Source organism: Zingiber officinale, chromosome 1A, assembly GCF_018446385.1.
Source record: "Zingiber officinale cultivar Zhangliang chromosome 1A, Zo_v1.1, whole genome shotgun sequence".
Taxonomy (NCBI): Eukaryota; Viridiplantae; Streptophyta; class Magnoliopsida; order Zingiberales; family Zingiberaceae; genus Zingiber; species Zingiber officinale.
The window spans coordinates 171479873-171551961 of record NC_055987.1 but is presented as its reverse complement, the minus strand read 5'-3'; the positions used below and the strand labels follow the sequence as shown (position 1 = coordinate 171551961).

Here is a 72089-nt window from a genome sequence, read left to right as displayed (position 1 = left end):
GCCGCTCGGACCGTCGCAACATGCCTTTCTTGTCAGAAGTACCATAGTTGTTCTCATAGGCCGACGGAGGAAATGAAAGCGTCCATAGTGTCCTGCCTGTTCGACCAGTGGGGCATGGACATCGTAGGACCCTTCCCTATGGCGACCGGACAACGGAAGTTCCTATTGGTGGCAGTCGATTACTTCTCCAAGTGGGTGGAGGTCGAGCCATTGGCCAAGATAATCGAGCAGATGGTCAAGAAATTCATCTGGCAACACATCATCTGTCGGTTCGGCGTCCCACGTCGGCTCGTGTCGGACAATGGGCGACAGTTCGTCGGAAAGCAGCTCGAGAAATGGTGCAAGGGATATGGCATTGAGCAGCACTTCATGTCTGTGGTGTATCCCCAAAGCAATGGTCAAGCCGAAGTAGCCAACCGGGAGATCCTTCGAATTCTTCGAGCTCGACTCGACCACATGGGAGGAAGCTGGGTAGACGAGCTGTCGGGAGTCTTATGGGTCATCCGCACGACCCCTAAGGAGGGAACGAGAGTAACACCGTTTCACTTGGTGTATGGAGGAGAGGCGGTCGTCCCAGTCGAAGTCGGCATAGAGTCCGTCCGGATCTAGAACTACGACGAGGATAATTCCGAGTGGAGGCAACTAGAATTGGACTTGATCGACGAGGAGCGAGCCAAAGCGTCCGTTCGGCTGATGGCCTACAGGCAGAGAATGAAGCAGAACTACAACCGCCGCATAATTCCCCGAGCGTTCCAGGTGGGTGACTTGGTCTGGAAGAAAGTGAAGCCGGTCAGGGACGTAGGCAAGCTGGAGGCTCCCTGGGCAGGACCCTTCAAAGTCGTCGAGAAGCTCCGATCGGGAGCCTACTACTTGGAGGATGAGGACGGACGGCAGCTAGAAAGACCATGGAGCGCAAACCACCTCCAGCCCTATCGGGTCGGATGAAAGGTGCGCCGATGTAATATATTTCATGAATATTCCGTTCGGATGTATCCTTTGGCTGCAGGAATGAAAGTTAAAAGAACAAAGCAAAGGCATGAGCATTGTGCGCCCAGCGGATAGCTGTATGAAGGGATGGCGAAGACCCCGTGCCGTTCGGCCGGGCGTATATTATCCGAGCCACAGGCTCGATGGCGAAGACCCCGTGCTGTTCGACCGGGCGTATATTATCCGAGCTACAGGCTCGATGGCGAAGACCTCGTGTCGTTCAGCCTGGCGTATATTATTCGAGATGTAAGCTCATCGTTGAAGACCGTCGAGCAGCGACGTTAAATCTTAGAGTCGGACCGGCGACTATAAACCTCCCGGCCTAAAGACCGTCGAGCAGCGACGTTAAATCTTAGAGTCGAACCGGCGACTATAAACCCCCCGGCCTGAAGACCATCGAGCAGCGACGTTAAATCTTAGAGTCGAACCGGCGACTATAAACCCTCCGGTCGAAAGACCGTCGAGCAGCGACGTTAAATCTTAAAGTCGGACCGGCGACTATAAACCCCCCGGCCTGAAGACCGTCGAGCAGCAACGTTAAATCTTAGAGTCGGACCGACGACTATAAACGCCCCGGCCTGAAGACCGTCGAGCAGCGACGTTAAATCTTAGAGTCGGACCGGTGACTATAAACCCCCGGCCTGAAGACCGTCGAGCAGCGACGTTAAATCTTAGAGTCGAACCGGCGACTATAAACCCTCGGCACGAAGACCGTCGAGCGACGTTAAATCTTAGAGTCGAACCGGCGACTATAAACCCCGCACTGAAGACCGTCGAGCGGCGTTAAATCTAGAGTCGAGCAGGCGACTATAAACCCTCCGACTAAGACCGTCGAACGTTAAATCTTAAAGTCGAACGGCGACTATAAACCCTCGACCTGATCAAGCAGCGACGTTAAATCTTAGAGTCGAGCCGGCGACTATAAACCCTCCGGCCAGAAGACCGTCTAGCAGCGACGTTAAATCTTAGAGTCGAACTGGCTACTATAAACCCTCCGACCGGAAGACTGTCTTGCTTAGGCAGGACAAGTCATGCGGGCTTCAACTCGGTGATAAACACCAGCAATCGACAAGCCTTGTTCTTAGGGGCAAGAAGAAAATAATAACGTACTTCCGTCCGGGTTGATCGGCAAGAAGATACTAAAAAGGTCAGCTTGTGAGCCGAGCGGCCGATTGGCCAAGTTACAAAAGGTCAAGATTACAAAAGGAACTTCGTGAACATCTAATGAGAACTCCATTTAAAGAGGTGGGGGTGTTCAGACGGGCGGCCCAGTTATCAAAAATACTTCGTGAAAGATTCCTTTGGAGAGCAGGACAAGAGATGATTAACGAGAAGGAAATGTGGGGGGCGCGAACAGCGGTAGTTCGCGATCCGATCGGAAGACACAGGTATTGGCGATTTAACGAAAAAAGAAAAAGAGTAAGCTAACAAGAAGACGGCATATCTTCATTAAAATTCAGGCCATTAGAGCCGGTCGAAATGATTACAAAAAACACTACTCAAGGAAGTCATAAACAGTATTCAGGATGGAAGAAAGGAGCGTCGCGTAGTCCTCGGCCGGGATGGTAGCGGAGTCGGGAAGCTGACCCTTGGACTTCAGATAGTCCGTTGTGGCGGCAATGGCCAACTCAAAGGCAGTATACATCCGTTTGCAGACCTTCTCAGAAAATTCGTTCGAGCGGATGTGCTGCAGCCTCAGGGTTGCGACCCGGCCTGGCTCGGCCTCTTGATACTCTTTGAAGGTAGCTCGGGAAGCATCAAGAGCCTCCTGCAATGTCTTCAATTCGTCCTTGTGTTTGGTCGCCTCCTCCGAGCGGCCCTTCTTCTCGTCGTCCAGCTGCTCCATCAACTCCTTAACTCGTTGCTCCAGGCCTCGCGCCTCAACGTTTTTTTTATCCAGATCGGCGACAGCCTGCTTCTTCCGATCGGTGGCAAGGCTTATTTTCCGGTCAAGACTTTTGACCTGTCTTTCGAGTTCGGTCAGAGTATAGGCCTGGTCGGTCGTCTTCTTTTGCTCAGCCTCCAACAAATCTTTGGTCTTCTTGAGCTCTTTCTGCAGCTCGGCATATGAGGGGTCCTGGGAGGACGGGTCGCCCGAACTCTTCAGCCTCTTCAGCTCTTCGTCCACCATGGCCAGTCGATTGGCGACAACGATCTCCTCCACCCATCTCTGACATAAACAGGAGTATTAATAGTCGATTGGAGAGAGGGCGTAAAAGACTTCGGAAGAAAACACACTTACCCCAGTGGCCTGCTGCATTTGGCTGTTGGCCAGGTTACCGAGCGGAATCATCGCAACACGGGTCCGAGCATCGGCCCACATCTCGGCGAGGGGCCCCTTCATGGTGATCATATGCTCGGGCACGGTCGGCCGATCAGACTCGGGCAAAAGCTCCTCGGTGGGAAGGTGCAGGGTGGCCCTGATGGTGCGGCTCCAGCCGGGAGACGTGTGAGCAGATGCAGAGGGAGCAGAGGGCGGGGCGGAGAACTTGGACAAAATAGCCGAGCGCTGGACCCGGCGAGGGGCAGGTGGAAGAGTGCTGACCGGCGCAGCTTCAATAGGGTTGGAAGGCAGGTTTAGTTGAGACGGAGTTCGATCGGAGGATAATGCCTCCACCATTGGAGTTTTCCCACGAGAATCGGATCCCTCCCGCTCGGATACACGAACAGCAGAAGTAGTCGACCGCAACGGTGTCTCCGTCCGGCGCCTTTTTTGTCTGAGCGGCGCTCGCCTTCCCGATCGGAGCCTTCTTCTTGGACGGTCGGTTCCCTGTTTGACGTAGCGCCTCCCGTCACCTCCACAGGGGAGGCCTGAGCGGCCGACTCTTCCACGTTTGTCTCGCTCTCACCCTCGTGAGAGCCGACCGGGGTGATGCCCAGTTGCTCCATCTCCTTGGCGGCTGCCGCCTCAAGCGCCTCAGCTTTCCTCTTCAAAATCCCGAGCATCACGGACTCCATGACGATATTTGCTCCAAAGGAAAAAGAAGAAAATCAGTTAGCACTCAAAGTACATGCGCAAGTGAAATTCTTACCGAAGCTGTTCGGGAGTGGACTACGGCTCGGACTCAGACCGAATATATACAGCACGGCCTTCAAGCAGAAGCTTGTTGATATCAAACTTCAGACCAGCAAGCATGTTCGCGGTCTGGAGATAGTCCGGTCAGGTCTTAAATCTTTTTAGCTCGGGAGAAGTAGGCGGTCTGACCTGCCATTTGGTTCGAAAGGGAGCCCTCTCGGGGAGACGAAGATAAAAGTAATACTCCTTCCCGTGTTTATTGGAGGAGGGAAGTTTATCAAAGAAGACTAAACCGGGCCGAGCCTGGAATAGATAGGTACCCAGCTCGGACTGCTTGGGATAATAAAAATAATAAAAAAATTCCGGGCGGAGAGGAGTGTGGTGTATCTTGAACAGTACCACCACTCCACACAAAAGGCGAAAAGTGTTGGGAACTAATTGGGCGAGCGGAAGACCAAAGAAATTGCAAACGTCGGCGAAGAAAGGGTGGAGAGGAAACCGCAGACCGGCTGTGAATTGGTCGCGAAAAAAACAGATAGCTCCGCTCGGCGGTTTGTGAGGCCGAGCGGATGGTGAGGGTAGAACAAGTTCAAAGTCGGACGGAATATCATAACCATCAAGCAAGGCCTCGGCGTCACGCCGATCGAAGCGAGACTCCATGGTGGTATACCAGGGGCCTAAAGCGAGGTCTGCGGGTCGGGAAGAACTGGTCATTTTCCGACCGAGAAAGAAAGCAAAAGGCAAGAAAAAGACACACGACAGAAGGAAGAAGATGATGAAGGGGGCAGCGACCAGAAGACAAGAACATGACAAAAAAAAACACGAGGGAAACAGAGAGGAAAGGCGGAGGAACCTTACAAAGAAGCTGGAGATCAAAGGAAGGCGGCGGGGAATCGTCGGAAAACGGAGAATCGGAGTCGTCGGAACGCTGAATCACCGAAGAAGGCTGCGGGACACGCGAAGGCAAAGGTGCGGTGGAGGAAGAAGGTGACGGCTTTATAAGGTCGGGCCCGATCGGCCTCGACTGTCGGATGCAGGTCACAGGAAGCAAGGCCCACATCGGGCCGTTCATTTCAAACCGTCGATGTCCCATCGGACACATCGTCGAGCCGTACGATGACGCCAGCGGAGGCACCACGTGGCACCATGCCATAAGGGTGCATTTAATGAGTGTCATTACGGCGCGCAGCGCGCATGCTCGGTCTTAATGGAGAGGATTTGCACGAATCCCGAGGAGATCCGAAGGGCGTCAACATTGACCGTCGACACGGTAGCAAAGCCAACGGCAGTAAGAGGACGAGCGACCGTGACTAGGAACATTTCAGAAAGTGGTAGAGCGGTGTCACTCCGGCCAACCGGCAGTCCAGTCAGTCGGACTTAGCGCCTCCTTCGACTAGACTTGAGGGGGAGGCATGTATCCGGTGGTAAGTGTTGGTGCAACCTTAGGTCAAGGTTGACCTGGTTGACCCGACTCGAGTTGACCTGACTCGAGTTGTATTTTGATATTTGACGAGAATAGAAAAGTTGTATCTTGATGTTTGACAAGAATACAAACTTGGGAGATTGAGGGTGCAACCTTCGGTCAAGGTTGACCTGGTTGACCCGACTTGAGTTGACTTGATTCGGGAAAAGTCCAAGTATGGAGACTTGGCACGGAAAAGTCCAAGCAGGGAGCTTGGCACGGGAAAAGTCCAAGTATGGAGACTTGGCACGGAAAAGTCCAAGCAGGGAGCTTGGCACGGGAGAAGTCCAAGTATGGAAGCTTGGCATGGGAAGTCGGAGAGGGCTCGGCAGCTCGTTCTCCGAACAAGGTCAGAGAGAGCTCGGTAGCTCGTTCTCCGGACTAGGTCAGAGAGGGCTCGGTAGCTCGTTCTCTGGACCGGATGAAGTCGGAGAGGGCTCGGTAGCTAGTTCTCCGGACTAGGTCAGAGAGGGCTCGGTAGCTCGTTCTCTGGAGCAGATGAAGTCGGAGAGGGCTCGGTAGCTCGTTCTCCAGACTAGGTCAGAGAGGGCTCGGTAGCTCGTTCTCTGGACCGGATGAAATCGGAGAGGGCTCGGTAGCTCGTTCTCCGGACTAGGTCAGAGAGAGCTCGGTAGCTCATTCTCTGGACCGGACATGGAAGTCGGAGAGGGCTCGGTAGCTCGTTTCTCCAGACTAGGTCAGAGAGGGCTCGGTAGCTCGTTCTCTAGACCAGGAAGGCTTTAGGATTTAGGGCTGGGAAGATCTAAGGCATTGGATCGGTCTGGTGACCGATCCAGTGATACTCAAGTTTATCTGATCGGTCTGGTGACCGATCAGTAACCAAACAGTGGTTCGCTGTAGGTTATCTGATCGGTCCACAAACCGATCAGAAAACGATCAGGAAGCTACTGATCATTGCCTGATCGGTCCACAGACCGATCAGGCTTTAAAGCCAACCCTCACAGAGATGGCTGACCGGTCTGGGGACCGATCAGCCTAGGGCCTGATCGGTCCACAGACCGATCAGATGGCTCCCAGACCGATCAGGGTGGAGCCTGATCGGTCCAGGCCTAGCCGTTGCGACACAACGGCTAGATTTCTGTGTTGCTCTTTATCTTCTTCACAGGTGCAGCAGGTGCAGGATATATATCGAGGTCGAGGGCCTCTATAGTGACAGTTCTTGCTCTTCCTCCTTACTGCGATTTGAGCTTTGCTGAGCTCCTCTTTGCTGAAGCTTCGTGTGAGCTTCCCTCGACTGGTTGATCAACTGCTGTTGGCATCATCCGTGAAGTTGCTGCTTCATCAACGGACTCCAGTTGACGAGAAGAAGGCAAGCAAACTTGGTAGAGTGTATTTACATTCATATTATCCATTGTTTCTTGCTTTATTTCTTGTACTCCTTTATTGCTGTTGCAAAAGAGATTGTGGCGAGGTTTCTCCACCCAGAAGGAGTTCATATTAGCCGGTTATCCGGGGTCTCATCCACCGACGGATTGATAGGCTTCGTCCACCTTACGGACACGCCGAGGAGTAGGAGTATCATCTCCGAACCTCGTTACATCATCGTGTTTGAGGTTTCATCTTCTCCACTTTCGTTTCTACATTGTATTTCCGCTGCGCTAACCTAAATTGTAGGAAGAAACGAAAATTTGGGGTCGGCTATTCACACCCCCCCTCTCTAGCCGCATTCGAAGGTCCTAACAAGTGGTATCAGAGCCAGGTTGCTCTTCGTCGGATTAACACCCGGGAGAGCACAAGCTAGAGAATGGATCTACTTGGAGAAGATATCACGATTCCACCCTTCTACGATCGCGACGACTTCACGTATTGGAAGGTAAGAATGAAGTATTTTCTTATGACGAACCTAGTGAATTGGAATTGTGTACGAGTAGGTTTTACTCCTCCGGTGGATAAAAAGGGAGAACCTCTCGAGAAGAAGAAGTGGACGAAGGAACAAATCCACCAATCCACAATCAACGACGAGGTAACAAAAATCCTTGAATTTTCATTACCTAATGATATCTTGTGTAAGATAGGTGGATACAACGATGCCAAGGAGTTGTGGAACAACTTGGCTAAGTTTCATGAGGAGAGCTCCAATTCAAGTCATGAAGAGGAGTCAAGTGAGTCAAGTAGCTCACATCATGGAGGTATGGAATTAGAAGTTGAGGGCTACTCAACATCTAAGGAAGAAGAGGAGGAGAGTTCTTCATCAAGATTGGTGCAAGAAAAAGCCTCTACCTCCTGAAGGGATGAAGAAGAGAGCGTATATCCATCCTCAACCCTAGGTAACTCAAGCAACTTAATTTCAAATAAATTACATATAATGTGCTTTGAGTGTAGGGAATATGGGCATTACAAGAGTAAATGTCCAAAGAGGATTAGGAAGACTCCACCGGCGCCAAAGGTCAAGGAAGCCGGAGTCCCGATACGCAAGGGCAAGGAGCACGTGGTGTCTTCCAATGCAAGCAAAGGGGACATTATAGGAGCCAATGTCCGAGGGGGAGGCAACCTCACAAGAACAAGAGACCAAGCACATCTATAGGGGGAGCTAAGGCAAACCCTAAGGTACCCCTTAAGGCACATTATTACAATTCTAATAAGAAACATGCTAGTAGCTTTATTGCAATTGCCAATGATGATAAGCATGATAACCATAGAAACCGATACATGTGCTTAGGTGCCAAACATGTTAGTCTAGATAAGGATAATACTAGAAATGTCAACCCTAGAATTAACTCATCTAAGGTTAAGGAAAACCTAGATAGGAATCCCAAAACAACTAGACATATGCCTAGGAATACCTCAAAGAAAAATGACAAATTAAAACTTGAGGTATTAGAGAAGGAAAATCAAGTCTTGAGGTCAAGACTTGACACCTTAGAAAAGACTCTTAAGAATTTGGAGAAGTCAACTCTAGGGTCTAAGGGTCAAAAGCAAAAGCCCAAGGACATGAGAGGTTTGAGTCACAAACCTAAGTCTCAAGTGGTCAAGCCCACTTACCATAATGTTCCATTCGATTATGGAACAAGACCTAGGGCTAGGAAGACCATCACCAAGGTCACAAGGGTCACCCTAGAGTTGATCTTGATGAGTCCCAAATGACCAAGGCTTTAAAGCCTAGGAGGGTCATTAGGAGGGTTGCTAGGGAAGTCATCCCTAGTGAATATTTAGTGAACCCAATGAGCTCAAATAGGTTTTGGGTTCCTAGGAGCGTGAATCCATCACGCTAGATGGGTTAGGATGTGTCAACCTTAATTGGATAGGTAGTTAACCTAATCATGGCAAAAGGTGGCATTTTAGGAATTTTCAAGGTGTAATCAAGCCTTGAAAATGAAATTTAAAATTTTACTCATTCCTAAGGTGATTAGGATGTGTCAACCACACTTGAGGAATTTTCTAGGGTCAATCTAATTGGCACATAGTGATCTAAAAATCTTTAGTATATGATTTTAGATCTATTACACTTAGGAATATAGAATTTATGGCAAAATGATCAAAATTATCAAAAATGGAAACTAAAGCTAGAATTAGGTATTTTCTATACCTTTATATGTTACTTGTCATATATTGTTTGCCATATGCCATGTCATGACATCATATCTAATTTACTATCATTTGAAATGTCATGATAATGCTTAGGTTAGTTATATGTCATGCCTTATTTAAGTTTCATACTTTATGCCATGACATCATGACATTGGCACATGTTTCCACTTATGATATTATTTTATGTCATGTCATCATGTCTTGCATGTATGATCAATTAAATTGATTTAAGGATAAAAACACAATTTGATATGGAGATCAAATTGTTGTTTAGAAAATGCATGAGAACTTAGCTTAAGATGACCTAAACCCATATCTCGCATCAAAATTGACTTGGATGTGTTTGATACACCTTAGATGTGTGTGAGATATTAGGATTATGAGTTAGGATCAAGGTGCATAGTTCTTGTACCTAGATGAGCCTAATTCGAAATTGAGGATCATAGGGAAAGCTTGCGTACAAGTCATGTACACTTAGCCCTAAGATTGTGGTCCTAAATTAAATGGTTTAAAATCATTTCAAAATTGATTTGAAAAACCTTGATGAAACTTTTCTAATGATAGCATTTATCATTGAGCAAGTTGACACAAAGATGGATTAACCTTGAGCTATTTCAAAGTCTTTCGAACTTTGTATCAAGATTTAAAAATGGAAGTTATTTTCATAGAAAACTATTTTTCCATGATAATATATGTTATGAGGAATGTATCCTCAAAATTTTACAATTTTTAAAATTTTCTGTGATTTTTTAGGGGTTTCTGAATTTCGGGAGAAAAATCAGAAATCCCTATCAGAGATTTGTGGACCGATCAGAGGGGATCCTGATCGGTCCAGGGAAGTCTGGATCGGTCACTGGACCGATCCAGAGAAGTGCTGATCGGTCTGGTGACCGATCCAGTGAGGTTCTGATCGGTCTGGTAACCGATCAGAGCGTGCCAAAATGTTGATTTTCGATTGTTGTCTGAAATTTCATCTTTGGAAGTTGGTGTTTTTGATTTCTAAAGGGTTGAAACTCTCCAAGACATTGTTGGTGCAATGGTCAAGGGAGAGTTGACCTTTAGGGGGAGTTTTACCTATTGGTCAAAGGGGAGTTGACTTTTAGGGGGAGTTCTTACTCGATTTCTAAGGATGAGTGATATGGGATTATCACTAAGTTGATTATTGTCTTTAGTATCAAGGGGGAAATTAAGGGTTTCAATGAAAGGTATGGGACTTTCATTAGGAAGAAACTCTTAACCTTGATTCACTCTTTTTGATGTGTGTCAAAAAGGGAGAGAAATGTCTAGAGAATGTTCAAGGAAGAACATTGATTGGAGAACTATTGGAAAACCTAAGTTAGGTTATCAGGTTAACCTAACTTGATTATGGTTTTTGTCAAACATCAAAAAGGGGGAGATTGTTGGTGCAACCTTAGGTCAAGGTTGACCTGGTTGACCCGACTCGAGTTGACCTGACTCGAGTTGTATTTTGATGTTTGACGAGAATAGAAAAGTTGTATCTTGATGTTTGACAAAAATACAAACTTGGGAGATTGAGGGTGCAACCTTCGGTCAAGGTTGACCTGGTTGACCCGACTTGAGTTGACTTGATTCGGGAAAAGTCCAAGTATGGAGACTTGGCACGGAAAAGTCCAAGCAGGGAGCTTGGCATGGGAAAAGTCCAAGTATGGAGACTTGGCACGGAAAAGTACAAGCAGGGAGCTTGACACGGGAGAAGTCCAAGTATGGAAGCTTGGCATGGGAAGTCGGAGAGGGCTCGGCAGCTCGTTCTCCGAACAAGGTCAGAGAGGGCTCGGTAGCTCGTTCTCCGGACTAGGTCAGAGAGGGCTCGGTAGCTCGTTCTCCGGACTAGGTCAGAGAGGGCTCGGTAGCTCGTTCTCTGGACCGGATGAGGTCGGAGAGGGCTCGGTAGCTCGTTCTCCGGACTAGGTCGGAGAGGGCTCGGTAGCTCGTTCTCTGGTAACCGATCAGAGCGTGCCAAAATGCTGATTTTCGATTGTTGTCTGAAATTTCAGCTTTGGAAGTTGGTGTTTTTGATTTCTAAAGGGTTGAAACTCTCCAAGACATTGTTGGTGCAATGGTCAAGGGGGAGTTGACCTTTAAGGGGAGTTTTACCTATTGGTCAAAGGTGTTGGGGATCGGTCGACCGGCTTAAAGGGGGGTTGGATAGACGGCACCCCCAAATCTTTGCTTCCTACACTTGTTAGCTTGCGCAGCGGAAATACAAAACAAACAAGCTAAACTAAAGACAAGAATAAGAAAGGATGCAAACCGCTAACAAGCACGTTTACGTGATTCGGAGATAACTTGCTCCTATTCCACGGCTATCCGTAAGGTGGACGATCCCTCAATCCGTCGGTGGATTAATCCCCGGAAACTCCGGCTAGCACAATCCTCCTTGTCGATGGAGAAACCTCGCCACAACTCGATCAAGAGCACTTGGATTGCTAGGGCACTAGTTGACTACTAATTAGAGGTTACCCACCACTAATTTCGTCAACTCAAACCAAGCTCCCAAGCTTTGGTTTTATAGGCCACGGGTTGGAAAACCCCGCCTACCAGTCGACTGCTAAAACATGCAGTCGACTGCCCTATGTGGAAATTCGACCGTTACATCCCAACGGCTCGATTCGACACATTCGACTGCCCCAGTCGACTGCACCAGTCGACTGCTAAAACATGCAGTCGACTGCTACAGTACTGCTACAGTAAAACCCTAAAAACTAGGATTTTACTCCGAGTACAATCTCTCGTGCACTCGTACCCTCACCCTTATGACTCACTTGATGCTTCCTTTGCAGCTTTGACCTTTTACCTTCAAGCCTACTTCCTTTGGCTCTCGTCCCTCGGATGCATTCAAGCCCGCGGCTCGTCCCCAATGCCATCCTCGAAGTCGCTTCCCTCGGCCCTTGTCCTCGCTGCCTTGTCCATGGTCCCTCAGATGCTCCATCCTTCACCAGACCCGAAGCCATCAACCTGAGTCACATGTGTATCCTGCAAACCTGCACAACTCAAATACACATATCAAATACAAGGGTGAACCTAACTTAAACCCTTTGCCCAAACACCAAAACACATGGTCGCACGGACCATTGGGATTGCTCCAACAATCTCCCCCTTTTTGGTGTTTGGCAATACGTTTAAGTTAGGGAAAACAAATAGCAAATAAACATGCTAATACATACAATGGACTTACGATGCTAAGGCTACATACTTGGACTTACTCCGCCGAATGATCTTACGATGCCAAGGCTACACACTTGGACTTACAACGCCGAATGGTCTTACGATGCCAAGGCTACACACTTGGACTTACAACGCCGAATGGTCTTACGATGCCAAGGCTACACACTTGGACTTACAACGCCGAATGGTGCATCATGCATTGGAACCTATCCCAAGGCTCCCCATGAGCTAGGATTTTTACAACGGGCTTTTTAAGAACCTATCCCAAGGCTCCCCCTACGCAAAGGCACTTTCAGGTTTTCCCAACTAAACCTTACTTCTCCTCCTTTGCCTAACATCCAAAAGGTCCTCCAACAATATCCCAATTGTTGAAAACTTGTCATTCCAATTGACCCTAAACTCGTGTGTTTATCCCCCATGGATTTCATACACTTGTATGAGTTGACTTGGTCAAAATCCAGTGCTGAAAATAATTTCAGACTGGTATCAGTCGACTGCAAGAAGTGCCAGTCGACTGGTCGCTACTGGTTGAGCGAACAGAATGCTTCTATTTCCAGCCAGTCGACTGCAACTTTTAGCAGTCGACTGGTGCAGTCGACTGCTAAAACTAGCAGTCGACTGGCACAGTTTTTCAGCCTTTTTCAGCATTTCTGACCCAATTTCAGAAATGCACCAATAATTCCACAGACCTCCAAAAATCCCCAAATTTTGTGGAGAGGTCTGTTTTACCCATGTCTACTTGGGAAAAATACATTCAAAAATGTATCTATCACCAATCCCAAGATTGACACAAAACTCAAAACTAGCTAAAAAGTTCAATTGAACCTTGACCTAAAGTCCTAGTTTTGGCTTCCTCTTGATGTATTTGCCCATACTAACCCACAATGCATCCCTAGCATTGGTTTATATGGCATCTATACATCCAAAACCAATTATCATGCTATGTGACCCCAATGTCATATTTTCAAGCATGAAACACAACCCATGTGTGCCAATTCCCTAGGTTTGAGACTCAAGTCCGTCTCCAAACCACTTGGCACATTCCATGACCTAACCTAGACTCCCAAGTAAAACCCACTTGAGATCCATTTGCCATGGGTCCCAAATTGACTCTTTGAGCTCCCCCTAGAGCTCTTAGCCTTAGCCACCTCCCTAGGTGACTCATCCACAATGGCTAGGCCATTCCGGTGCACCTCCGGTGACACTTGGCCTACAAATCTAACTTTCTTAACCTTGGACACTTTGTCCTTGGTTAATTTCTCCTTACCATTAAATGGCTTTCCCTTGCCATTTATTGGCTTCTCCTTGCTATAGTCATATTCAACCCTAGTATAAGACTTTCCCTTAGCTTTGGAGGACTCTCTCTTGCCATGATCATTTGCCACCCTAGCACATGATCTCTCATTAGCCTTGGAGGAACTAGATCGGTATCCCAAGCCCGATCTATCATGGTTGGGTCTTTGGCTACCCAACACCATATTTAATTCCTTAGATCCAACATTGAATCTTTCTAGGGTTTTCTCCAATTTATCAAGCTTTTCCTTCAAAGCTTGATTTTCCCTCTCTAAGTTCCTAAACCTAGAGTCAACATGTCCACCATGGACATTCCTAGACCTACCCTTTCTAGGCATGTGTCTCCCCTTCTTGGGATTAATGCCTTGGGGCTCCTTAGGTCTACTATTTCTTTGTTTATCATGCATTGGCCTTCTAGGGTTTTGATCTACAATTACCCTACTCGTATCATGATATTTAAATCCAAAATTTTGCATGGGCATACAATGATAATCACAATCATTTCTCCTAGCATGCATGGGAACATGAAAATTTGAATTGCATTTCAAATTAGGGTATACCTCCCTTACCCTTGAAGCTCCCCCTTGATTTGAGCTCCTCTTCTTCTTCTCCCATTTCTTTAGATGCGCAAGCTTCTTGATTTCCCTCTTCTTGGGGCATTTTGTGTGATAGTGGCCCTTCTCCCCACACGTGAAGCATGTAATGCACATTCTCCTCCTTTGGGTTTCTTCATTCCTACAACCCATGTTAGTATTCAAAATAACTTGATTGGGTTCAGGAGTTACCTTCTTCTTACCCAATGGACACCTACTCTTGTAGTGTCCCTTCTCATTGCAACCGAAGCAAATGATATGCTCCTTTGACTTTGCTTCGGTGGAGGTGCTCACTAGGTTGACCTCCAAGATCTCTTCTTCCTCCGTCTTGGATTCTTCTTCAACCCTTGAGGATGTTGACGATGCTTCTTCATCCTCCTTCTCCTCCTTGGAAGTTGAGCATGATTCAACTTCCGTTTGTTCCTCTTCAACTTGAGCAACAAGACCCATCTCAATGGGTTCTTCGTCCTCTTGTGTAGGTTTAGGTTCTTCTTGTATAACCATCTTCACCTTGCTCCACAACTCGTGGGCGTTCTTATACTCACCTACACCATTTATCACATGATTAGGCAAAATATCAATCAATATAGATATTACCTTTGAATTTGCCTTCGATCGTGTGGTTTGCTCTTCCGTCCAATGTCGTGGTCGGAGCCTTTTTCCCTTCTTGTCTCTTGGGACTTCGAACGGGTACTTGATCACCATCATTGTATCCCAATCCGTGTCAAAGAAGACTTCCATCTTCATCATCCAAAATGTGATGTCCCCAAGGCTTCCTCCTTCAAACTTTGGCGGTTCTATCAAGCCGGTCATCTTGTGCTTCCTTGGCGGTTAGTCCAACGGAGAGCGTCCTTGCTCTGATACCACTTGTTGGGGATCGGTCGACCGGCTTGAAGGGGGGTTGGATAGACGGCACCCCCAAATCTTTGCTTCCTACACTTGTTAGCTTGCGCAGCGGAAATACAAAACAAACAAGCTAAACTAAAGACAAGAATAAGAAAGGATGCAAACCGCTAACAAGCACGTTTACGTGGTTCGGAGATAACTTGCTCCTACTCCACGGCTATCCGTAAGGTGGAAGATCCCTCAATCCGTCGGTGGATTAATCCCCGGAAACTCCGGCTAGCACAATCCTCCTTGTCGGTGGAGAAACCTCGCCACAACTCGATCAAGAGCACTTGGATTGCTAGGGCACTAGTTGACTACTAATTAGAGGTTACCCACCACTAATTTCGTCAACTCAAACCAAGCTCCCAAGCTTTGGTTTTATAGGCCACGGGTTGGAAAACCCCGCCTACCAGTCGACTGCTAAAACATGCAGTCGACTGCCCTATGTGGAAATTCGACCGTTACATCCCAACGGCTCGATTCCACATATTCTGTTCGCTGCCAGTCGACTGCCCCAGTCGACTGCTACAGTACTGCTACAGTAGCGCTACAGTACTGCTACAGTAAAACCCTAAAAACTAAGATTTTACTCCGAGTACAATCTCTCGTGCACTCGTACCCTCACCCTTATGACTCACTTGATGCTTCCTTTGCAGCTTTGACCTTTTACCTTCAAGCCTACTTCCTTTGGCTCTCGTCCCTCGGATGCATTCAAGCCCGCGGCTCGTCCCCAATGCCATCCTTCGCGTATGCCTCGAAGTCGCTTCCCTCGGCCCTTGTCCTCGCTGCCTTGTCCATGGTCCCTCAGATGCTCCATCCTTCACCAGACCCGAAGCCATCAACCTGAGTCACATGTGTATCCTGCAAACCTGTACAACTCAAATACACATATCAAATACAAGGGTGAACCTAACTTAAACCCTTTGCCCAAACACCAAAACACATGGTCGCACGGACCATTGGGATTGCTCCAACAAAAGGGGAGTTGACTTTTAGGGGGAGTTCTTACTCGATTTCTGAGGATGAGTGATATGGGATTATCACTAAGTTGATTATTGTCTTTAGTATCAAGGGGGAAATTAAGGGTTTCAATGAAAGGTATGGGACTTTCATTAGGAAGAAACTCTTAACCTTGATTCACTCTTTTTGATGTGTGTCAAAAAGGGAGAGAAATGTCTAGAGAATGTTCAAGGAAGAACATTGGAGTTTGGGGAGAATGTTCAAGGAAGAACATTGATTGGAGAACTATTGGAAAACCTAAGTTAGGTTATCAGGTTAACCTAACTTGATTATGGTTTTTGTCAAACATCAAAAAGGGAGAGATTGTTGGTGCAACCTTAGGTCAAGGTTGACCTGGTTGACCCGACTCGAGTTGACCTTACTCGAGTTGTATTTTGATGTTTGACGAGAATAGAAAAGTTGTATCTTGATGTTTGACAAGAATACAAACTTGGGAGATTGAGGGTGCAACCTTACGTCAATGTTGACCTGGTTGACCCGACTTGAGTTGACTTGATTCGGGAAAAGTCCAAGTATGGAGACTTGGCACGGAAAAGTCCAAGTATGGAGACTTGGCACGGAAAAGTCCAAGCAGGGAGCTTGGCACGGGAGAAGTCCAAGTATGGAAGCTTGGCATGGGAAGTCGGAGAGGGCTCGGCAGCTCGTTCTCCGAACAAGGTCAGAGAGGGCTCGGTAGCTCGTTCTCCGGACTAGGTCAGAGAGGGTTCGGTAGCTCGTTCTCCGGACTAGGTCAGAGAGGGCTCGGTAGCTCGTTCTCTGGACCGGATGAAGTCGGAGAGGGCTCGGTAGCTCGTTCTCCGGACTAGGTCAGAGAGGGCTCGGTAGCTCGTTCTCGGGTAACAGATCAGAGCGTGCCAAAATGCTGATTTTCGATTGTTGTCTGAAATTTCAGCTTTGGAAGTTGGTGTTTTTGATTTCTAAAGGGTTGAAACTCTCCAAGACATTGTTGGTGCAATGGTCAAGGGGGAGTTGACCTTTAGGGGAAGTTTTACCTATTGGTCAAAGGGGAGTTGACTTTTAGGGGGAGTTCTTACTCGATTTCTGAGGATGAGTGATATGGGATTATCACTAAGTTGATTATTGTCTTTAGTATCAAGGGGGAAATTAAGGATTTCAATGAAAGGTATGGGACTTTCATTAGGAAGAAACTCTTAACCTTGATTCACTCTTTTTAATGTGTGTCAAAAGGGGAGAGAAATGTCTAGAGAATGTTCAAGGAAGAACATTGGAGTTTGGGGAGAATGTTCAAGGAAGAACATTGATTGGAGAACTATTGGAAAACCTAAGTTAGGTTATCAGGTTAACCTAACTTGATTATGGTTTTTGTCAAACATCAAAAAGGGGGAGATTGTTGGTGTAACCTTAGGTCAAGGTTGACCTAGTTGACCCGACTCGAGTTGACCTGACTCGAGTTGTATTTTGATGTTTGACGAGAATAGAAAAGTTGTATCTTGATGTTTGACAAGAATACAAACTTGGGAGATTGAGGGTGCAACCTTCGGTCAATGTTGACCTGGTTGACCCGACTTGAGTTGACTTGATTCGGGAAAAGTCCAAGTATGGAGACTTGGCACGGAAAAGTCCAAGCAGGGAGCTTGGCACGGGAAAAGTCCAAGTATGGAGACTTGGCACGGAAAAGTCCAAGCAGGGAGCTTGGCACGGGAGAAGTCCAAGTATGGAAGCTTGGCATGGGAAGTCGGAGAGGGCTCGGCAGCTCGTTCTCCGAACAGGGTCACAAAGGGCTCGGCAGCTCGTTCTCCGGACTAGGTCAGAGAGGGCTCGGTAGCTCGTTCTCCGGACTGGGTCAGAGAGGGCTCGGTAGCTCGTTCTCTGGACCGGATGAAGTCGGAGAGGGCTCGGTAGCTCGTTCTCCGGACTAGGTCAGAGAGGGCTCGGTAGCTCGTTCTCTGGTAACCGATCAGAGCGTGCCAAAATGCTGATTTTCGATTGTTGTCTGAAATTTCAGCTTTGGAAGTTGGTGTTTTTGATTTCTATAGGGTTGAAACTCTCCAAGACATTGTTGGTGCAATGGTCAAGGGGAAGTTGACCTTTAGGGGAAGTTTTACCTATTGGTCAAAGGGGAGTTGACTTTTAGGGGGAGTTCTTACTCGATTTCTGAGGATGAGTGATATGGGATTATCACTAAGTTGATTATTGTCTTTAGTATCAAGGGGGAAATTAAGGGTTTCAATGAAAGGTATGGGACTTTCATTAGGAAGAAACCCTTAACCTTGATTCACTCTTTTTAATGTGTGTCAAAAAGGGAGAGAAATATCTAGAGAATGTTCAAGGAAGAACATTGGAGTTTGGGGAGAATGTTCAAGGAAGAACATTGATTGGAGAACTATTGGTAAACCTAAGTTAGGTTATCAGGTTAACCTAACTTGATTATGGTTTTTGTCAAACATCAAAAAGGGAGAGATTGTTGGTGTAACCTTAGGTCAAGGTTGACCTGGTTGACCCGACTCGAGTTGACCTGACTCGAGTTATATTTTGATGTTTGACGAGAATAGAAAAGTTGTATCTTGATGTTTGACAAGAATACAAACTTGGGAGATTGAGGGTGCAACCTTCGGTCAATGTTGACCTGGTTGACCCGACTTGAGTTGACTTGATTCGGGAAAAGTCCAAGTATGGAGACTTGGCACGGAAAAGTCCAAGCAGGGAGCTTGGCACGGGAAAAGTCCAAGTATGGAGACTTGGCACGGAAAAGTCCAAGCAGGGAGCTTGGCACGGAAGAAGTCCAAGTATGGAAGCTTGGCATGGGAAGTCGGAGAGGGCTCGGCAGCTCGTTCTCCGAACAAGGTCACAAAGGGCTCGGCAGCTCGTTCTCCGGACTAGGTCAGAGAGGGCTCGGTAGCTCGTTCTCCGGACTAGGTCGGAGAGGGCTCGGTAGCTCGTTCTCTGGACCGGATGAAGTCGGAGAGGGCTCGGTTGCTCGTTCTCCGGACTAGGTCAGAGAGGGCTCGGTAGCTCGTTCTCTGGTAACCGATCAGAGCGTGCCAAAATGCTGATTTTCGATTGTTGTCTGAAATTTCAGCTTTGGAAGTTGGTGTTTTTGATTTCTAAAGGGTTGAAACTCTCCAAGACATTGTTGGTGCAATGGTCAAGGGGGAGTTGACCTTTAGGGGGAGTTTTACCTATTGGTCAAAGGGGAGTTGACTTTTATGGGGAGTTCTTACTCGATTTCTGAGGATGAGTGATATGGGATTATCACTAAGTTGATTATTGTCTTTAGTATCAAGGGGGAAATTAAGGGTTTCAATGAAAGGTATGGGACTTTCATTAGGAAGAAACTCTTAACCTTGATTCACTCTTTTTTATGTGTGTCAAAAAGGGGGAGAAATGTCTAGAGAATGTTCAAGGAAGAACATTGGAGTTTGGGGAGAATGTTCAAGGAAGAACATTGATTGGAGAACTATTGGAAAACCTAAGTTAGGTTATCAGGTTAACCTAACTTGATTATGGTTTTTGTCAAACATCAAAAAGGGGGAGATTGTTGGTGCAACCTTAGGTCAAGGTTGACCTGGTTGACCTGGTTGACCCGACTCGAGTTGACCTGACTCGAGTTGTATTTTGATGTTTGACGAGAATAGAAAAGTTGTATCTTGATGTTTGACAAGAATACAAACTTGGGAGATTGAGGGTGCAACCTTCGGTCAAGGTTGACCTGGTTGACCCGACTTGAGTTGACTTGATTCGGGAAAAGTCCAAGTATGGAGACTTGGCACGGAAAAGTCCAAGCAGGGAGCTTGGCACGGGAAAAGTCCAAGTATGGAGACTTGGCACGGAAAAGTCCAAGCAGGGAGCTTGGCACGGGAGAAGTCCAAGTATGGAAGCTTGGCATGGGAAGTCGGAGAGGGCTCGGCAGCTCGTTCTCCGAACAAGGTCAGAGAGGGCTTGGTAGCTCGTTCTCCGGACTAGGTCAGAGAGGGCTCGGTAGCTCGTTCTCCGGACTAGGTCAGAGAGGGCTCGGTAGCTCGTTCTCTGGACCGGATGAAGTCGGAGAGGGCTCGGTAGCTCGTTCTCCGGACTAGGTCAGAGAGGGCTCGGTAGCTCGTTCTCTGGAGCAGATGAAGTCGGAGAGGGCTCGGTAGCTCGTTCTCTGGACCGGATGAAGTCGGAGAGGGCTCGGTAGCTCGTTCTCCGGACTAGGTCAGAGAGGGCTCGGTAGCTCGTTCTCTGGACCGGACATGGAAGTCGGAGAGGGCTCGGTAGCTCGTTTCTCCAGACTAGGTCAGAGAGGGCTCGGTAGCTCGTTCTCTAGACCGGGAAGGCTTTAGGATTTAGGGCTGGGAAGCTCTAAGGCATTGGATCGGTCTGGTGACCGATCCAGTGATACTCAGGTTTATCTAATCGGTCTAGTGACCGATCAGTAACCAAACAGTGGTTCGCTGTAGGTTATCTGATCGGTCCACAGACCGATCAGAAAACGATTAGGAAGCTATTGATCGTTGCCTGATCGGTCCACAGACCGATCAGGCTTCAAAGCCAACCCTCACAGAGATGGCTGACCGGTCTGGGGACCGATCAGCCTAGGGCCTGATCGGTCCACAGACCGATCAGATGGCTCCCAGACCGATCAGGGTGGAGCCTGATCGGTCCAGGCCTAGCCGTTGTGACACAACGGCTAGATTTCTGTGTTGCTCTTTGTCTTCTTCACAGGTGCAGCAGGTGCAGGATATATATCGAGGTCGAGGGCCTCTATAGTGACAGTTCTTGCTCTTCTTCCTTACTGTGATTTGAGCTTTGCTGAGCTCCTCTTTGCCGAAGCTTCGTGTGAGCTTCCCTCGACTGGTTGATCAACTGTTGTTGGCATCATCCGTGAAGTTGCTGCTTCATCAACGGACTCCAGTCGACGAGAAAAAGGCAAGCAAACTTGGTAGAGTGTATTTACATTCATATTATCCATTGTTTCTTGCTTTATTTCTTGTACTCCTTTATTGCTGTTGCAAAAGAGATTGTGGCGAGGTTTCTCCACCCAGAAGGAGTTCATATTAGCCGGTTATCCGGGGTCTCATCCACCGATGGATTGATAGGCTTCGTCCACCTTACGGACACGCCGAGGAGTAGGTGTATCATCTCCGAACCTCGTTACATCATCGTGTTTGAGGTTTGATCTTCTCCACTTTTGTTTCTACATTGTATTTCCGCTGCGCTAACCTAAATTGTAGTAAGAAACAAAAATTTGGGGTCGCCTATTCACACCCCCCCTCTCTAGCCGCATTCGAAGGTCCTAACAGTAAGGACGGGGGACCCTCATTGGCGGAAGGTACACGACACATGGGGGTCAAAGGTTAAGAAATTCAACCCCGAGACCCGACCGACCGGACTGAGAGGGCCGACCGGCTACCCAACCGACCGGACTGAGATGGCCGACCGGCCAGGAATCCCCCAAGCCGAATGAAAGGCAACCCGACTAGGGGTCGGGTTTCCGATGCTCAACGTAAAAAGGTTTCAGGGCCGAGCGGGTTGTCCGTTCGGCCGGTGCACAAGGCAACAAAGACAGGCAGGACCAGTCTCATCCGAGCATACGACCGAGGCAGAAGTGATATGCCCGTCGAGCAGTCGAATCGCTCAGCCCTGGAAAAGACAGGAAGCGCAAGAGGACAAAGGAGACAGGGAATAACATCATCCTCAAGACGTCTTCCGTTGACAGGCAACAGGGTTGGCAGCCAAGTCGTACACAGGATCATAAGGTGGAAGCTTCCACCGTCACATCCGGGATATACTCGGACGATTGCGGAATGGCGCCAGAGGTACTTTTCTGATAGGGGCTCGTTAAGGTATGTTTGGGGAAGCGTGCATGCATAGAGAAGCGTGCCTGCGCCTCCCCGGAGTCCTATATAAGGACCCCCAGACGTCGACGAAGGTATGCGCGATCTCACTGTAGCCACAGTTACGCTGCCTCTCTCATTTCTCGTTGCCTGACTTGAGCATCGGAGGGCCACCGCCGGGAAACCCCTCCCGGCTCGGCTTCTTTGCAGGTTCGCCGGAGATCTACACCGACAGTCAGAGACAGCGAAGCGTGCCACATCCCTAGCGTCCGTCGACTCAGCGCTCGGACAGGATCAATATATATATGTACTTTTACGATATCCTCATCATGGAAGGCTCTATTTTTTACATTTGGAATGATTACACGAATATCATAACTCGATATCATTCGTACATTCTGGATAACTCTTAGCAAAATTCATAAATTGATCAACTTCAACAATAAAATCATCTCTAATAAATTTATTTTCTAATCAATTATATATCCATGCTTTGTTTATTGACATTATCACCTAATGAGAATAGAATTTCATATAATTTGTTACAACGTATATGAATTTCACAAAATACAAAACTATACTATCTTTCATGTTCCAACCAAAGATAATGAGGTCTAAAATTATCTTAGATGTATATAAACCAATAGTAAAATAACAAAATCATTCTATCATGTTATACTTGAAAATGAGTAGTATAGCCGAGAAGAGCAGCAAATGAAATAACCTACAAAACAAAAAACAATTAGCTAAAATTAATCACAAAGAATGACAAGCTAGGACAAATTCACCGCAGGACCAAGCTGGCGCTCGGATAAGTTGTCGGCTGCATGCTAGTGGGCAACCAGGCTGGCAGCCAAGGTCAAGCTCGAGGCTAATAGCTAGCGTCAGCCAAACTACGGCCACCCATGCTTCGTCCATGAGTTGGCGGTCGGCCAAGCCGCCAAATGCGACCGACCAAGCTACCAAATGTGGTCAGCCACGTTGGTAGCAATGGCCTAACTACCAATGACAGCCAACATAGTTGCTAGCTGCATACTAGCGGCCGGCACAGTCGCCAGGCATGTATTGTGTCGGCTGTCAGTCACTGTCAGTGTTGGGAAGAGGGAAAGAGGGGGAGGAGAGAACTCATCGAAAATCGCTGATCGAACGTGTGCGTGAAGAAAATTGGGGTCGTGCCCTAGAATTTTATGTAGGCTTACCGATGGAATTATTTCCATCGAAAATCTATCGATAAATACTAATGGAACTTGATATCCATCGGTAATCCCAAATGTGTCTTTCGTTAGTGTTTATCGACTGAACACATATTCTTTCGGCAATCCTATCAATAAGGCTAGGGTTCTCAAGTTACGATTAGCTAGCCCTACCGACCGAAATTTATCCCGTCGGTAATTACAGATAAAAATTTATTTCGTCACTATTCTGAGATATTTTTGTAGCGAATGCTTATTTTGTTTTGAATCAGAATGAAAAATGAGAATGTGAATGGTCTTATTTATATCAAATGAAAAGATATAAGAACCTCTTGATTCAATTATATTAGATCTTATAAATTCAACTTGAATTGGATAGTCTATATTACATCCTTTCTTAAGAAATACAATTAGTTAAAAATCAATTTTCCAACCAGATGGAGAAACTTGTTATATAGAATCGTCAATGAAAGTACAACAAGTATATGCTAATGAATAAGATAGTAAAATGTGTGTTATTCTTGTTATCTATGATTTTTAGATCCCTTTGTAAAACTTCAGTCCTAATTTAAATCCTTTATCTACATATATATATTCTCGAATACAATATTTTTGAGTCTAATACAGGTATGCCCACAGGTCGGGTTAGAACCAATGGAAGGTCAACATGTCAGTTATCCATGGATTCGATTCAACGGGTCGAAATCGTAATTGGCTAGATGAACGGATTACAAGACATGCGCAAATTTAACCAACGAATTGGCGTTTTTTTTTTTAAGTTCCTATTTTTTTAATTGTTTATATATTTTTTAGAGCCTCTTATTTGATAATATTTAATGACATTTTAATATATTAATATGTATTCAATATAAACCAACTTATTTATTTTAAAAAAATCCACCTTTCTATTGAAATCGATTTTTTAACTTATTGGTCATGAATTTTTGGACTATTCCATCTTTAACTCATTACATTTATTAATTTCATTTAACTCTCTTAGTGTTCTATTCTTATTGTTTATTCATTTAACAACTAACTTATTTAGTTTATAGAAACTATTTAATTTTTATAATATATTCAAGGATAATTTTCCAAGGGATATAGTTTGTTCCATTATAAAATTATATATACAGTAAAGATTATCATCAAACATATAAAATTGATCAAAAGATATAATTTGTGTGATATAGATGTCCCATCATACTAAAATATATAATATTAAGATTAAAAAAAATTGGTATCAATTGCAAGATCAAGTGGTACGAAAATTACAAAAAAAATAAAATAAAAGGAATACGACTTTCGAAAGACGAAAGAGAAGATTTTGATATCAAATGAACAAACAAATTACATGAGCTTTAATCCCAACTTAAATAAGTTCACGCCTTTTATTTCTTTTCATATTAATAAATTTTTAAACTTTTTTTAAAAAATAAAATACAAATAATAATTTTGAACTATTATAAACCGTAAACTAAATCCATGAATGTAATTGCGAAAGTTAAGGATAGGGTAAAAAAAAAAAAATTTGAACCGCTGGACTGTCAAATCCAAGCCTAGTTAATGTTAGTGTATGCACTTATGTGCCAAGACACTACTTATGTATTTTGTGGATAAATAATAATTATTTAATAAAGGCAAGAATTTATCATTAATTATTTACTTTTCTGTACGTATATGATTAATGATAAAGTCCCACAGATTAATAGGTATATTAATCTGAAAGCAGTCCTTGATCGGATAGATATCTAGAGGGGACATGGATATCTAGATCAACGCTGAGTATGACTAGGTCGAGATAGACCGGAGGGATGGATATCCAAGTTGTACTTGGGGTGCCTTGAGTTTAGAGGTACACTGGACACGATCCGCTCAAGAGGAGACCACATATTAAGCATCATTGGTTATTCCTCTTATAAACGAGTGTAACTAATCTTTTGACTTGAGACCTTCATTTATTCTATGCGTGGAGTTATGTACTTTGACGCCGTTAAAAGCAGTCTTTAATCGGATTGTGATTAATACGGTAGTTGGGTGTATGACAAAGCGTAGAGAGAATAGTATTGAGTCAATAGAGGATTCATCGCTCTCTTGGATTAGGAGTTAACATCCTGGCCGCTTGACAGAGATATTAGTGACTCAAAATCCATGGCCATGGGAGGAATGATTTATCATTCAAGAGGAGTCTATTATATCTTGGAAATCAAGTAAAACAATTAATTTGATAATGATGCATAATGTATCGAATTAATTGGGATGTAGGCTTTAGATGAAGAGATTGAATTACACAGTAATCGGTTTATAGTGGTTTACAGTTTATGACTGATATTAATTTTATCGCGTTGGGTGGCTAAAAACTGTTGCTAGACGGTTACCTTAGTCTGTGTATGGATTTACACTGCCTTCGTGTATAAAACCTAGAGGGTCGCACGCATAGCACGTAGACATGAACAAGAGTATCGGAAGCGAGTCGAGATCAAGATCAAATATGGATTTATTTGATACAAAGAAGAGAGAATTCGAATAGCCATAATCATGATGATTAATGGAGAATTCGAAAAGTCATCATAATGATAATTAATGAAGAATTTGAAGAGTTATCATAATGAAGGTCATAAATGAAGAATTTATGGAGTCTATAACTCTTCATCTTCCTTATTAATGAAGATCATAAATGATGAATTAATTGAAGACTTAACTCTTCGTATTCCTTGGAAGCTATAAATAGTCATCCTCGGAAAGATTCAAGGTAAGGATTTCATTCTCTCTGTTTCTCCTTCGTCAACTTCGTCTTCCACCGGAAGAGATCGGTAGTGCTTCCAAGACTTTGTCGATCCAAGTGGCTAGCACCTAACGGATCGTGTCGAGTTCGTGATCTAGTGTGCGTGGATACTGCTAGAGGAGTCACACGTGGGGCTCTTATGATATCATTCACACCTATCGAGGACTCGAGGTATGTTTTATATTATTTTTGTGTAAAACTATATGTACCACGAAAAGATCCATGATTTATTATATGTCTTCCGCTGCGCTCTGAACCCAACAGTGGTATCAGAGCAATTCGTGGTTGGATCATATAGTACGAAGCTGATTCTTCAAAATTTATTTGAGGAATCAGTGTTTCAAGAGATTTCAAAGAAATCTTAATTTCTTTATTTCAAGTTATATGCCGTAGCATTTCATGATAGAAATTAATTTTATCTAAAAACATGTGAAGTAATTCATGTTGTAATTTAGATATAAATTCCTTATGGCATAAGTAGATTAACATGCTAAAAATCTCCGAGACCTATTGTCTTAAAAGACTATAAGGATTAATGGAGATAAATCCCGTAATGAGATTGTGCAAATGCACAAGTAGTTAATTATGGTGAGACATTTTAATAATTACAAAATCCCTTAAATATATATTAAAGTCAAGATTTGTTAAATGCCCTCCACTAATAACTATGATGATAGTTAGAGTTTTTACATAAGTCGGTACAGCTCAGCTGTGGGCTTGTGTCACAACATCTATAATTTATCATAATTATTAGTGGGTCGACTTAACTCAAATTCGTTGACTTGTTTAGCTCAGCTAAGGTTAACTGATTTGAGGGGCGAGAGTTGAGAATATAAGGCTCGACAAGAATATACCGAAAGTCACATAGATTTGTGATTGGCAAGTTAAGGCCTACTTGATGAATGTAGCATGTAGGTACAGCTCAGCTGTGTGCATTCTATATGATTCAGGGTTTCGGTCCTATTAGGAATTATTACCAACTAATTCCCGATTCTGACAGTGAGGGCTGTTGGACTTGAATAAAATAATAGGAGTTATAAAAGACCTTTATTAAATAATTCCACAAATACTAAAACTCTGCTTTAAATTTTAGATGGCAAACACAAGTACCTTATCGTTGCGAAGCATTCTCGAGAAAGAGAATATCCTCCTCGGTTCCAACTACCTAGATTGGTATAGGAAACTAAAAATCGTCTTAAGACATGAGAGAAAAATTTATGTGCTTGAAGACGAACCACTGAAAGAGCCTACACCCGATGCTTCAGAGGAAGATCAGTCATATTATTCTCAGTATATGGAAGATGCCTGGATGTGCAATGCATCATGCTGTCTTCTATGTCTCCCGAGTTACAGAGACAGCATGAGAACATGAGTGCTAGGGAGATTGATCAGCACTTGCGTGAGCTCTTCCAAGAGAGTGCGAGAGTAGAGAGGTATGAAACCTCTCGAGCACTATTTCGTACCATGCTGGAGGAAGGAAACCAAGTTGGGCCTCATGTACTCAAGATGATCGGGTACATAGAGAGGCTCGAGAGCTTAGGTTCCAAGTTAGACCAGGACTTGGTCGTTGACCTAGTCTTATCGTCACTACCTCCATCATTTTCTCGGTTTGTGTTGAACTTCAACAACATGGACAAGAGTTTGACTGATTTGATGATAATGTTGAAAACCGCTGAGAAGGATATGAAGGTAAATCCTTCACCGCATGCAATGATGGTCAGAAAGACCAACAAGCGCCCAAGCACCGGAAGTTCAATCACAAGGCTAATACAGTGAAGAATCCTAAATATCAAGCTCGGAAGAAGCTTAAGAAAGGGATGCAGGTACCCCAATCTGATGAGAAGGAGGCAATATGCTTCCATTGTGGCAAGAAAGGTCACTGGAAGAAAAATTGCTATATTTTCATGAAGAAGAATGCCAATGGAGCGGATGCTTCAGGTATCTTTATGATAGAGTGCAATCTTTCTGTTTCTTCATCATGGGTCATAGATTCTGGAAGTAGTTCTCACATTTGTGCGAACATGCAGGGTCTAAGTGACTGCAGACGGTTGTCCAAGGGCGAAATGGACCTACGAGTAGCTAATGGAGCGAGAGTTGCTGCGTTAGCTGTAGGAACATATTCAATAAATTTGCCTAGCGGACTTGTTTTGAACTTAGAAAATTGTTATTTTGTTCCTAGTTTCTCAAAGAATATCATTTCGGTGTCAAGTTTAGACACCAAGGGATTTGTATTTCAATTCAAGGACAAGTTATGTTCCTTTTATTTGAATAATATATTCTATGGGAATGGTTCATTGAATAATGGTCTTTATGTTCTTAACTTAGATGAACCGATCTATTGTATTGAAAGTAAGAAACAGAAATTACATGACTCAAACTTAACATACCTCTGGCACTGTAGACTTGGTCATATAACCCAGAAACGCATCGGTAGACTACTCAATAATGGGTATTTGGACTCTTTTGAATTAGAGCCCATAGATACATGCGAAGCGTGTTTACAAGGAAAAATGACCAAGAAGCCATTCACCAAGATAGGTGAACGGGCAAAAGAACTACTAGAACTCATACATAGTGATGTTTGTGGACCATTGCAAGTTCAAGCTAGAGGAGCGTATACCTACTTCGTGACTTTTACTGACGATTTAAGTAGATATGGATATGTCTACTTAATGAGACATAAGTCTGAAACTCTAGACAAGTTTAAGGAGTTCAAGAATGAGGTAGAAAAATAACTTGGTAAGAAGATTAAGGCCCTTCGGAGTGATAGAGGTGGCGAGTATCTAAGCCAAGAGTTCATTGATTACCTAAAGGAGTGTGGGATAATTTCTCAACTTACACCTCCTAGGACGCCAGAGTGGAATGGTGTTTCGGAAAGGAGGAATCGCACACTCATAGATATGGTTAGATCAATGATGAGTCATGCAAGTCTTCCAATGTCATTTTGGGGCTATGCCTTAGAAACAGCAGCATACACACTTAACCGAGTTCCAACTAAGACAGTAGATAAGACTCCTTATGAGTCATGGTTTGGAAATGGTTTGGAAAGAAACCAAATTTGTCTTATCTAAAGATATGGGGTTGTGATGCTTATGTGAAGAATGAAAATTCTAATAAGCTTGCAGCAAGATCCATAAAATGTATGTTTGTAGGTTATCCCAAAGCTACAATGGGATATTATTTTTATCTCCCAAGTGAACACAAAGTTATTGTTGCTCGGTATGCTACTTTCTTGGAAAAAGAATTTATTTCTAAAGAAAATAGTGGGAGTAAAGTAAGTCTTGAAGAAATTATAGACTCTACAAACAGGTTGGAAGATGAACAGTTGGACAATGAGACAGTGCCACAAGCACAAGTGTCTCCTTCATCCGGGACTGCTCAAGAAACGCGAGATCAACGTAAGTCTACAAGAATACATCGAGAGCCAAACAGATATGGTTGGCTGGTAACCCAAGATGAGGAAGTGCTACTCATCGAAGATGATGAACCGTCGACTTACGAGGAAGCAGTTGCTTCAAATGATTCTGAGAAATGGCTGGAAGCCATGAAATCTGAAATGGACTCCATGTACACCAACCAAGTTTGGGAGTTGGTTGATGTGCCAGTTGGGGTAAAACCCATAGGGTGTAAATGGATTTTCAAGAAAAAGATTGACATGGATGGGAACATAAGTACCTATAAAGCTAGGCTTGTGGCAACGGGTTTCAATCAACGTCATGGAATTGACTATGATGAAACATTTTCGCCTGTTGCAATGCTTAAGTCCATTAGAATTTTGCTAGCTATAGCAGCTTACAAGGACTACGAGATTTGGCAAATGGATGTTAAAACTGCTTTCCTAAATGGAAGGTTACAGGAGGAAGTATATATGGTACAACCTCCTGGTTTTATAAAATCCGAGAACGCCAATAAAGTATGTAAGCTCAAGAAGTTCATTTATGGACTAAAGCAAGCATCTCGGAGTTGGAATCTGCGATTTGACGAAGCCATTAAAGATTTTTCTTTCGTCAAGAATCCAGAAGAACCTTGCGTTTACAAGAAGGTTAGTGGGAGCAAGATTACGTTCCTAGTGTTGTATATTGATGATATACTTTTTATAGGCAATGACATCCCTAGTCTAGAATCTACCAAGACTTGATTGGAAGAGTGTTTCTCAATGAAAGATGTTGGAGATGCAACTTATGTCTTAGATATTAGAATATATTGAGATAGACAAAGCAGGTTACTAGGGTTGAGTCAAGGTGTATACATTGCTAAAATGCTGAATAGATTCAATATGCAGGACTCCAAGAGAGGATATTTACCAGTGTCACATGGTGTGCATCTTTCCAAGGCTATATGTCCAGGAACACAAGAGAAAAGAAGTAGAATGGACAAGATACCTTATGCTTCGGCTATAGGGTCCATAATGTATGCTATGATATGCACTCGACAGATGTCTCGTATGCATTAAGCATGATGAGTAGATATCATTCAGATCCTGGAGAGGGTCATTGGATTACGGTAAAGGCTATCCTCAAATATCTTAGAAAAATAAAGAATATGTTCTTAGTTTTTGGAGGAGACGAGGAATTAGTCGCTAGAGGATATACTGACGCAAGTTTTCAGACAGATCTGGATGATATGAAATCGTAGCAAGGATATGTGTTTTGTCTGAATGGTGCAGCTGTTTGCTGGAGGAGTTCCAAGCAGGACACAGTTGCAGATTCAACAGCTGAGTCTGAGTACATAGCAACTTCAGAGGCAGTAAAGAAAGTTGTGTGGATCAAGAACTTCATAGCGAAACTTGAAGTGGTTTCTAGCATTGTTGATCCAGTTGTACTATATTGTGACAATAATGCGGTCATAACACAGGCAAAGGAGCCAAGGTCTCACCAACGATCCAAGTATGTACTAAGGAAGTATCACCTCCTTAGAGAGATTGTTCAGAGGGGTGATGTGTTGGTTAGCAGAGTAGATACCAGCGAGAATATCGCAGACCCACTTACAAAGGCCTTACCTCTACAGAAACATGAGACCCATGTGAGGAGCCTAGGACTGAGAGTCCGTAGTGTTTGGCAATAGTGCAAGTGGGAGATTGTTAGTGTATGCACTTATGTGCCAAGACACTACTTATGTATTTTGTGGATAAATAATAATTATTTAATAAAGGCAAGAATTTATCATTAATTATTTACTTTTCTGTACGTATATGATTAATGATAAAGTCCCACAGATTAATGGGTATATTAATCTGAAAGCAGTCCTTGATCGGATAGATATCTAGAGGGGACATGGATATCTAGATCAACGCTGAGTATGACTAGGTCGAGATAGACCGGAGGGATGGATATCCAAGTTGTACTTGGGGTGCCTTGAGTTTAGAGGTACACTGGACACGATCCGCTCAAGAGGAGACCACATATTAAGCATCATTGGTTATTCCTCTTATAAACGAGTGTAACTAATCTTTTGACTTGAGACCTTCATTTATTCTATGCGTGGAGTTATGTACTTTGACGCCGTTAAAAGCAGTCTTTAATCGGATTATGATTAATACGGTAGTTGGGTGTATGACAAAGCGTAGAGAGAATAATGTTGAGTCAATAGAGGATTCATCGCTCTCTTGGATTAGGAGTTAACATCCTGGCCGCTTGATAGAGATATTAGTGACTCAAAATCCATGGCCATGGGAGGAATGATTTATCATTCAAGAGGAGTCTATTATATCTTGGAAATCAAGTAAAACAATTAATTTGATAATGATGCATAATGTATCGAATTAATTGGGATGTAGGCTTTAGATGAAGAGATTGAATTACACAGTAATCGGTTCATAGTGGTTTACAGTTTATGACTGATATTAATTTTATCGCGTTGGGTGGCTAAAAACTGTTGCTAGACGGTTACCTTAGTCTGTGTATGGATTTACACTGCCTTCGTGTATAAAACCTAGAGGGTCGCACGCATAGCACGTAGACATGAACAAGAGTATCGGAAGCGAGTCGAGATCAAGATCAAATATGGATTTATTTGATACAAAGAAGAGAGAATTCGAATAGCCATAATCATGATGATTAATGGAGAATTCGAAAAGTCATCATAATGATAATTAATGAAGAATTTGAAGAGTTATCATAATGAAGGTCATAAATGAAGAATTTATGGAGCCTATAACTCTTCATCTTCCTTATTAATGAAGATCATAAATGATGAATTAATTGAAGACTTAACTCTTCGTATTCCTTGGAAGCTATAAATAGTCATCCTCGGAAAGATTCAAGGTAAGGATTTCATTCTCTCTGTTTCTCCTTCGTCAACTTCGTCTTCCACCGGAAGAGATCGGTAGTGCTTCCAAGACTTTGTCGATCCAAGTGGCTAGCACCTAACGGATCGTGTCGAGTTCGTGATCTAGTGCGCGTGGATACCGCTAGAGGAGTCACACGTGGGGCTCTTATCTGTCTTATTTGTCTATCTGTCTGTGATATCATTCACACCTATCGAGGACTCGAGGTATGTTTTATATTATTTTTGTGTAAAACTATATGTACCACGAAAAGATCCATGATTTATTATATGTCTTCCGCTGCGCTCTGAACCCAACAGTTAAGTCTATGGTAATATGGTCTCAATAGTTCTTCCCACATCCGATATCCTACTTGATCGTACTATGAGATTCTTCCTTGTGTTGTCCTGGTTCTCACCATAAAATTAAAAAGCATTATTGTTTAATTCAACTATTCCTTTCATTGTCACACTGACCTATACAAGGTTGCCAAATGCCACTTAACTCTCATAATTAAGTTGCTAACAACACCATCCCAGTCACTAGCTCGTCGAACCATCACCAACTTCATTACCGCCTAGACACTTGATCCTGTCCGAATGCTGAATCGACGGACGCTGGGGACGTGACGCTCTCTGCTGGCTCCTCGCGCGTTCCGAAGCGCTAAACAGGTCTCCGGCGAACCTGCAAGGAAGCCGGGCCGGGGAGGGGTCCCCGGCGACGGCCCTCCGACGCTCAAGTCAGGCAAGAAGAAGATATGAAGTGGCTCCAAAGATGTTAAGTCGCGTACCGATAGCTCCCCCCTCCCCTTGCGTTTCTGAAGTTTGCGGACTCTTATAGAGTTCCAGGAAAGCTCATGCACACCTACCGAGGTGTACACGTGTCCTCTACCATGCCTGATCCCATATTGCTACAGTCCGAGCACGTCCTTGATGGGACAGAAAGATCTTCCGTATTCTGATTCTGCGTATGGCCTGCTGTCAGAAGGTATTCCCCACTGTCCCATTGTCCTGGTCTGCTTTTCCCCGAGCCGAGCGTCCATCCGCTCGACAGGCATCGATCCGACCGGGCATAGGAGCCCTTTTCCGACCGGGCATAGGTATCACTCCATCGCGTGCTCGGCTGAGACAGTTCATTCACCATTGCTGCTTTAGCCTCGACCGAGCGGGCCTCCCGCTCGGTCCGTTGACCTTGTTTACAATGAGCGTCGGAAACCCGACTCCCTCGTCGGGCTGTCTTTGATTCCGCTCGGATCCGTTCGGCCGATCGCCCCAATATTTATCCGCTCGGTCAATTCTCTGGTTGACCTTTTACTCTTCAACCTTCCCGTGGCGTTGACTCTATTAAATGTGGTCCCCCATTCTTACTGCCGGATCACTTGCCTCCCCTTCAAGTCTAGTCGAAGGAGGCGATTAGTCCGACTGACTGGATCGACGGTCACGCTGAGCGCTGTCTCTATGAATTTATCCTCCGCTCGCCCCCTGGGGGTAGCTATGACTTCAGTCAACGCCGACATCCTTCGGATCCGTCGTCCGCCCGGGGTGTTTATAGTCGCCGGTCTGACTCGATTTTTAACGTCGGAGCTCGACGGTCTTCCGCTCGGAGGGTTTATAGACGCCGGCTCGTCTCTCGATATTTAACGTCGGAGCTCGACGGTCTTCCGCTCGGACGTTTATAGACGCTGGCTCGTCTCTCGATATTTAACGTCGGAGCTCGACGGTCTTCCGCTCGGACGTTTATAGACGCCGGCTCGTCTCTCGATATTTAACGTCGGAGCTCGACGGTCTTCCGCTCGGACGTTTATAGACGCCGGCTCGTCTCCCGATATTTAACGTCGGAGCTCGACGGTCTTCCGCTCGGACGTTTATAGACGCCGGCTCGTCTCTCGATATTTAACGTCGGAGCTCGACGGTCTTCCGCTCGGACGTTTATAGACGCCGGCTCGTCTCTCGATATTTAACGTCGGAGCTCGACGGTCTTCCGCTCGGACGTTTATAGACGCCGGCTCGTCTCTCGATATTTAACGTCGGAGCTCGACGGTCTTTAAGGCTACTTTTAACACAGCCGGTCGGCGAAGATATTTGCTTCCTGCATTACAAGGACATAGGCGACCGAAATGTGTATAAATTTACATTTAGCGCACCTTTCCCCCAGCTCGGATATCGTACTCTCGGCCGAACGGCTCGGGGTCTTCTTCGTCAAGCGCTTGGCTCGGATAACATACTCCCGGCCGAACGGCTCGAGGTCTTCTTTGTCGAGCGCTTGGCTCGAATATTATACCTCCGGCCGAACGGCTCGAGGCCTTCGTTCTCGAGCCTGTGGCTCGGCTAATTAACCTCCGGCCGAACGGCTCGGGGCCTTCGTCATCGAGCGCTTGGCTCGGATAATTTACCTCCGGCAGAACGGCGCGGGGCCTTCGCTTGAGGAACTGAAATTCTATGACCGAAATAAAATACAGCTAGAAAACTAACCTGCCGACCAGCAGAGGATCTGATTCAGTTTCTCGACTCCCGAATACCCGTGGAGTGAGGATACGATGTACTCATCGAAACCCATCAAGGCCATGAGGATGGCAGAATTTTTCGGTCGCCCGTCTTTGCGTTCCAAATAATGGGAACCCGAGCGGAGCTTCTCGATGACTTTGGAGGGGCCCGCTTAAGGAGTCTTCAACTTGCCCATCTCTTCCAACCGGCTTTGCCTTTTTCCATACTAGGTTGCCGACCCGTAATGCCCTTGGGCAAGTGGTGCTTCCCCTTGACTGCCGACCGGACCTTTATCTCGGCCACATGTTGAGATATTTTCCGGTCGGAGATGTACTTCCGCTCGGCCTAATGATGCTGTCGTCGCCTGTTGCTCGAGGCGTTCGGCTTGCGCTTTTTGTTTCTGCTGCTCCACGGGCTTAGCTGCTCTTGCCTTGATTAGAGCATCCAATCCCTCTTGAGAGAGTGTCACGGTGTGTGGTCGTCCAGCTTCGTCCATCTCTTCCACTCAGATGCAGGCGCGTTCCCACAGACGGCGCCAATTTGATCCTGTCCGAATGTTGAATCGACGGACGCTGGGGATGTGACGCTCTCTGCTGGCTCCTCGCGTGCTCCGAAGCACTAAACAGGTCTCCGGCGAACCTGCAAGGAAGCCGAGCCGGGGAGGGGTCCCCGGCGACGGCCCTCCGACGCTCAAGTCAGGCAAGAAGAAGATATGAAGTGGCTCCAAAGATGTTAAGTCGCGTACCGATAGCTCCCCCCTCCCCTTGCGTTTCTGAAGTTTGCAGGCTCTTATAGAGCTCCAGGAAAGGTCATGCACACCTACCGAGGTGTACACATGTCCTCTACCATGCCTGACCCCATACTGCTACAGTCCGAGCACGTCCTTGATGGGACAGAAAGATCTTCCGTATTCTGATTCTGCGTATGGCCTGCTGTCAGAAGGTATTCCCCACTGTCCCATTGTCCTGGTCTGCTTTTCCCCGAGCCGAGCGTCCATCCGCTCGACAGGCATTGATCCGACCGGGCATAGGAGCCCTTTTCCGACCGGGCATAGGTATCACTCCATCGCGTGCTCGGCTGAGACAGTTCATTCACCATTGTTGCTTTAGCCTCGGCCGAGCGGGCCTCCTGCTTGGTCCGTTGACCTTGTTTACGATGAGCGTCGGAAACCCGACTCCCCCGTCGGGCTGTCTTTGATTCCGCTCGGATCCGTTCGGCCGGTCGCCCCAATATTTATCCGCTCGGCCAATCCTCTGGTTGACCTTTTACTCTTCAACCTTCCCGTGGCGTTGACTCTATTAAATGTGGTCCCCCATTCTTACTGCCGGATCAACACTAAATATTGACATAGTTGGAAATATGAATGAAATAAAGAAGAGAAGACAAAGAAATTTTATTATGTATGGGTTTTAGTATCATATTAAAAATTTTTTGATTTTATTATTGGTTTAAATTATGACACACACATTGATATTGTAAATATATGCATAGAGAAAGACTCTCTCACACGTGGGTGCGTAGGGGTAGGTGCAAATCCAAGGTTGACTCATGTACGAGCACGACCTGCGCATGTCAATGTTTTGCCATCTGAATATCCTTTTGCTATCTGCTTAAAAGTGTAACGGAAGCATTAATATGATATTAATGATCATTCTGCAATGTCTCGGTATTAATGACGACATTAAACTCATTAATGGTGATTTCGTAACGTCTCAACATTAATGAAGATATTAAACCCATTAATGACGATATTAAACCTAGTATTAAAAAATCATAATTTGGTTATTTATTGTAGGCAAGGTGAGAGCTCCTATATAAGGAGGTTGGATCTTAGCAAAGGGAGAAGCAGAAGCAGAAGCTAAAGCAAAAGAATTCCTCCACCTTCATTCTCCGATTCTTTTTCTCTCAATCGTGCATTTGCTCGGCTAAACTACTCGTGATAGCACTCAGGTACATTCTCAGTTCGCTGCGTACAACCAGTACTTAGTTGTGTGCGTGGTTCTATCATTGTATCCTAGGAAACAGACAACCCGAGAGAACCTCGAACCACAGTCGGAGGTGGAGAGAATCTGCTTCAAGGAAACTGCGTTGAGCGCAGGCCTCGATATCCTCCTCGACGAATTCTTTTTTCGATTCTGCTATGCACCGCACCAACTCGACGACTTGGGGAAGAACTAGCCCCGCTAGCAGCCTTAGATTATCAACTCAGGTCATCTTAATAGATAAGTTGAATTTAATTTGATGTATTTAAATTCGGCTAATTCCCCAATATCTCCGGCAACAGATTGTCCAAGAATCTTGAAACAAATTTCTGTTGGATCGAAAGTGTTAGAGGGGGGGTGAATAGCGCTCGTGGCTTTCACGTTCGTTTCGGAAAACTTTGAGTAATATGCGGTGGAATAATAAAACACAAGCACAGAAACACACCAAGGGTTTTACTTGGTTCGGAGCCTGTGGTGACTCCTACTCCAAGGCTCACGCTCATTGAGCATTTACTTTGGACAATCACTATAAGCTCGAAAATATACAATTTTAATTTACAATACAAAGCAAAATGGAAATTATACCAACAATGAAAAATAGAGAGTTTGAAGCTTCAAGTCGTCAGTGTCGAGTTACAGCTTTATAGAATCAATCTTTAAGCAGCACACGGAAGAAGGATTGTCAGTTTTCGTTGTCTTTGGCTCCTGCTCGAACTGGGCTTAAGTAGCCCGTGGAGGGCGCCTCCAATACCATGGAGGGTGCCCTCAATCCCACCGAAACCGCAGTGTGGATGAGCTCCAAACTAGTCGCTGCTTATCCGCCTGAGGTTGCCTCCAACCTGCATGGAGGGTGCCCTCGCGCCTTGCTGCGAGGTCATCTCTGCAAGTGACCCGAGGCGCCTCCAAGCTCCATGGAGGGTGCCTCAGGTACTGTTCATCCGAGGCAAATGTGTCCATTTCGCTTCCTGTAAAATACATTAGTCCGAGAAACTAACCATACTCTGTAAAAAAAAAATTTAGCACAATATAGACATGATAAATAAAGTATTTGAAAGTCTCCAAACTTTCCGATTCTAACTTCGGATTTCCATCCGGAAACCCTAGGTAAAATCAACGCCTACTGTTCCCTCACCGGAGAATACGTCCTCCACTCAGGAGAGTTTACCTGTTTTCAGTTGATCCTCCAGACCAATTGGACTTTTGCTCAGTGCCCGAAGCTCCAGGACTTTCTGCTAGACGTCCGCTCCATGACCCGTCCAGTCTTCCACCTGGTTCGCGACACCAGGACTTTCCACCTAGAGTCCCCAACTCTAGGACTTTTGCCCGAAGCCCTCGACCCGCCAAAACTTTCCGCTTAGGGTTACCACCCCCTAGAATTTTCAACCTGCCTAACCATAACTAGGACTTTTACCTAAGTACACTTAGGACTTTCCTGCAATCTCATCAAACTTATTAGATAACAAGACAACCTAACTTTGAACCCTTTGACATAATCAAAACACAGGTTTGACTGTCGGATGCTTCCCGCACCAATAATTTTATTTTGTTAAAATGGTCATAGAACAAAGTGTTGGGATGCAACAGACTCAACACATTAAGGCCTACTCCACCCAGATTGGAACTGTACTAATTATCCATGGGGAAAAGTCAGAGACTTTCTGCTAGACGTCCGCTCCACGACCCGTCCAGTCTTCCACCTGGTTCGCGACACCAGGACTTTCCACCTAGAGTCCCCAACTCAAGGACTTTTGTCCGAAGCCCTCGACCCGCCAAGACTTTCCGCTTAGGGTTACCACCCCCTAGAATTTTCAACCTGCCTAACCATAGCTAGGACTTTTACCTAAGTACACTTAGGACTTTCCTGCAATCTCATCAAACTTATTAGATAACAAGACAACCTAACTTTGAACCCTTTGATATAATCAAAACACAGGTTCGACTGTCGGATGCTTCTCGCGTCAATAATTTTATTTTGTTAAAATGGTCATAGAACAAAGTGTTGGGATGCAACAGACTCAACACATTAAGGCCTACTCCACCCAGATTGGAACTGTACTAATTATCCATGGGGAAAAGTCAGAGACTTTCTGCTAGACGTCCGCTCCACGACCCGTCCAGTCTTCCACCTGGTTCGCGACACCAGGACTTTCCACCTAGAGTCCCCAACTCTAGGACTTTTGCCCGAAGCCCTCAACCCGCCAAGACTTTCCGCTTAGGGTTACCACCCCCTAAAATTTTCAACCTGCCTAACCATAGCTAGGACTTTTACCTAAGTACACTTAAGACTTTCCTGCAATCTCATCAAACTTATTAGATAACAAGACAACCTAACTTTGAACCCTTTGACATAATCAAAACACAGGTTCGACTGTCGGATGCTTCCCGCACCAATAATTTTATTTTGTTAAAATGGTCATAGAACAAAGTGTTGGGATGCAACAGACTCAACACATTAAGGCCTACTCCACCCAGATTGGAACTGTACTAATTATCCATGGGGAAAAGTCAGAGACTTTCTGCTAGATGTCCGCTCCACGACCCGTCCAGTCTTCCACCTGGTTCGCGACACCAGTGTTAGAGTGTATACTAAAAGCCTAGCTTTTGGTATAAACATTTATCTAGAAATAAGAATCACATTGGTCAAATGACTACATTTATGATAAATGTAGTTGTTCAATTAATTTACATTGTAGATAACATGGTGTGTGGTGTCACACACAGAAGATCATGTTATCAGTACCTTATAAATTATAAACAGTAGCTCACGACCAAGATGGAAAGGAACAAACCATTGGAAGGTCGTAGTGTAATTAGGTATTAGTTTATCTTAACTATATAATTACACTAGTACACTTAAAGTGTATTGAGTAGGACCATTTGATGTCGTTCCTTTTATACTGACTTAATAAAGGAACAAAGACCTCAGTTATTATGGAAGCGTGTGCTCTTAATCCTAATATAATAACAAGCACATATATTTGATATTTATTTCTTTAATTTATCAATGGGTGAGATTTAGTTCGATAAATCAATAAGCCCGATAAGTTGGGAAATGATATCACTTATAGTGTGTGTTGTTGATTATAGAAGGAAACTGTGTCCTAGTGATCTAGATTGAGAATGTCCCCAAGAGGAGCTCATAAGGATTGTCATGTTAAACCCTGCAGGTGGACTTAGTCCGACATGACGATGAAGTTGAGTGGTACTACTCTTGGAGCTAGATATTAATTAAGCGAGTTGTCAGTAACTTACTTAATTAATGGACATTTGTTATCTTAAACACAGGGAGACTAACACACTCATGATAAGAAGGAGCCCAAAATGTAATTTGGGATTGGTGCGGTAGTTCAATAATAGTTCTCTAGTGGAATGAATTATTATTGATAAAATTAAGTTGTGTGTTCGGGGCGAGCACGGGATGCTTAATTTTATCGGGAGACCAAAACCAATTCCTCCTCTCGGTCCCTATCGTAGCCTCTTAATTATAGAGTACTATACCCACCTATACCCACCTTCTTACCCATCCTATAGGGGCCGGCCAAGCTAGCTTGGAGACCAAGCTAGGGCCGGCCATGGGTATGTTCATGGGTGAATTCATGTGGTCGGCCCTATTAAATAAAAAGGAATTTTAAATTTTAAAATTTTTCTAATGTGGATAATATAATTTAAAAGAGAGTTTAAAAATTTAAATCCTTCCTTTTATAAGATTCTACAAAAGATTAAGAGAAAAGTTAAAATCTCTTTCCTTATTTGTAGATTAAAATGTTGATTTTAATTTTGGTAAAAACTTTCCTTTTAATTATATTCATGATTTAAAAGAAAGTTTAAAAATTAAAAATTCTCTTTTATTAGTTTCTACAAAAGATTAAGAAAAGATTTAATATCTTTCCTTATTTGTAGATTGAAAGGAGATTTTAATTTTTTAGAGATAACTTTTCTTTTTGGAAATTATCCACATGTTTAAAAGAAAGATTTTAATTTATAAAATTTCTTTTTATTAACCAATCATGAAGGGATTAAAATTATTGAAGAAATTTTTATAAATTTCTAGAAACAAATTAGGAAGTTTTAATTTTTGTTTTAATTAAAACTCTCCTTGTTTTGGGGAGAAAAGTGGCCGACCATTATAATTTGAAAAGAGAAAATTATTTTAATTAAATAAATTTTCCTTTTCAATGGCAAAAGAATTAAGGAAGTTTTTATTAAATTTTCCTTATTTGCCAAGACCAAGGATTATAAAAGAGGGGGTAGAGGAGGCTTCAAGGTGAACGACTCTATTCTATTTTTCCTCTCTTTTCTCCTTGGGTGTGGCCGGCCCTTTCTTTCCTCTCCTCTCCTTTGTGTGGCCGAAACCTTCTCATGGTGGAGATAGCTTTGGAGGCCGGATCTAAGAAGGAGAAGGAGAGAAAAGAAGCATCTTTTCTAGCATCCCTTGGAGCATGGTGGTGGTGGCCGAACCTCTTCATCCTAGGAGAAGTTTTGATGGCCGAAACTTGTAAGGAAGAAGAAGGTGCTTGGTGGTTCTCATCTCGGAAGATCGTTGCCCACACAACGTCCGAGGTTAGAAGAGGAATACGGTAGAAGATCAAGAGGTCTTTCTAAAAGGTATAACTAGTAATTTTTATTTCCGCATCATACTAGTTATTTTTGGAAATAATACTAAATACAAGAGACATACGATTCTAGTGTTTCGATTTTGTTTTCGATATAGTGTTTCTTTGTTTTTTTCCTTGTGATTTGATTGTTCTTTTCGGTTGACCTAAAGTTATTTTAGGAAATTAAATATTAGCTTTCTATAAAAAGTTTTGTCTAGTCGGTGGTGGTTGCTCCCATATCTAAGAAGGTCGTGTGCCTCGCCACGTCAGTACTGGGAACCAATTATGGAAATTAATATTTAATGGAATTAATAACTTAAGGTGATTTGGGTCGAACGTGTTAAGTTCCGCAGGAGACCCAAGTCAAAACCTAAAAGAACAAATAGATTAAGTTTTGGATCAAACGTGTTAAGTTTCACAGGCGATCCAAAATTTAATTTAAAAGAACACATGGTAGCTAGGAAAAGGTTCAGACCTTTGTACAAAATTTTTGTACAGTGGAACCTCTAGGTTTTCCGAGTAGCAACCAACAACCAGGACTTTCCACCTAGAGCCCCCAACTCTAGGACTTTTGCCCGAAGCCCTCGACCCGCCAAGACTTTCCGCTTAGGGTTACCACCCCCTAGAATTTTCAACCTGCCTAACCATAGCTAGGACTTTTACCTAAGTACACTTAGGACTTTCCTGCAATCTCATCAAACTTATTAGATAACAAGACAACCTAACTTTGAACCCTTTGACATAATCAAAACACAGGTTCGACTGTCGGATGCTTCCCGCACCAATAATTTTATTTTGTTAAAATGGTCATAGAACAAAGTGTTGGGATGCAACAGACTCAACACATTAAGGCCTACTCCACCCAGATTGGAACTGTACTAATTATCCATGGGGAAAAGTCAGAGAAGTTCACTAGAGTGAACTTTAAGATGTGGCAGCAGAAGACGCTCTTCTACTTGACCATACGCAATCTGGCTAGGTTCTTGACCGAGGACCCACCCAAGCATGTTGAGGATGTTGATGCGCAGACTATCAATGCAATGGAAGCATGGGCTCATTCTAAGTTCTTTTACAGAAACTACATCTCCAACTGCCTTGCTGACTCGTTGTACGCTGTGTATAGCATGAAGAGAACAGCTAAGGAGTTGTGGAAGTCCCTGGATAAGAAGTACAAGACGTAGGATACAGGGGCCAAGAAGTTCATCGTGGGATGATTCCTGGACTACAAGATGGTTGACTCTAAGATGGTGGTCAACCAAGTTCAAGAGATTCAGGTGATCTTGTACGAGATCCACTCAGAAGGGATGGTTCTGAGTGAAACCTTCCGCTGCTATCATTGAGAAGCTACCTTCCAGCTGGAAGGGTTTCAAGAACTACCTGAAGCACAAGCAAAAAGAGATGAATGTGGAGGAACTCATTGTTAGATTTCGCATTGAAGAAGACAATAAGAGTTTAGAGAGAAAGTTGTTCTCTCAGGCTACTGTGAAAGCCAACGTGGTCGAGCACTGTCAAAACTCAAAATGAAAAAACCCAAAGACTTCCAAGATAAGACCCAGAGGAGACATTAAGAAATTCTCTGGGAAGTGCTTCAACTGTAGTCGAGCCGGTCACAAATTGTCGAAATGTAGAAAGTCGAAGAAGAAACAGGAGGCCAACCTGAAGGAGGATCCAGAAATGGACAACCTCTGTGCTATTGTCTCTGAACTGAACCTAGTCAGTTTAGACTCGTGGCAATAGTGGATTGATACTAGAGCCACCAGACATATTTACTGCAATAAGAAATTGCTCCACAACTTTGAAGAAGTCAATGGAGACAAGTTGTTCATGGGGAACTCAGCAACCTCAGACATCATGAGCCAAGGAAAAGTGGTGCTGAAGTTGACCTCGAGCAAGGATCTTATTCTGAACAATGTGTTGTACGTTCTAGAAATTTGGAAGAATCTAGTATCTGAATCACTATTAAGCAAGCATGACTTTCATATTTTTTTTGAGTCAGACAGAGTTATACTGTCTAAGAATAGAATATTTATAGGAAGAGACTAAGTATCTGATGTGATATTTAAGCTCAATGTAATGGTCATTAGACCTAAGATAAATAATGATGAAAGCTTTTCTATTTATATACTTGAGTCTTTATGTTTGTGGCATGGTAGATTATGACATGTTAACTACGATGTGTTGCATAGATTAATAAACATGCAAAGTATACCTACATTTCACCTTGACCTAAAACACAAGTGTAAGATTTGTGTTGAAGCGAAAATGACAAGGTCATCTTTTCAACATGTTGAGAGAAGCAACGAACTATTCAGGCTAATTCACACCGACGTGTCCAACCTTAAAGCTACACCAACACATGGTGGAAATAAATATTTCATCACTTTTGTAGATGATAATACAAAATATTGTTATATGTATCTTCTCAAAAGTAAGGATCAAGTTATAGAGAAATTTGCTCTCTATAAGAATAAGGTTGAAGACTAACTTAATAGAAAGATTACGGTGGTTCGAAGTGGTTGGGGTGGTGAATATGTATCACCGTTCGCTAAGTTGTGTGTTGAACATGGGATCAAACATGAAACAACAGCTCCTTATACACCTCAACAAAATGGTGCTGCTCAGCGGAAGAACCACACTCTAAAGGAGATGATGAATGCTCTTCTGTTGAGCTCTAGACAGCCAGAGTTCATGTGAGGGGAAGATGTGTTAACGGCTAATTACCTTTTAAATAAGATGCCCCGGAAGAAAATAGATAAGAGCCCTTATGAGTTGTAGAATGGAAGGAAATCATCCTACAAATATTTATGAATGTGGGGGTGACTTACCAAAGTTTTTATGCCTAATTCGAAAAGGATTAAGATATGATCAAAGACTATTAATTGCATATTTATTGGATATGCACATAATAGCAGTGTTTATCGATTTTTTGTGTATGAGTCACAAATATCGGATATACACAAGAACTTGATAATAGAATCAAGAAATGCCTCATTCTTCAAGCATGTGTTTACATATAAGACCCAAGAGAATGCTAGCTCCTCAAAATGGGCATGTGAAACACAAGGCGAAGAAGATAATGATGAGCAAGCCGAGGTTGAGCTCAGACAGAGCAAAAGAACTCGGATAGAAAAATCCTACGGATCAGATTTTATCACTTTCATGTTGGGAACTAAGCCCTGAAGTTACTCAGAAGCAATAAGTGATTCTAATAAACCTCACTGAAGAGAGGCAATTGCATCTGAGATAGAATCTATTTTGCAAAATCACACTTGGGAACTTATAGATCTTCCTCCGGGAAGTAAACCACTAGGTTACAAGTGGATCTTCATAAAGAAAATGAAGTTAGATGACATAATTGATAAGTATAAGGCTAGATTGGTAATCAAAGGATACTAACAATGAGAAGACCTTGATTACTTTGATACATATTCTTTGGTGTTGAGAATAACTTTCATAAGAGTATTGTTGGCTATAGTCGCTCTATGGAATCTCAAAATATATTAGAGAGATTTAGAAGAGAAAATCTACATAGAGCAACTTGAAGGGTTTTCTATGTCACGCCCTGAGGGAGTCTCTGTCCTAAGAAATTTCGGCAGCACCTCCCCTGTACGGGTGACAATCTGAAGCACTTCTACAGGCATAATATACCTCAGCCACATGCGGCTAGAATCATAACAATAAAAGAAAACAAACACCACGCAGTTAATATCGAATTCAGCCTCTGGCTGACACAACCACGCAGTTAAAAGTAAGCAGCCCACTCGGCTGTACCAAAACCAAAACACAACAAAAACTGACAGAAACCAAATACAACCAAACACAAAACTGCTAGCCGGCTAGGCTTACACAACCAACAACATAACACCCGGAAACAAAATCAGAACACAAATCGAAATACAGAAATTTCATACACCAAGATAAAACAACAGAAAGGCAGCGATATGTCTTCGTGGGGACCAGCAGACAGGATGCTCCAAGCGACACCATAAATAACCTGGTACCTGAAAAGATAGTGTCCACGGGGGTGAGTTCAACAACTCAGCGAATACCAATAGACATGCCTAGTAAGATATATCTAACAGCAATAAACATGGAATACAGCTTCCGAATAATATATAGGAAATATACAAAACTGAAAAGTAACCAAGGAAGCTGTACTCACCAGGAACTCCTATCCTGAACTAAAGGGTCATCAAACCGATACGCAGTATGTCTCCTGTATGCATGTCAAACAAATGCATCCACCAAAATGCAGCATATAAGTGCAGCAAACACAAATAAATAAAAGCAATCAATGCATGTGATGACCGTGCACTCTAACATCACTGCTCCTGAACAGTGACCGAGTGGACGGAATGCTGTCGGAGTACTCCTGTCCTGTGACCCCAAATCATAAATGGGGGAGCTCAATGCTCTCATCTCCCGGTACACGATGACGGGGAGGAAATCTCTACCGGCTACCACGCTGAGTCACCTGACCAACGGAGCCAAACAGAGTCCACCATCTGCCGGCTACCACGCTGCTACACTAAATGCCGGAGCCAAACAGAACGGAACTGTCTGCCGGCTACCACGCTGAGTCATATGACCAACGGAGCCAAACAGCAGAACCGCCACACACCTGCCTGATATACCACTAAACCATGAGTGGGGGTGTGTGCAGTACATGTAACTGGCGATGGGCTCAACCATAGTGGAGCCGACAATCGCACAGCATGCAATCATGATGCATGTCACTATACATAGCAAAAACTGATCAACATAACCATATCCATATATACAAAATGGGTACTGTAAAAGCGATGGTCACATACCAAAATCTAGAGTACACAGGTCAGATAGAATATCAAAACATATGTCCCGAACATAACAAGTATGGTATATCCTGATCAGCATAGAAAAATCCATATATATATAATATGGGTACCACAGTATCAATAGGTCAAATCCACGGATCCAGGATATACAAGTCCTCTAAGGTATAACAACCTAGATCCTAAACATATCCCCCTTCCATAACATATGTACCAACTATATACACAGATCAAAGAATCAAGGTCTAGGTACACGAATCATATATATGATATACAAATAGAGGTACTCAAATCTGGTATGGCACAAAAACCTAAGTATCAGATAATTTAGATACACATGCCAGAAACAAAAAAATCCAGAACCTAATCTTAACCTCAGTAAAGCATGGTATGTCACTCTAGAAACTAAGATACTCATGGCAATAAGATACTCATGGCAACAAATCACGAGATATAAGCATGGACACATCACAGGCGACAAACCTAACATGCTATAGATATCAAACAGTGACATACCAAAGGCAAACATGTTCATTGCTTGTAGTTATAAAATACTATGCATATCCAAATGACAATTTCATAAAAGATAAGTCAAGAGGTACCCGCCTCCAATGTAGATCGTGTTGTATGCCCTCAAATCAGAGCTCTTGTCTCAACTCAAAAACCCAAAACAAACATCCAACTTCCTTCCTCACAACCTTGATAGTTGATCCACATCACACAACTCTGCAGAAAAGAACCTTACTGTTGGAATCAACGAATCAAGAACAAGATCAAGCAATGGAATTTATGGATCAAACATCAACCCAACTCACCTTTTGATTTAGCCGGAGAAGTGTTGCCTCAGCCTATAGCTCCCTGTTGGAGCAAATCTACTGTTGGAGTAAGGTAACTAGCCCTACAAGAAGTTACGGCCAGAACTATGTTGCCGACACTGCAAACAAAACTACCATCAGGGACATCCATCTCAGTCAATACCACATCCATAAGTTCGGAGCTCGTACGAATCAAGAACGCAACCAACTGACTTACCCAATTTCACATGCTTGAATTGTGCCGATGCTAGGACACCGGAGATGCCAACACACAGTGATCTAGAGCTAGATCAGAAAGAGGCGACCCGACGGCAACTCTATGGCACTATCAGAAGCATGGCTGCCGAGAGCCCCATGGGTACCTGCGGCCAAAAGTGGAAATCCAACAATGGCAACAAGCAGATCAAAGCGAGGATGCGCAAGAAAGAGGAAATCTAGGGCACGGGAGGAAATCGACAACCCTACCTCGACCGACGGTGTCTCGACCGGAGCAGGCGGCGGTGGAGACAACTAGGGCCCCGGTGCTAGGCAGAGGGGAGGTGGCGCCCGACGACAAGGTGGCGCTCGGCGCCGTCGCTCAGCGAAAAGGAAGAGAAGATGAAGAGGAGGGCTCGGCCGCAGAGGGAAAAGGCGTCGCTAGGGCACGCGAGGAAGGGAAAGAAGGAACTGCCTCGGAGCGATTTTGGGTGCGGCGTCGGGGAGGCATCGGGTAAGAGCACAGCGCAAGGAAGAGAATCCGTGCGGCGCCGGCGGTTAGGGCAGGAGAGTCGGGCGATGGAGAGCTCGGGTGCGCAAGTTCGGCGAGAGAGATGAGGGAATCGGCGAGGATGAGAGGAAATAAAGGAAAAAAGAAAAAGGAATATAAAATAAACATTTCCTCGCTTAAATGGGTCGCCTAAACAGGCTTTTCCCGGACCCCATTTTCATCCCCGTTAACTCGTTCGTACGAGTTCCGAAAAATTCCCAAAAAATTTCCAAAAATTCCGGAAAATTCCCTTATTAATATTTCTATATTTTCCAGTATTTTACATTCTATGCTAGGACAGGAAAATAAGGTTTGTAGATTGGTAAAGTCGTTATATAGCTTAAAACAAGTACCAAAGCAGTGGCATGAGAAATTTGATAATACCATGAAGGAATGTGGATTTAAGATTAATGAATATGATAAATGTGTCTACATGAAAGTCATAGAGAATGACTACGTCATCTTGTGCCTATATGTAAATGACATACTTATCATTGGGAGTAATAATAAGATAATCAAATCCACTAAAGATATGTTAAACTCAAAAGTTGACATGAAAAACATAAGCCTAACTGATGTGATTCTAGGAATCAAAATTCTTAGAACAATAGAAAGACTTGTTCTTAGTTAGTCTCATTACGTGAACAAGATTCTTGAAAATTTTACCAAGGGTGATACTGCATTGGCACGAACGCAAATAGATATGAGTCAACATCTTTTGAAAAATCGAGGTGAAAGTATCTCTCAGATAAAGTACTCTCGAGTGATTGGAAGTCTGATATACCTGATGAGTTATATACGACCAGACTTGGCCTACGCAGTAAGTAAACTGAGTAGATATATGAGTAATCTTAGTGTTGAGCACTGGAAAGGAATAACAAGAGTACTGAGGTACTTGAGGTATACTCATGAATATGGACTGCATTATACGAGATATCCTGCTATGATCGAAAGATACAATGATGCGAGTTAGATATCTGACATAAAAGATTCTAAGTCTATGAGTAGATACGTATTCACTTTGGCAAGTGTAGTCATTTCCTGAAAATCTTTTAAGCAAACGTTAATAACCAGATCCACTATGGAATATGAGTTTATAGTTTTTGACAAATGTGGTGAAGAAGATGAATGACTACGATAATTCTTAGAAGATATTTTGAGATGGCCGAAACCTGTGTCAGTAATTTGCATACATTGTAATAGTCAATCAGCAATTGATCTAGCACAAAGTCATCTGTATAATGGTAAGTCTAGACATATACGTTGTAGACATAATACCATTAGACAACTACTCTCAATGGGAGTTATCACTGTTGACTATGTGAAGTCAAAGGATAACCTATCAGATCCATTATCAAGGGGGTAAATAGAAAGTTAGTTGCAAGCTCATTGCGAGGGATGAATTTGATGTCGTTGTCAGTGATCAGTGCAGAGGGCACCCAACCTATGCTGATTGGAGATCCCAAGAACTAGGTTCAAAGGGATAACTAATTTACACTTACTAGACACACTGTGGGGAATAATCTAATAAAATAGTGACCAAATTAGGGTAAGTCGATGGGCTTTTAATGATCAAGAAGAGTATATGGCTACTCTCGAGGGATCACCTATGTGAGGAAGAAGTGGGGTCGCTTCGAAGAGAATTGGAGGCATAATTCTTAGAGCTTCTCACAGAACTAGGCGTGCTTATAGCCAAGAATGAACACTCATGAGAACTGAGTTGTATCAGGGAGAGTCTTGGGTGAGATTTGTTAATGCTTACACAGACGACGGTACATTTCAAAGACATCATGTTTACTGTCATCCAGTAAGCAAACAGATCTTCAGATGAGAAAGTTCAAAGGATAAACCTACCTATCCTATACTTGACTTAACTGTTGAATACTATCACATACCCTATATTCCATTTATGTGAGGGATTGTTGGAAATGTGAATAGAATAAAGAGGTGGAGACAAAGAGACTCTATTGTGCATGGATTTTAGTCCCACATTAGAAGTCTCTTAGCTTTATTGTTAGTTTAAATTATGGCACATGCATTGATGTTGTAAGCATATGCATAGGGAGAGACTCTCTCATACTTGGGTGTGCAGGGGTGGGTGTAAATTTAGGGCTCGAATTATACTAAACTAAGGTTGACTCGTGTGCAAGCATAGCCTGCGCATGTCGAATACCAGACCGGTGAGGCAAGATTTGCCTAACAGAATGAACCAATATTTTGTCACCTGAATATCTTTTTGCTACCGGCTTAAAAGTGTAACGAAACATTAATATAAAATTAATGATGATTACGTAACGTCTCGACATTAATGGCGACATTAAACTCATTAATGGTGACATTAAACTCATTAATGGTAACATTAAATTCATTAATGGTGATTTCATAACATCTTAATATTAATAGCGATATTAAACTCATTAATAATGATTTTGTAATGTCTCGATATTAATGAAGACATTAAACCCATTAATGACAACATTAAACATAGCATTAAAAGACCATAATTTGGTCATATATTGCAGGCAAGGTGAGAGCTCCTGTATAAGGAGGCTGGATCTTGAGTAAAGAGAGAAGCGGAAGCAAAAGCTAAAGCAGGAAATTATGTTGAGTGCAGGCCTCGGTATCTTCCTCGACAAATTCTTTTTCTGATTTTGCTACGCACCGCATCAACTCTGTGGACCACCGGAAGCTTAGCAGAACCAGCCCTTCTGGTAGCTTGAGATTATCAACTCAGATCATCTCGATAGATAAATTAAATTTAATTAGTGTATTTAAATTTGGCTAATTCCCCAATACCTCCGGCAATAGATTGTCTAACAGATATCCGCACTACTTTATGGCATGCGAGTTGCTTGATGTGCTTTTTTGCTTTGAATGAAAATTATGCCCTCATCAGTCATCACTCTGCTCCATAGCAAATGATAGTTGATATATGTCTTACTAGTAAATAATGTGTTTGTGTAATCGACCTCTGATCTATCTTGACCAAGTTCAAATTGACTCTAGTTGAGTTTTAATGTTTAATCATATATTTGGGGTTAAGAGAAACACCAATTATAGGTCAAGCTTGATCAAATATTTGATAATTAATCAATATGCTTGACGGTTGAGCAAGATGTTATGTAAAAGGAAAAATTAATGGAGAAAGAGATTATTGGTGCAATCAACCTTGGATCAATGTTGACCAAGATTGTTTTAGGTGTCGTATTTTGATAGTTGACCAAAAAGTCATGTAGGTTAAAGTTGACTAGATACTTGATAGTGGAGAAGTCCAAGTGAGTCACAATTGATCGGACACTAAGCAATTTGAGGTTCAATAAGGAGTTGGCAGGAACGAAGTCTAAGTAGGTCACGGTTGATCGGACACTTAACAGTTTAAAGTCTAATAGGGAGTTGGCAAGGACAAAGTTCAAGTCAACTACAATTAACTGGATATTTTGTGGTTGAAAATCCAACAAAGAGTTGGCAAAAATAAAGTCCAAGTAGGTCATGAAGGACTGGACATTTGACATTAGACTTGAAATCCAAGTAGGTTAAGGTTGATCGAATACTTGGTAATGGTGCAAGTCCTAATAGGTCATGGAGCATTGAAAGTTAGGTATAAAATGGTTAAGTCCTGACAAATCAAGGTTGATCAAATGTTAAAAAAAATAGAAAGTGAAGTTTCTGTAGGTCAAGGTTGATCGAATGTTAGACAATAGTGAAGTCTTGATAGGTCAAGGTTAATTGGATGTTAAGCAATGGTGAAGTCCTAATTGGCCAAAATTGACTTGATGCTAGGCAATGGTGAAGTACTGACAGGTCAAGATTAATCGGATGTTAGACAATGGTCAAGTTTTGATAAGTCAAGGTTGATGAGAGGCTAGTAAAGGAAATCTTGACACGTCAAGGTTAATCGAATATTAGAAACAACAAGTCTTGATAGGTTGTGGTCAATCAAATACATAGTAAAATGATAATTTATCTTTGATAAGGCTGAAATAGAGGTATCATTCAACTGATATACTTTATTAGTCAAATGATGAGCCTAAAACCATAATCTAAGGGATTAACGGGGTTTTATGTGCTATTGTGGTATGAATAATCATCAAATAGATTTTATTAGTTGACTATTTCATTAGTCGAGTGAAGGACTCAATGGCCAACAAATGAAAAGTTCAAGTAGGTTGCTTCACAGTCCTTAACCCTAAGGAAGTGAACCTTAGGTGGTGAGATCCTACGAGAGTGAATCTTAGGTGGTGAAAGTTTTAGAGAAGTGAACTCACTCCAAGCAAGAACCCTAGTAGGTAAGGTAGACTTACAAGATTGGGTTTGATCATAAGGAAGTGAACCTTAGGTGGCAAAATCTTAGAGGAGTGCATTCCAAGGAAGAGATAAGCCTAATAGGTTAGATAGACTACAGATTATGCTCGGTTGTTTGTGGTGTATGTATGTATGTCTTGTAGGATCCAAAAACTAAAAGCACGACGGAAAGTAGATGAAGGAAATTTGATGCAATCGGACCAAGTCCAGGGTGAACTAGACTTGACTTGGGTTAAGCCGGATCCAAGCCTATTCAATTGATTAATCACAAGGATAGGTAGACTGATCGGGTTTGATTGATCGAGTTCAAGTCTAGACTCAGATCAATGATGTGGCTTGGATTAGTAGACCAAAAAAGTTTTTTCGTCAATTGTAAATCTAATAATGACTACATCGTATGGATCGCGATAAAATTGGTCATGGGGATCAGATTTGACCAAGTTCGATAAACCGATAAAGCTTATTGATAGACTGAAAAAATGCTGTAAAATAACATCAAGATCAAAGTTCAAGCATCAATTCTCTCATTTTGTTCTCCCTCTCTGTGCTCTGCTCGTGCGATCGGGGAAACGCTAGGAGGAGTATGAGACACTCAGGACTTCCAAACTAGATTAGCATCATTATTTGTATTACTTTATATGTGCTTTATTTTATAATATTCATGTTTGTAATATAATCTTTGTAAGCATTTTTCCGCCTCCAAAAGACATCCAGAAAGGAGAAAAAATAGTGGATGCCCGACTTCTATACATAGGTCTTGAACGTACTAACCATAGGGATTAAGAACCAAGTAAACCACTTCTGTTGCTCTTTCTTTTTGTTTATTATTATTTTGTTGTGTAATAACTATTTATTGAAAGAACACGATGAAAAATAAAGAAAAGATGATCGATATTCACCCCACCTCCCTATCTATCCTACCAGCCCAATAATTAGTATCAGCAAAAAAAATCACTTTATTTTTATCGTTCTTTTTTCGTTTATTCTTTTTCTCATGCACTAATAATTCAAGACCGAGTCTTGATATATTTTTTTTCTAATTTTTTTAGTTCAAGTTTTTCTAAATGGTCCATCTAGAATGATACAACACAGTCTGAACACCCTTGTTTTCTACAGATGATTTCGGCTATTGGAAGGGTCAAATGAAGTTATATATGAAGACTCATGTGGAGATGTAGATCGTAATCCAAATCGGATTCATGATCCTCACCAACGAAGGAGTATCACTCGGATGCGAAAACTAGGACACTTCCACCAAGAAGAAAATTGAAGACAACATAAAAGAAACTCAAATCCTTCAGTGCAGTTTTACCGAGGAAGAAACTCAACCGAGTCAGATCCTTCATCAGCGCAAAGGACTCGTGGAGCAAACTAGTCGAACTACATGAACGAATCTCCGAGACCAAGTTTTGCAAGCGTAATTTGTACCTTAATAAATTGATAATATAAAAATGCATGAAGGAGAATTGATGAGTTAACTACACATCTGAATCCATGACCTTCTCAATGGACTACACTCAATCAGACAACAAGTCGAGAACCAAGATGTGATAAGGTATTCATTGAAAGCATTTTCGAGAAACACATTGTGGGCATATATGGTAGATGCTTACAAAATTTCTCGGAATCTTTTAAAAGTTAAGTTAGACAAACTTTTTCCTAAATTTGAATTACACAAGCAGTCTAATACAAATCCGACCAAGAAAGGTTTGTATTTTCTTGGTTTGTGTTAATTGTAGGAAAATTCAAGAACAAGGAGTAGAAGCCCAAGTCTCGAACCAAACCTAAATCCGAAGATGAATCAGATTCAGAATTCGATGAGGAGACCACCTCTAAACTAGTTAACCTAGTTCAAAAAAAATTCAAAAAGAAGAAAGGGTTCACCAAGTGTGAGATCAAGAAGGTGATCCAATTAAAGGCCAAGCAGCCAAGTCCGAACCGAACCATGAAGACCAAGTTAGAGAAGAGATGATCTACTATGGGTGAAATCAAAAAGGACATTTCAAGGTTGAATGTCCAAACATGAAGGAGACCAAAAATCAATGAAGTAAGAAGGCCCTGAATGCAACTTGGGATGAGACGAAGAAGAACAAGCTCAAGCGAGCTTCCTGGCACTATCGGCAAGAGAACAAGCGACTGAGTTTGAATTTGAGCCTGAGTCCGAGTTTGAGTCCGAACTCGAGTCTGAGTTAAGTCACAAATCCATATCTATTTCAGATGAACCAAACATTGAGGTAAATTCTTCATTAATAAAAAAATTTATATGATATGATTGCTTGCTTGACTCAAAAATTAGCTGAGTCTAATGTCTAGGTCAAGCCACTCCAAAATAAGGTAAAAGACCTTGAGGAGTTCACTAACCCAAGTTCTTCAACTAAACAAGTTCAGAATGAAACCTCAACTCGAGTCTAAAATTTTGAGGAAGAGAATTCCACTTTAAATGCTCAAGTTGAAGAACTTAAGGGATTGTTGGAATAATTCACTTTGGGCTCCAAGTACCTTAACATACTTGGAACTTAAAAAGCCATATATAACAGATTCATACTCAGATATAAATCTAAGACTCGATTCAAATCATATTTATCTTTAGTTAATCAAACAGGTTGGAAACGAGTCTAAGCATGGGTCCCTGAAACAAGTCTGATTAATCAAGTTAGACCAAACCAATATTGGATCCCTAAGGATCAAATTCATTACTTAAATAGACCTTATCAAAGTTATGATTCAGAGGAGTCAATAGAAAGACTATTTATCTTGTTAAATGAAATTACATGATTGCTTGATTTACTACTTTCACTATGCATGTTTAGTTTAATATATGCTTAACTAAGATTGGTTAGATAGGAAAAAGGTTTGACTAACCATGACAACATAACATCAGAAAGGGTTGAGATGATAGTAGCTAAGAAAGCTAGGTCAAAGCATGTCTAGGTTGAATCTTGAGCATTCTACCTGACACAATCAGCTTAGTGGATCTAGCTGTAGCTATCCCGTTCTAATATGAGCTAGTTAGACTAAAACTTAGTATTAAGTTTCTTGGATTGATTGTTTTGGTGAAGCTTTGCCTTAGACGCATGATTACTTTAATGATGTTCATTATGACCCACCGTGTCCTGGAAGTTTACTCTAAAACTTCAATTTGACAAACCTAAAGTTAAGTTTGAATCAAACACAAGGTTAACATTCTTCAAAATTCAAATTAATTTTAATTATAAGAAAAATTGAAAACATCTCACACAACCTATAGGACCAATATGCTTGATAATATAGAATTGGTGAACTTTTAAACTAAAAATAACTAACTATATTTTAGACTTGCATGTGACCCCTCAATCCATAGGAATTAGGATTTGGCTAGATAGCTAGAATAGGAATATCTAATAATATTATTTTTTTTAATTTTCTTTTGGAACTAGCCTAGGTCTTACCTTAGAAAACATGAAGCTAAAGATGTACGTAGCCAACATCTCACAAACACATTAGAATTACCTTGTTTATATACTAAGGCACTTAGATTCGTGTGACGTGATTAGCTACATGCTTAGATTTCAAATACTTATATCAGTGAATCAATATAAATTAGAGCTAAGTTAAGTAATCCTTCATAGTAATTGTCTAGTTGGAAACTTTTACTTAACTCGACTAATCTAAGTGAATGTTTCTATCTTATGATAGTTAAGTTGAATTAAACAAATTCTAAGTTAGGACAAAACTTGCAAAATTAGATTGTCGGTCCACTGAAAGTCCTAATCAGTAGACCGAACTTGTTTTAACAATCAAGACTAACCTAGATCAATAGACCGATCCCTGTCAAAAAGATGGCAGTTAAACTTGATCGTCAGTTTGATCATCAGTTGACGTTGACCACTCATGATCAATAGATCGATCCGTATGGATTGGTAAATTGAACATCCTCGGGAAACCAAAAAGCGACGTTGGAAATGAAACAGTTGATCGGACTTAAATAGATCGGTAGACCAATCTCATCCTATAAAAAGGGAGACCGCAAGATAGGTAGACCTCATCTCAGAAACATCTTCTTCCTCAGTTGGCCAAATCTGAAATCCCCAAATCCTCGATCTAAAGCTTCTGACCCCTTCGACATGCCTCAATAACAAACCCTAAAATCTCTCTGTTCTATTCTGTAGAAGTAATATTTATCTTTGTTAAATTACTTTATTATAGACAAAAATGTCGTGCTAAACAAGGTTCCTCTCATCCTATCCATGTCCCTAGGTTTTCGTCCAAAAAACTTACGTTGTCTTTTGAAACCAAACCCCACGAAGCTATAGGAACCCGAAACTTAGATAGAAACTTTTTTCCACACCTATTGCCCAGACACAGTTAAAATAATCAACTATTATGTCCTAGCGAACTTAGTCTACTGTAACCATCATGTCAACATTGACTTTTGTGCTGAGTTCTACCACAACCTCACTCCTATAGATGACCTGCATTATAGGACTAGGCTTGCAATACCATGGGCATGAACATTTTAAAGCTTAGAGCATCCAATAATACGTTTCACTGATTTCCTAAATATCCTAAACACTTGCCGATCGTTTTGTAAATCATACCCTAGATAACATGGGTCAAAATTCTCTCATACCCCTCACCAAAAAAATATTCGTGCAGTCAACCTAAGTATTCAGGACAACATACTTTGCAAGTTTATTGTAAACTGTGTCCTACCACTAGCCACCAAAGACCTGTCAGTTATTAGACCCTACCATTTATTCCTTATGTATGCATTTAAACATGGATTAGATGGAACATAGTGCTGATCTTTAGGGTCATTATTTACTATTTAGGTTATAGTACCTCTAGTAGGATACATATGACCTATTGCCACATTATCACCAAACTCTTAGTAGCCTTAGGGGTAAACACTACATTGGGTAGGGTTAGGTTTCTATACTTTGACAACATAGGATATAGGCACTTGTCCTTAGCTGACATAAGGCAAAGACCAGATGGCACCTTGTAGACCTGCACAAGCAGAGGAACTTGAAGAGGAAGAACCTGAGGAAGCTAAGCCAGATGTTCCTCTACATGGGCTACGCGCACCTGACTATGTCCAACCCGGACCCTCATTAACTCAGACTAGCCCCCGCCAAGCGGATGATTCAAATGCTCGATTTCGGGAGTTCATCTATGGACGCTTGGACTTGATCGATGGATAGATCAACTCTCTCCGATAGCAGACAGACATACAATCTGCATCACTCACTCTTATCTTATAGTAGAGTTAGCAGCAACACAAGTAGATGATGGATATGCTGTGACACTGGCAGTTTGGCTAACACCCCCTCCCACTTTTATTTAGAGTTAGCTTAGTTGACTAGGTTCATTTTGCTATCTTGACTTAGTCAAAGCTAAACTCATTTAGTAGGTCTATTTTGTTTCAGTTATTGATGTAGAACTCTTGTTTGAATTAGCAGTAGTTTGATGATCCTGCCTGCGTAGTATACTTGCTCAATTGCCTATTATATATGCTTGGAATCTATGCTCTGTTTTTGCTTGCTTAATTAGGATTGCTTAAATTAAATTCATGCAAGCATTAACATTTTTAAGTCTTCTTTCCCTTAATGACACATGCTTAAATTAAATTGCTTATTTTGTGTTCAAATGCCCGGAAATTCTTTTCAAAATCTGTTCTTTAAATTTAATAAAAAGTTTTCAAAAATTCTCGTTTGATTTATTCTGCTCACTTAAAAATCCTTTGTCTTGAAAGTTCGAGCTGAGTTGGTTTAAAAACAAAAAAATTATTTTTTGAGTATTTTAAAAAATGATCTTTTGAGTTCAAAATATGTTTTCAAAAATTCTATTTTTACTAAAAAAAACTTTCAAAAATTCTATTTTGACTTAAATTATTTTTCTGAAAAATATTTTTCAAAATATATTTTCTATTTTAAAAAAAATGTTTTGAAAATATTTTTTAATACAATTTTTTTAAACCTTATTTTCAAAAAATCTTTATCAGAATATATTTTCTATCATAAAAAAATTGTCAAATCTTTTCGGAATATTTTTTCTAAAAATCAATTTTTTATGAAAATTTTTAGAAAATCTATTTTCAAAAAAATATTGTTGAACATTTTTTTTCATCTATTTTCGAAAACTATTTTTTATCTTAAAAAGTTTTTTCCATTTTGAAAACTAATTCTATATTTTTTGACAAACTATTTTTCTATCTTAAATCATTTTTTTAAAAAATCTATATTTCTTTCTTTCTCCCTCTTCGAACTGTTTGAAACCTCAAATAATTAATTTTCGAAATTATGTATTTTCGAAAACTCTATGTGTCGGATTGTGGGGTCTCCTGTTGATTTTTTTATTTATTTTGTTTGAGAAAATTTAAATATTTTTAAAAATCATAAAACATTAATTTTAGGGGAGAGATTAATTTGAGGGGAAGCTTTTGAAAATAAAACTTGGTATTTCTTTGAATGTAGCCATAATAAAAATTGGAAAGGCGGTTGGTGTAAGGAGTATAATAATTCAACCTATATTTTAAGGTTGACAAATATTTAAAGTTAAGGTTAAGTATGATTTAATAGAGTTACTCAAGTGTACAAATAATTCTAGTTGGAAAGTCTTAGTAAATTAAGTTGACTAGATACTAAGCAAATTAAGGAAATATTAGTAGATCAACATATTGTTGTTCCTAATCCTGTGTTTTAGTGTTTTAATCTTTAAAGAATGATAAACATATTGTTGTTCTTAATCCTGTGTGAAGACGAGTTTCTTTCTCTTTTGAGAAAAAGATAGTTCGTGGAGTGTCCATTTAAAATGATCAAAAATTACGAGTCTTGTACTAGCTGTCGTAGACGGTGAATCAAGTAAAAATAAAAGGTGTTCTTGTGGTGTGTTTTGTTTTTAATCTGATTCCTTACTTTGAAAAGAGTTAAAAGAACTTTTATTGAGAATTAGTGACATACTTTATTCACCCTCTCCCTTCTTGTAATGTTTTCTCTAATTCTATAATTGATATCAGAGCTAGTCAACTTTCGATTGGACTAACCTTCTAGGGAGCAAGAAGACCAAAGATTGAACAAGAGAAATGGTATGACTATCAAATCCATTTTTAAATTATATATTATATGTTAAATATGTGAATGAGGAATAGGTGGAAGAAAAGAGAAATTCCATTGTAAATGAGACTTTAGTCCCATATTGAGAGCTTCAAAGTTTGTTGGTTGGTTTATATTGATTCACATATATTGAGGATGTGAACAAATGCATGGGGAGATGCTCTTTCTCACACGTGAGTACGTAGGGGGTGCAAATCTAGGGCTCGGATTGTACTGAACAATGTTGACTCGTGTGTGGGCACGACCTGCGCGCGTTGAGTGCCGGACCAGTCGGGGTAAGCAGAAGCTCTCCACCTCATTCCCCTCCTCTGTCGTGCAACTCCTGTTCGGTAGAGTGCCCGTGATAACGATCGGGTGTCACTCAGTTCATCGTGACCACCAGTGCTTGGTGAGGTTCATGGTCAAATCGTTGTATCGCGACCCGAGTAAGCCTCGAAGCACAGCTGGAGGTGGGGGTGAATCTGTTTCAAGGAAACTGTGACTCTCGCAGGCCTCGGTGCAGAAGCTCTCCACCTCATTCCCCTCCTCTGTCGTGGAACTCCTGTTCGGTAGAGTGCCCGTGATAGCGATCGGGTGCCACTAAGTTCATCGTGACCACCAGTGCTTGGTGAGGTTCATGGTCAAATCATTGTATCGCGACCCGAGTAAGCCACGAAGCACAGCTGGAGGTGGGGGTGAATCTGTTGTTGGTGCAACCTTAGGTCAAGGTTGACCTGGGTGACCCGACCGAGTTGACCTGACTCGAGGTATATTTTGATGTTTGACAAGAATGGAGAAGTTATATTTTGATGTTTGACAAGAATAGGAGCTTGGGGGATTGTGGGTGCAACCTTTGGTCAAGGTTGACCTGGTTGACCCGACTTGAGTTGACCTGATTCGGGAAAAGTCCAAGTATGGAGACTTGGCACGGAAAAGTCCAAGCAGGGAGCTTGGCACGGGAAAAGTCCAAGCAGGGAGCTGGGCACAGGGAAAAGTCCAAGTATAGAAGCTTGGCATGGGAGGACGGAGAGGGCTCGGTAGCTCGTTCTCTGGACTGGATGGAGTCGGAGAGGGCTCGGTAGCTCGTTCTCCGGACTAGGTCGGAGAGGGCTCGGTAGCTCGTTCTCTGGACTAGGTCAGAGAGGGCTCGGTAGCTCGTTCTCTGGACTGGATGGAGTCGGAGAGGGCTCAGTAGCTCGTTCTCCGGACTAGGTCAGAGAGGGCTCGGTAGCTCGTTCTCTAGATCAGGAAGGCTTTAGGGTTTAAGGCTGTGAAATTGGATCGGTCTGCTGACCGATCCAGTGATACTGTGGGTATCTGGATCGGTCTGCTGACCGATCCAGTGATGCACTGATTCTCACTGTGGGTCATCTGATCGGTCTGGTGACCGATCAGTAACCAAACAGATTGTGAGAAGGAATAGGAGGGATCGGTCTGTGGACCGATCCACCTATGGCCTGATCGGTCCACAGACCGATCAGGGCTCTACAACCAGAGTTGGGATCGGTCTGGGGACCGATCAACCTAGGGCATGATCGGTCCCCTGACCGATCAGATCCGTCCTGGATCGATCAGGGTGGAGCCTGATCGGTCCAGGTCTAGCCGTTGAGTCACAACGGCTAGATTTCTGTGTCTGTGTCTTCTTCTTCGCAGGTTCATATAAATCAAGAGGTGGAGGGCCTCTATAGAAGAGTGGACTTCTTCTTGCTCCTGCGATCTGAGCTTTGTTGAGCTCTCCACTGCTGAAGCTTCGTGTGAGCTTCCCTCGGCTGGACTCCATCTGATCAGTTGCTGCTGTTGTTGGCATCCGTGAAGTGGTTGCTTCATCACCAGTCGACGAGAAGGCAAGCAAACTAGTGTTTTTACATTCATATTGTTCTTGGCTTCTTGCTTTATCTTTGTACTCCGATCTTGCTGTTGCAAGAGAGATTGTGGCGAGGTTTCTCCACCCAGAAGGAGTTTTTATTAGCCGATTTTCTGGGGTCTCATCCACCGACGGATTGATAGGATTCGTCCACCTTACGGACACGCCGAGGAGTAGGAGTATCATCTCCGAACCTCGTTATATCGTCGCGTTTGAGGTTTGATATTCTCCCGTTTCGTTTCTATCTTTTATTTCCGCTGCGCTAACTAAAATTGTAGGAAGAAACGTGAATTTGGGGTCGGCTATTCACACCCCCCCTCTCTAGCCGCGTCCGAAGGTCCTAACAAGTGTTATCAGAGCAAGGTCGCTCTTCGTCGGATTAACACCTGGGGGAGCACGAGCTAGAGAATGGATCAACTTGGAGAAGACGTCACGATTCCACCCTTCTACGATCACGACGACTTCGCGTATTGGAAGATAAGAATGAAGTATTTTCTTATAACTAACCTAGTAAATTGGAATTGTGTACAAGTAGGTTTTATTCCTCCGGTGGATAAAAAGGGAGAACCTCTCGAGAAGAAGAAGTGGACGAAGGAACAAATCCATCAATCCATAATCAACGACGAGGTAACGAAAATCTTTGAATTTTCATTACCTAATGATATCTTGTGTAAGATAGGTAGATACAACAATGCCAAGGAGTTGTGGAACAACTTGGCTAAGTTCCATGAGGAGAGCTCCAATTCAAGTCATGAAGAGGAGTCAAGTGAGCCAAGTAGCTCACATCATGGAAGTAGGGAATTAGAAGTTGAGGGCTACTCAACATCTAAGGAAGAAGAGGAGGAGAGTTCTTCTTCAAGACTGGAGCAAGAAGAAGAAGCCTCTACCTCCGGAAGGGATGAAGGAGAGAGCTTATATCCATCCTCAACCCTAGGTAACTCAAGCAACTTAATTTCAAGTAAATTACATATAATGTGCTTTGAGTGTAGGGAATATGGGCATTACAAAAGTAAATGTCCAAAGAGGATTAGGAAGACTCCACCGGCACCAAAAGTCAAGGAAGCCGGAGTCCCGATACGCAAGGGCAAGGAGCACGTGGTGTGCTTCCAATGTAAGCAAAGGGGACATTATAGGAGTCAATGTCCAAGGGGGAGGCAACCTCACAAGGACAAGAGACCAAGCACATCTATGGGGGGAGCTAAGGCAAACCCTAAGGTATCCTTTAAGGCACATTCTTGCAATTCTAACAAGACACATGCTAGTAGTTTTATTGCAATTGTCAATAATGATAAGCATGATAACCATAGAAACCGATACATGTGCTTTGGTGCCAAACATGTTAGCCTAGATAAGGACAATGCTAGAAATGTCAACCCTAGAGTTAACTCATCTAAGGTTAAGAAAAACCTAGATAGGAATCCCAAAACAACTAGACATATGCCTACGAATACCTCAAAGAAAAATGGAAAATTAAAGCTTGAGGTATTAAAGAAGGAAAATCAAGTCTTGAGGTCAAGACTTAACACTTTAGAAAAGGCTCTTAAGAATTTGGAGAAGTCAACTCTAGGGTCTAAGGGTAAAAAATCAAAGCCCAAGGACATGAGAGGTTTGGGTCACAAACCTAAGTCTCAAGTGGTCAAGCCCGCTTACCATAATGTTCCATTCGTTTATGGAACAAGACCTAGGGCTAAGAAGACCATCACCAAGGTCACAAGGGGAGTCACCCCTAGAGTTGATCTTGATGAGTCCCAAATGACCAAGGCTTTAAAGCCTAGGAGGGTCATTAGGAGGGTTGCTAGGGAAGTCATCCCTAGTGAATATTTAGTGAACCCAATGAGCTCAAATAGGTATTGGGTTCCTAGGAGCGTGATTCCTTCACGCTAGATGGTTTAGGGTGTGCCAACCTTAATTGGATAGGTAGTTAACCTACTCATGGCAAAAGGTGGCATTTTAGGAATTTTCAAGGTGTAATCAAGCCTTGAAAATGAAATTAAAAATTATTCCTAAGGTGATTAGGATGTGCCAACCACATTTGAGGAGTTTTCTAAGGTCAATTTAATTGGCACATAGTGATCTAAAAATCTTTAGTATATGATTTTAGGTCTATTACACTTAGGAATATAGAATTTATGGCAAAATGATCAAAATTATCAAAAATAGCAACTAAGGCTAGTATTAGGTATTTTCTATACCTTTATATGTTATTTGCCATACATTGTTTGTCATATGCCATATCATGACATCATATTTATTTTATTATCATTTGAAATGTCATGATAATGCTTAGGTTAGTTATATGTCATGCCTTATTTAAGTTTCATACTTGATGACATGACATCATAACATTGGCACATGTTTCCACTCATGATATTATTTTATGTCATGTCATCATCTCTTGCATTTATGATCAATTAAATTGATTTAAGGATAAAAACACAATTTGATATGGAGATCTAATTGTTGTTTAGAAAATGCATGAGAACTTAGCTTAAGATGACCTAAACCCATATCTCACATCAAAATTGACTTGGATGTGTTTGATACACCTTAGATGTGTGTGAGATATTAGGATGATGAGTTAGGATCAAGGTGCATAGTTCTTGTACCTAGATGAGCCTAATTCGAATTTGAGGATCATAGGGAAAACTTGTGTACAAGGCATGTACATTTAGCTCTAAGATTGTGGTCCTAAATTGAATGGTTTAAGATCATTTCAAAATTGATTTGAAAAACATTGATGAAGCTTTTCTAGTGATAGCATTCATCATTGAGCAAGTTGATACAAAGATGGATTAACCTTGAGCTATTTCAAAGTCTTTCGAACTTTGTATCAAGATTAAAAAATGGGAGTTATTTTCATAGAAAACTATTTTTCCATGATAATATATGTTATGAGGAATGTATCCTCAAAATTTTACAATTTTTGGAATTTTCTGTAATTTTTTAGGGGTTTCTGAATTTCGGGAGAAAAATCAGAAATTCTTATCAGAGAATTGTGGACTGATCAGAGAAGATTCTGATCGGTCCAGGGAAGTCTGGATCGGTCACTGGACCGATCCAGGGATCCAGTGGAGTCCTGATCGGTCTAGTGACCGATCAGAGCGTGCCAAAATGCTGATTTTCGACTGTTGTCTGAAATTTCAGCTATGGAAGTTGGTGCTTTAGATTTCTAAACGGTTGAAACTCTCAAAGACATTGTTGGTGCAATGGTAAAGGAGGAGTTGACCTTTAGGGGGAGTTTTACCTAATGGTCAAGGGGGAGTTGACTTTTAGGGGGAATTTTTGCTCGTCAAGTTTTTTTTTTTAATAAGTGATTATCACTAAGTTGATTGTTGATTTTAGTATCAAGGGGGAAATTAAGGGTTTCAATGAAAAGTATGAGACTTTCATTAGGAAGAAACTCTTGACCTTGATTCACTCCTTTTGATGTGTGTCAAAAAGGGGGAGAATGTCCAGAGAATGTTCAAGGAAGAACATTGGAGTTTGGGGAGAATGTTCAAGGAAGAACATTGGAGAACTATTGGAAAACCTAAGTTAGGTTATCAGGTTAACCTAACTTGATTGTGATTTTTGTCAAACATCAAAAAGGGGGAGATTGTTGGTGTAACCTTAGGTCAAGGTTGACCTGGGTGACCCGACTCGAGTTGACATGACTCGAGGTATATTTTGATGTTTGACAAGAATGGAGGAGTTATATTTTGATGTTTGACAAGAATAGGAGCTTGGGGGATTGTGGGTGCAACCTTTGGTCAAGGTTGACCTGGTTGACCCGACTTGAGTTGACCTGATTCGGGAAAAGTCCAAGTATGGAGACTTGGCACGGAAAAGTCCAAGCAGGGAGCTTGGCACGGGAAAAGTCCAAGCAGGGAGCTGGGCACGGGGAAAAGTCCAAGTATGGAAGCTTAGCATGGGAGGTCGGAGAGGGCTCGGTAACTCGTTCTCTGGACTGGATGGAGTCGGAGAGGGCTCGGTAGCTCGTTCTCCGGACTAGGTCGGAGAGGGCTCGGTAACTCGTTCTTCGGACTAGGTCAGAGAGGGCTCAGTAGCTCGTTCTCTGGACTGGATGGAGTCGGAGAGGGCTCGGTAGCTCGTTCTCCGGACTAGGTCGGAGAGGGCTCGGTAGCTCGTTCTCCGGACTAGGTCAGAGAGGGCTCGGTAGCTCGTTCTCTGAACTGGATGGAGTCGGAGAGGGCTCGGTAGCTAGTTCTCCGGACTAGGTCAGAGAGGGCTCGGTAGCTCGTTCTCTGGACCGGACGAAGTTGGAGAGGGCTCGGTAGCTCGTTCTCTGGACTAGGTCAGAGAAGGCTCGGCAGCTCGTTCTCTGGACCGGACGTGGAAGTCGGAGAGGGCTCGGTAGCTTGTTATCCGGACTAGGTCAGAGAGGGCTCGGTAGCTCGTTCTCTGGACCGGACGTGGAAGTCGGAGAGAGCTCGGTAGCTCGTTCTCCAGACTAGGTCAGAGAGGGCTCAGTAGCTCGTTCTCTAGATCAGGAAGGCTTTAGGGTTTAAGGATGGGAAATTGGATCGGTCTGCTGACCGATCCAGTGATACTATGGGTATCTGGATCGGTCTGCTGATCGATCCAGTGATGCACTGATTCTCGCTGTGGGTAATCTGATCGGTCTGGTGATCGAGCAGTAACCAAACAGATTAGGAGAAGGAATAGGAGGGATCGGTCTGTGGACCGATCCACCTATGGCCTGATCGGTCCACAGGCCGATCAGGGCTCTGCAACCAGAGTTGGGATCGGTCTGGGGACCAATCAGCCTAGGGCATGATCGGTCCCCTGACCGATCAGATCCGTCCTGGATCGATCAGGGTGGAGCCTGATCGGTCCAGGTCTAGTCGTTGAGTCACAACGGCTAGATTTCTGTGTCTGTGTCTTCTTCTTCGCAGGTTCATATAAATCAAGAGGTGGAGGGCCTCTATAGAAGAGTGGACTTCTTCTTGCTCCTGCGATCTGAGCTTTGTTGAGCTCTCCACTGCTGAAGTTTCGTGTGAGCTTCCCTCGGCTGGACTCCATCTGATCAGTTGCTGCTGTTGTTGGCATCCGTGAAGTGGTTACTTCATCACCAGTCGACGAGAAGGCAAGCAAACTAGTGTTTTTACATTCATATTGTTCTTGGCTTCTTGCTTTATCTTTGTACTCCGATCTTGCTGTTGCAAGAGAGATTGTGGTGAGGTTTCTCCACCCAGAAGGAGTTTTTATTAGCCGATTTTTCGGGGTCTCATCCACCGACGGATTGATAGGATTCGTCCACCTTACGGACACGCCGAGGAGTAGGAGTATCATCTTCGAACCTCGTTATATCGTCGCGTTTGAGGTTTGATATTCTCCCGTTTCGTTTCTATCTTTTATTTCCGCTGCGCTAACTAAAATTGTAGGAAGAAACGTGAATTTGGGGTCGGCTATTCACACCCCCCCTCTCTAGCCGCGTCCGAAGGTCCTAACATCTATTTCAAGGAAACTCACTCAGTTCATCGTGACCACCAGTGTTTGGTGAGGTTCATGGTCAAATCGTTGTATCGTGACCCGAGTAAGCCTCGAAGCACAGCTGGAGGTGGGGGCGAATATGTTTCAAGGAAACTGTGACTCTCGCAGGCCTCGGTCAGCTCGGTCGATCCCCCCTCTGTTTGGCTGACCTGCCCTCTCAGCTGATCCGCCCTCACCTCGGCAACACAGACTAGTGACTCAGTCGATCTTCTTGCTTGACAATTCTTCGGCTCGTAGCAGAAACCAGCAACCTGATTGTAATACCTCGGTTCTGAGATTCTGGAGTGCGCCTGTGGCAGGAGCGCCCAGGGCACCACCTAGCGAGGGAGATTCTGGGATTTGTTTATGGTGTGATTCGTGTTTACATAATGAGGACGTTGTGTTTTTAAATGATTCTAAAATTCTAATTAAATATAACTTAAAAGGTTAAATAAGATTATCTGCTCAGGTAAAGGTATCTCCAACAATAAATTATTTGTATCCAACATTATACCTAAGAAGTTAGGATATTATAAAAATAAATATTTTACGTATAATTTAGACGACACAACTGACGGTGAAAGAAAAACCGACGTTAGAAGTCCTGAAGAACAAAAACGTACATCACGCACATGCTTTAAGTGCAATCAAACCGGGCACTTTAAGAACCAGTGCGTGGAGAAAATACGAACAAAAAGTCATCGGACTTAGAAAAATTCCGATTAATAAATTTAATTTTTACGAAAATATACCGGTCAAAATGCATGATAATTTTGGTTTTTTAAATTATTACAATAAATTAGATAATTATTTGTATGATAAGCCAGTCGTGTATTCTATTGATTTTTTTTCAAACCGTTGTTTTATCTCTTGTTGATTTTCCTACCAATTTTTCTATCAATGTTTTTCGAGCCATTTTTTTCTACCATTTTTTGTTGTTTTTTTTCTCAACTGTTTTTTTTCCGATAGTTATATAAGTGTGACCTTTTAATAAATAAGAGACCTGCTTTTTTCACCACATTTTTCCTTCTCCGATCCCATTTTAAAATTTACTCTTATACTTTTTATCAATTTTATTTTCTCATGAGTTAGCGTTAAAAAAATTTTAAAAAAAAAAACAAAAAGATTATTTTTTTATCAGTTTAATTTTTTAATATTTTTTTATTATACATTTGTGTTTTTAATAGTAGATTATATATATGAAATTAATAAAAATAATATAAAATTTAAAATTAAATCAAAATAAAAACAAAATTGATTAAATCAAAAATAAAAATAAAATTTTATATATATAAAAATTTGATGAAAAAATCATAAATAAAATTGTTTTAAAAAAAATTAAATAAAAAAAGGTATAAAGGTCATTTGAAAGGAAGGGTACTATCATGCAGGAGGAGAAGCAATTAGAGTCGGATCCTCTATCTCTAATTTTTTCTGTCCTCGTGCCCCACTCGTCACTTCCAGCCCATCATCTGGGGCCTCCGGTCGCCGTCCCAATTATAATTATATCCTAGGGGGAAGATGAACTCAAAGGGGTCATGATCGGTGTCGGAATTCGGTCGAATCTGAACAGGGACTCAGATCGACGGCGGAGGAAAATCTGCTCAGATCCGGTTGGATTTCGACGCCGATCACGTCAGTAGAGACCCCCTGCGTTCACCTTCCTCCTAGGATATAGTTTTGATCGGGATGACGACCGGAGGTCGCTGGCGATGGGCTGGGATAACGAGTGGGACACAGAGATAGGTGATATTAGAGACATAGGATTCGATATTTTGTAATCTTTTATTTTTTTAATAGTAGATTTTAGGAATTATTATTTGTAAAAATTTTAAAAGTCTAAAAATTATAGATCAAAAGAAAAATTATAAAAGATAAAAAATTGATGAAAAATTGAAGTTAAGGAGTTAGAATAAAATAACTTGTTATTTTAAAGAAAGGGGTAAAAATGTCATTTAAAAGGGGAGAGATAGGGAGAGAAGTTACTTTTGATGGGATAATAATGTGACATATAAAAAATAAAAAAATCTCACTTTTTGTGATTTTTCTATTGGAGAGGTATTTAAAGAATTCATACTAATTTTCTATAATATCTCTTAAATTAAGGTAAATTATCTATTTTATTAAATTTAAATAATTAATTTTCACTATATAATATATCACATATCTTAAAATTTACATTATTTGTATTTCTTATTATTTTTTCTTCTCTTTCCTTTTTTATTATTATATTTGTAATAGTAGAGAGTTTAGGAAGGAGAAATTTTTTTAAAAAAATGTTATTTTATTTTTAAGATAAAGAGTTTCATTCTTTATATATAATTAAAAAAATATGATAGTATAAATCTAAATTTAGAAAATTGAAAGAGAATTTGATGTAAATAATTTTTTTGATAAAAAACATATAAAATTTAAGCTGATTTTAGTGTGGATATTCTTACACCCCTCTACATGCATGGTGTTCACGCACATGTCCGGCATCGAAACTTGTAACCACTTCTTATAATATGATTATAGGGGCAATGTTCTGTGTTGATCTTGAAATGGATTGACGAAAATGTTGAAGACGTATTCATTTTTTGCCATTATTATAAAGACAATATTGAGGATTGGGTGGTTAAGTGGGTTGATTTTATTTGCCTTGTTAGTAATAGAAATCTTCTTCTAGTCCATCGCATGTCAACTTGACTAGCAACTCCAAAATAGATTGGAATATAATTGATTGAGATCCATACTTGTAGAACCTAATGAGTCCAACATTTCCGACACTAGAGTTGAAGGGCCCATATTGATATCTAACACTAGAACCAGGATTATAACATTTCCATTATATTTATTATGTAATTTAAAAATAGTAATAATAATTTAACTGGTAGATAAAATATTTTTTAAATAAAGTTTATAATCAAAGTTTATTTTGATGCGAAGAAATATATACTTTGTTATAGTGAGAAAATAAGAGGGGCAGTGGGTTAAGAAAATTAAAGACGAGGGAATGAGTTGAGAGTAGGAATGGTAATGGGGTGGGGTGGGGGCGGGTTTGTCATCCTTATTTTTGTCCCGTTCTTATTTTTTTAGATAGGGGATTCCTCGAATCTGAATCCATGGAGATTAAATCCCCATCTCCACTCCATCCTCATATTTAATTATTATTATTATTATTATTTTATCATTATTATTAATGATAATATTAATATCAATATTATTAATAATATTATGATTAATACTTTTTTAAAAATTATTATTATTTATTAATATTAATAATAATAATATTCGGACGGGTTGAGTATGAGGATAGTATTCTCATATCTACCCCATCCCTGAAAAATCGGAGATCTCATCTCCATTTCAAATTTTCCTCGCCGGTCTGAACTGAGGGGAAAATTGTCATCCCTAGTTGAGAGTTTGTAAATAAAAGCTATTTGGATGGCAGGTGAGATTAAGGGTATTTATTAAAAAAATATATAAATGTTTACAAATAAATAAAAAATCCATGGGACCTCTCAATCGAGCTGAACAGTGGAGATTTTTCCCGCATATAATTGTGTATACATGTTGCCGTATAATATGATTGATGTTGTTATGGTCTATAAGAGAGTGGTGACGGACGGGCGAATGCTACAAACTCCGATCCCTTCCCGCTCAAAACTTTAACAACTCTTTCTTTTTCGTTTCTTTCTTCCCAGCGACGAAGGGAAGATCTCCAAGAACAATGGGGGAAACCGCCTCCGCGGCGCCGCCCCTCGATCAGCCGCCGTTCCCGACGCTTTACGTCGGGGATCTCCACCCAAATGTCTCGGAGTTGCAACTCCAATACGTTTTCTCCCCCTGTGGCGCCATTTCGTCGATCCATGTCTGCCGTGATCGAGCCACCGGAGCCTCCCTTCAATACGCCTACGTAAATTTCTTCTCTTTCCTGGATGGTAAGCCTCTTTCTTCAACTCTCGTTTATCGATTTAGTTTTCGTGTTCAATATTTCGAAATCCTCTATCTTGTGTTCTTGAAGCGAAGAAGGCTCTTACGATGATGAACCACTACCCTCTGAACGGTAGACCTATTCGGATCATGTGGTCTCAGCGAAACCCCTTGTGTAGAAGGAACGGCATCGGCAATCTTTTTGTCAATGTGATATCCCTGTCTTTTCTCGCCCTCCGAATTTCATTTAATTTGCTACAATTTGTGTTTTTGCTCTGATATTGTGCTTTGCCTGTTTTTCAAAATCGACAAAACCCTAAAGAATTTGGATTGTGTTGACGCAATTGCGCTCGAGAATCTGTTCGCCCAGTATGGGACTGTGAAATCTTGCAAGTTGGTGATGGATGAGAGCGGCAAAAGTAAGGGGTTTGGTTTCGTCCAGATGGACACGGAGGAGGCCGCTCAATCGGCCATCAGAGCACTCAATGGCAGATTCCTTCAGGGTTCAAAGAAGAAGCTGTAATTCTTCTGCCTAGCTTGTTGTTTCTTTAGTTAACTTTGTCGATCCTTTTCGTTTAAAAAAAAAAAGTAGACAACCTGTAATTTTGGAATTCAGATATGTAACGAAGTTTGTCAAGCAAGACGAGAGGCAACCATTGCCCGAAAGACAAAACAAGACTAACCTTTATATCAAGAACCTGGATTGGGCCATCACAGATGAGGCCCTGCGGAAAAGATTCTCACAGTATGGCACCATCAGAAGTTTTGTTGTGATGAAAAAAAAAGATGGAAAGTCTAGAGGATTCGGATTTGTCGACTTCCTTTCGGCAGAGGATGCTAAGAATGCATTAAATGACATGAACGGCTTAAAATTTGGTAAGTTTTCTCCTATTCAACAACTCCTATTTACTTCCATTACCTTTCGTTGTTAATTTACCAGGAACCAGGACTGTATACGTTGGATATGCTCAGACAAAGAAGCAACGTAAGGTTTTGCTAAGTCGTCTGTTTGGTGGGACACAACATGGAATGCAACAGGTTGATTTGTGTATAGTTGAATTGCAGCAAGTAAAAGCTAAGGAAATTACCATCTTTTTTATCATGATCAGAATGCGACTATCTTTGTGAGAAATCTTGAGGAGTCAGTTGATGGTAAAGCCTTGAGGGAACATTTTGGTGCCTCTGGAAAAATATGGTGTGCAAGGGTCATATACAATAAAGTAAATGGACAGAGCATGGGATTTGGATTTGTACGCTTCTTCTCGACTGAGGAGGCAAATGTGGCTGTCCAAAGATTCAATGGTATTAAACTTGAAACTCTAAGTTCACTAATTGTCTGATCTAACAATGTCTTGTCTCCAGGAACCATTTTCCATGGCAGGTTGCTCTATGTGGCATTTGCACGAAACAAGGAATACATGCTTAAAATTTCGCTAGCTCAGATTCGCGAACAATTTGCCTGTTGGAAAGAGTCAGTTCTTCCAACCTTTTCATCGTATGAGTGGCCTCAAAATCAGCTTCAAACAAATGCTTTGTTTCATCATCCGCAATATGGGATGGTTCCAGTTTTTGTGACTCAAGGGGAGTACCCAACTGCTCATGTGGTAAGCAAAACATCTTGTTCTTTGTTTTTGTTTTTGTTTTTTTTTTTGTTTTTTGGTAATACACATCAAAATCTGCAACTAATTAATACAATGTCATCTCTCAGAACTTTTTTCGTCAGCGCAGAGATTCTAGCTCTATGAACAAGTCGGCAAACTAACATTCCATGTTTTCCTGCATTCCATCCTGTTCTCACGAATCAACCTTCGAGCATGCCAAGCTTACCATGGTATTCGCAAAGTACAGTCTGAGTTTCTAGAGTTTTAGTTAGTTATTTATAGAATAGTTTGACATTAATTGATTATTCTGAAACCAAATTCCATTTTGCAGATGATAGCCAGTTTGTGGATTCCAGTCTCTGTAATCGTCTAAGTACTAATCAATAGATATGAGAGAAGGGCGACTGGATTAGTTTG

The 72089-nt window shown here is 42.2% G+C and overlaps 2 protein-coding genes and 1 long non-coding RNA gene across 3 annotated transcripts; 2 read left to right on the top strand and 1 right to left on the bottom strand.

The window, feature by feature from the left end:
* Window positions 1-46489: 46489 nt before the first annotated feature.
* On the bottom strand, window positions 46490-47069 carry LOC122012425. Its single transcript, XR_006120217.1, has 3 exons — window positions 46918-47069; window positions 46701-46819; window positions 46490-46611 (listed from the first exon to the last, which is right to left on the bottom strand). It is a non-coding gene; the product is annotated as an uncharacterized LOC122012425 (long non-coding RNA).
* A 22799-nt stretch (window positions 47070-69868) lies between these two features.
* On the top strand, window positions 69869-70365 carry LOC122006779 (polyadenylate-binding protein 1-like 2). Its single transcript, XM_042562401.1, has 2 exons — window positions 69869-70079; window positions 70163-70365. Exons 1-2 carry the CDS (start codon window positions 69869-69871, stop codon window positions 70348-70350), a joined length of 399 nt encoding a protein of 132 aa, XP_042418335.1. The 3' UTR covers window positions 70351-70365.
* Window positions 70366-70471: 106 nt separating this feature from the next.
* Window positions 70472-71411, top strand: LOC122006770 (polyadenylate-binding protein 3-like). The gene is made up of 4 exons (XM_042562389.1): window positions 70472-70590; window positions 70688-70947; window positions 71012-71139; window positions 71181-71411. Exons 1-4 carry the CDS (start codon window positions 70472-70474, stop codon window positions 71409-71411), a joined length of 738 nt encoding a protein of 245 aa, XP_042418323.1.
* The last annotated feature ends 678 nt before the right edge of the window (window positions 71412-72089 follow it).

Excerpts from the sequence above, each read along its gene's own strand:
- LOC122006779 (XM_042562401.1), top strand. The coding sequence starts at position 69,869 with ATGGGGGAAACCGCCTCCGCGGCGCCGCCCCTCGATCAGCCGCCGTTC. Across the intron at positions 70,080-70,162 it reads TTTCTTCTCTTTCCTGGATG|CGAAGAAGGCTCTTACGATG; the intron begins GTAAGCCTCTTT and ends GTGTTCTTGAAG.
- LOC122006770 (XM_042562389.1), top strand. The coding sequence starts at position 70,472 with ATGGATGAGAGCGGCAAAAGTAAGGGGTTTGGTTTCGTCCAGATGGAC. Across the intron at positions 70,591-70,687 it reads CAGGGTTCAAAGAAGAAGCT|ATATGTAACGAAGTTTGTCA; the intron begins GTAATTCTTCTG and ends TTTGGAATTCAG. Across the intron at positions 71,140-71,180 it reads GTATAGTTGAATTGCAGCAA|AATGCGACTATCTTTGTGAG; the intron begins GTAAAAGCTAAG and ends TATCATGATCAG.